This window comes from Equus quagga, chromosome 18 (assembly GCF_021613505.1).
Source record: "Equus quagga isolate Etosha38 chromosome 18, UCLA_HA_Equagga_1.0, whole genome shotgun sequence".
In the NCBI taxonomy this organism is placed as follows: Eukaryota; Metazoa; Chordata; class Mammalia; order Perissodactyla; family Equidae; genus Equus; species Equus quagga.
This window is the reverse complement of record NC_060284.1, coordinates 41,400,109-41,470,141: the sequence shown is the minus strand read 5'-3', so window position 1 is coordinate 41,470,141 and position 70,033 is coordinate 41,400,109. Positions and strand designations below refer to the sequence as shown.

General features: G+C 51.5%; 3 protein-coding genes across 8 annotated transcripts in view; 1 reads left to right on the top strand and 2 right to left on the bottom strand.

The window, feature by feature from the left end:
* Nucleotides 1–611, bottom strand: part of KCNC4 (potassium voltage-gated channel subfamily C member 4) — a 21,724-nt gene extending 21,113 nt beyond the window's left edge. For all 3 annotated transcript variants that reach the window (XM_046645489.1, XM_046645488.1, XM_046645487.1), the window contains exon 1: nucleotides 1–611. This exon is cut by the window's left edge and continues 84 nt beyond it. In XM_046645489.1, the coding sequence (XP_046501445.1) occupies nucleotides 1–594 (594 nt within the window). In that variant the 5' untranslated portion in view covers nucleotides 595–611.
* Nucleotides 612–1,216: 605 nt separating this feature from the next.
* Nucleotides 1,217–3,668, top strand: LOC124229933 (shadow of prion protein-like). Of its 2 annotated transcripts, none has more exons than XM_046645490.1 (2): nucleotides 1,217–1,711; nucleotides 2,885–3,668. In XM_046645490.1, the coding sequence occupies exons 1-2, from the start codon at nucleotides 1,217–1,219 to the stop codon at nucleotides 2,912–2,914; spliced, it is 525 nt and encodes a 174-aa protein (XP_046501446.1). In that variant the 3' UTR covers nucleotides 2,915–3,668. The 2 variants fall into 2 exon arrangements, 1 of the variants encoding a protein (XP_046501446.1); XR_006886023.1 differs by lacking the exon at nucleotides 1,217–1,711 and adding an exon at nucleotides 2,078–2,448.
* A 6,240-nt stretch (nucleotides 3,669–9,908) lies between these two features.
* Nucleotides 9,909–67,760, bottom strand: SLC6A17 (solute carrier family 6 member 17). Of its 3 annotated transcripts, none has more exons than XR_006885973.1 (13): nucleotides 67,385–67,760; nucleotides 50,860–51,232; nucleotides 45,289–45,446; nucleotides 43,382–43,508; nucleotides 42,449–42,630; nucleotides 40,643–40,753; nucleotides 19,495–19,736; nucleotides 19,042–19,234; nucleotides 16,738–16,930; nucleotides 16,050–16,209; nucleotides 14,147–14,309; nucleotides 10,727–13,648; nucleotides 9,909–10,536 (listed from the first exon to the last, which is right to left on the bottom strand). XR_006885973.1 is itself a non-coding variant. In XM_046645114.1 (12 exons), the coding sequence occupies exons 2-12, from the start codon at nucleotides 51,143–51,145 to the stop codon at nucleotides 13,280–13,282; spliced, it is 2,184 nt and encodes a 727-aa protein (XP_046501070.1). In that variant the 5' UTR covers nucleotides 51,146–51,232; nucleotides 67,385–67,760; the 3' UTR covers nucleotides 9,909–13,279. The 3 variants fall into 3 exon arrangements, 1 of the variants encoding a protein (XP_046501070.1); XR_006885974.1 differs by having other exon boundaries at nucleotides 9,909–10,511; XM_046645114.1 differs by having other exon boundaries at nucleotides 9,909–13,648.
* Nucleotides 67,761–70,033: the final 2,273 nt, after the last annotated feature.

The window sequence follows — 70,033 nt, the reverse complement described above, 5'->3', positions numbered from 1 at the left end:
GGGGCCCGCGCCTCCTTCGTGCGGCCCCAGGCGCTGCAGGGCCAGCTCCCGCTCATCGTCGCCGGCCTCGTCGCGGGGCCCCGCGCCTCCGCCGCCTCCGTCCGGACTCTCGAAGATGTCCAGCGCCTCCTCGGCGTCGCGGTGCTGCCGGTAGGTCATCCAGCAGCAGGGCTCCACGTCGGTCTCGTCGATGCCCCAGAAGGTGAGCTCCTCCTCGAAGAGCGGCCCGCACACGTCGGCGGGGCAGTGCAGCTTGCCGGTGCGGTAGTAGTTGAGCACGTAAGCGAAGACGCCGGGGTGCCGGTCGAAGAAGAACTCGCAGCCCCCGCCGCCGCTGCTGCCGCTGCTGCCCGCACCACCGCCATCGCACTCGGGCCGGCCCCCGCCGTCGGGATCGGCCAGCCAAGCGAGGCGGGTGCCCGGTAGGGTGCGCAGGGTGCTGCGGTAGGTCTCATGTCGCGTGCCGCCCACGTTGATGATGATCTTCTCCGACGCCTCGCCCTTGGCCATCTCCTCCTTCAGACATGTTTTGGACGGAGGCTTGTTCCCCGACTTGCGCCCGCGGTAGGAGGAGACACACACCGAGCTGATCATAAGAAGCGCTGCGGGGCTTCGGCTTGGGGCGGCCGCTGCCCTCCAAACACCCTTCCCGAGGAGGCAGCGTCAGGCGGGGGAGGGGGAGGAGACGAGGAGGAGGCAGGAGGCGGCGGCGGCCCCCTCTGCGGCGTGGCCCTGCCCCTGCCTCCCCACCCCCCGGCGCGGAGCGGGAGGAGTTGGGTTTCTCGGGTGCACAGGTGGTTGGGGTTTGGGCAGGCGCCGCCGGGGAGGGAGGCAGGATGGGGAAAGGGTAGCCGAGGACCCAAGCGAGGAGCCCAGGGAGTCAGGGGCAAACACACACACGTTCCCCCGCTAGAGCTGGACACTCAGACGCTCCTGGTCCGGGACACACCCCCTTTTCACCCCCCAAAAAGACGAGAAAGCGCACAGTCCAGGCGCACTGCGAGGGTCCGGAGCGCGCGCGCGCGCTCACACTCACTCCGGCCACCCTCCGGCTCCCAGACCGCGCCGAGCCGCGGGAGCGGCCGGCTTCCCGCGGCGGCGGCAGCGCAGCAACAAGTCTTCCGAGCGGCTGCCTGGGCCGAGCCGACGCTCTCACGGCAGCCGGAGCTCCGCGGGCCCGGGCTGCGTGCGGTCAACTCGAGGCGGCGGCGGCGGCATGTGGCCTCTTCCCCCCATTCATAAATCCAGCGCAGGGCACGGATGGCGGGCGGGGCTGAGAGGAGCGCGGCGTTCGGGCGGGCGGGGACTGCGCAGGGCGAGGCGGCAGCAGGAAAACAAGCGCGCCGCAGGAGCGAGCCTCCGGTCCTGCGTCCGCGGCTCGGCGGCGGCTGGGAGCGGCGCTGGGCTGGGCGCTGCGGGGGCCGTGCTGGGGCGGGGGGGCCTCAGACGGGGCGTCCTGCGCGGCACCGAGCCTGGGAGGCGGGGCCGCTTTGGGGAGCCGGGCTCCGGGGAGCGGGGCTCTGGGCACTGGCGAAGGAGTCTCCCGGGCAGCGGCCGAGCGGCCAAGGACACCTGCAGGCTTCCCGAGCTGCGCCGAGCGGGAGCCTCAGCGCAGCGCCCCGGCGCCAGGCTCCTGCGATCTGGCGGCGCTGGGAGCCACGCCATCCACGCGTCTGCCCATCTCCGGGCGGGGCGCCGGCCTTGGCTCTCGGTAAAGAGCGGGTGAGAGGTGGCCTAGGGGAGGGGCCGCCTCAGCGCCGGTGGGCTGGAGCTCAGGGGGCTCGCCGTCTTCCTCCGGCGATGGCAGCGGACGCCACTCTCTGGTGGCGCCTTTTCCTCCCGGCCCCGCCTCGCTCGGGCGCGCCCTCCGCGGGGCAGGATGGGCGGGGCGCGGCGCGGGGCCGACCCGGCTAGCTGCAGGGCTCCGGCGGCCGAGCTCAGCCTTCCTCCGCGGACCCGAGGCGAGCCGAAGCGCGTAACCCCCTTGCCGCCAGCGCCCAGCCTAGCGCGCCGCCCCTGCGCGCCGCCGCCGCCGCCATCCCCTCCCACCCCCCTCGGCCCCCTGCCCCCCTCCCTCGAGCCCGCAGCTCCTCCCACTGCAGCCTGGAGACTCCGAAGCGTTCTCGACCCCTGACCTCTAACCTCCGCCTGCCCTCTTCTGGGGGCTCCGGTTGCCCCCTCCTCGCCAAGCTGGTCGCGTTGTTGCGGTTTCATGGCTGACTGGAGGCCCGGGGAGGAAAGAGAGTGGAGAGAGGGTGTCGCAAGGAGAAGGCTGCCCCCTCCTGCCCCAGACACCGTGTTGGGGCCTCCTGACCACCCCACCCCCATCCTGCGCTTTCGAGGCCCAACCAGGACCAAGACGCCCGAGATCTTGATGCTTACAGCCTCTGTCACAGTCACCGAAGCCCCCGCGGTGGAATGGGGAACCTGGCAGCCTTGGGCAGAGAAGTAGGTCCTGGTCTGGGTGGAAGGAAATCGTAGTCCTGGCGCTGCTATGGGTGTGGGGTGAAAGGTCATTAAAGCCAGGGCTCATCGTTGCCCTGGGGGCACATAGGTGGTGTCCCGGTCCTGCCTCCTGGTTTTATTGTTGTTTCACTCATTGCAATTTGACTTTGCCCTTTGTATGTCTCATCTCCCTCTCTGACCCTGAGCTCCTCCAGACCACCTTTTCATCTTGATCTCTCCCACAGTGCCTGCTTCTGAGAACCTGTTTGCTAAGTGATTGAGAAGCTGCTGTGCCCAAAGCATTAGACACCAGGCCGACTTTATTGGCCTCATCCCAAGAGCAATTTCCAGATTCGTTTATTTTTCTTTGTTTTTAAGTCCAGAACCTCTTCTACATCTTTACATTAATTCTCTCTCTTTTTTTTTTTTACTGCTTTAGGCAGCCTCCTTGTCCATCTGGATGGTGTAAGGAGGACTTCAAGGCGGAAGTGCAAGGTGACTGACACCTGCCCTGGACACCTGTGCACAATCTGATGTCCAGATCAGGCAGTACCTGGCTCTACTGGGAAAAACAAGACAAGGAGCTGGATGTGCTCTGAGGAAAGGTTACACGCCTGGTGCAAGTGCAAGGAATTCTAACAATGAAAAGTCTTATCATTAATGAGGTCAGAAAACCAAATGCTGGTGATCTTTGATGATCTGCACTAATCTGCAGAGGAGGTAGGCACCATCCTGGACTGTGGTCAGAAACACACATTTGCTGCCCCTCCCCCATTTGTGTCTAGTCCACCCACCCCTTGGACCTGATGTCTACATTTCAGAGTTTAGGTAGCTTTGAGTTTGCTGCTGCAAAAAAGAAATATCCCAAATATGACTGGGAAGAGAAGACCCAGGGCAGGCCAGAAGGCTGAGTGAGGAAGGAAGAACCACACAAGAATACTAAAGAACTGGCTGTAATGAATAGCTTTCAAGTCCTAGCTGGCAAACTCCGTTGGGGTGTCTCCCTGACTTTCCATTCTTCAGGCTGGCTGAACTCAGGTGTTCGAAGAAAGTGGAGAGGTTGATGGCAGGGGGGTGAGAGAGGGGGAGAAACTATCCCAGCATCCACACTTGAGACATTTGTTCACCCAGTAAATATTTCTTGAGTGCCTACTGTGTGCCAGAAGCTGTTGCAGGCCTGGAAATCAATGAATAAAACAGAGCCCGCCACCTCGCCTGGTAAAGCTCTGCCTCTAGGTGCTTCCATTCTGTGGCATTTGTGGACGGAGATAAGCATGTGGGGAGATAGGTAGAGGGAGAAAGCTGCCAGGGAAAAAGGAGGCCTGGAGGGGAGGCCGGAAAGCTGGGGTGTGGGGTGGGGGAACCCAGGAAGAGCCAAGGAACCCAGAGGGCCCATCTGGGAGAGGCAGCCAGTAAAGGTGCGCTGGGGAGAGGCCCCCTGAGTCAGCCCACTGACCAGCTCCTGGGGAGGGGAGCCCAGCCACAGGCCAGAGGCCTCACCACTTGTTAAAGATTTTATCCTAGAGCTCTGGGCTGACGTGTTACCTGGGTCTTTCTGGAATATTCTGAGGGATTCTGTATGCTGCAGTTGGCATCATAGGGTTTGTCCCCGTCAGTCTGTGTGTGTGAAGTCATGCTGTTTCCCCAAAACACAGATGCCAGGAAAGAGGGGAGCCCCCTGCCCAGCCTGCAAGTGTGACAGCCTTCACTTGATGGGTGGGTGCTGCCCCCTGGTGGTGCTGGGAGACCCTGCTCCAGACCTCACCCTCATCTCTGGGCTGTCGTGATGCGGAGAAAAGGGGCTGATAGCCCGGGTGACAGCTGATTCTGGGCTTCCTGTCAATTCCAGGACCTCAGGTGCCTCTCCCAGACTAACTCTCCTATCTGGGACTCTGCCTGCTCTCTCCCTTTTCCATTCCTCCAAGACCTTGGTAACGGACAGGCTTAAGCAAGATCACGAAGCAGACACAGTTGTAAATTCCTAATCCCACAAGGTTCTTTCTCTCCATTATCACCTTTTCTCCACCTTCCTCCCCTGGGTGCCCCCGTTTCTTCTGGTTATCAGAAAAGAGTGTCTGTCTGGGAGCCAGTTCATGCTAAAGTGTCAGCCACAGTGGTTTCTCTCACCAGGAATAAAGGTATGGCAGAAAGATAGGAAAAGAGGACCATGATCCCAGAGGACACTGATGGGGGCTGTCAAGTACCTGTAGACCTTCTAGAACCCTCAAATAAGGCCCTTTCTCTCTCAGAGCTGAAGCTGATCTCGCCAGTGGGAAGCTGGAGAGCTTGACATCAAAGTCATTTACCCATCTCCTTACCCTACTGGGGGCTTGGCAGGGGGCTCAGCCACTTTGGGGTGACAGGAGCCATCAATCTCTCCATCTTCCTTCTTTGGACTCTGCTTGTTTGGAGGGGCTAAAGGCCTAGAAGCTGCCAAGACAAGGTCCTATCCATTGCTACTCATGCCTCCCCCTTTTTGGCATTCCAGCTCCTGCCAGGGACTGACGCCTCCCTCAGGTTCAGGTCAAGGAGCCAGCATCCTTTCCCAGCCTGCCCTGCTCCCCAGTCTGGTTAACTGAGTTACTCTATCAGCATCATCATTGGGGCAGAGGGTGACAGTGCCTTTCCCCCCATGGAGGGAGAGAAGGGCGAACGAGAGTTTGCTTATCAGTTCATTTTATCCTGCCTCCCCCTCCCCACCCCCCGGCAGCCTGCAGGATTTGCAGGCTCCAAATAAACTGCTGAGAGCCTTTCCAGGAGGGATCTGGGGAGAACCCAGCCATAGAGGACAGTCGACGGGGCCTGGTGGAGGTCAGAGAGAATGGCTCTGCACAAGGGCTGAAGGCAGCGTTGGGTTGCTGTGAAGGTATTTTTGGGGCCCCAAGGAACTCCAGAGATGGCTTTTGATGGCCCAACTCTTAAAGGGAAGGGACCAAAAGGGTGCAGGCCATAAACTCAGGCCTGGCTGTGACTCAGAGCCCCATAAACTGTGGACTTGGAGTCATAGGGTTGGAAGGGACCTGGTGCCAGCTCACAGACACATTCTCCTTGAGAGATTTCAGGACTAGGAGCTGTGGTGAGTTCTGAGAGACAGCTGGGGCTGGGGTTGGGCCAAGGGCAGAGAATGATATGGGGGCCCCCATGGCCTCCACATGGAGACCAATGAGAATCAGGATCAGGGCCAGCTCAGTGGACCCCCCCAGAGCCCTCCTTGCTCAAGGCTGCTGGGATGGAGACCCAGCCTGGGTCCAGAGAGCCTGAGTACGCGCATGCACGTTAGCTCAGGGCCCAGCTGCCAAGACTCCTTGGCGCTCAGCATTTCTCCATCTAGAAAAGTACAGATTCCTCCCACCTGGGCTAAATTCCAGCCAAACTGGTTCATTCCATTAGAGCAGTTAATTAGTCCTGATGGGCCTGGTTCCCCCAAGCAGTGTCCTGGGGACAGGAGAAGTAGTTGTTTGAAGAGGCAGACCAAACTGTAGCTCCTCTTGGATGCTCATGAAGCCCAGGGATCCTTCCCTGCCCTGGGAAGAACGGGGAGACCCAGCACCCACCCGGCTCTGACCCAGAGAGCCACAGGATGATCTGCACTGAGTCTTGCTGCTCTGCAGGTGGCACTGTGGCTGGCATGGAGTGATCTTAATAATGGTTTATTTGTTGTTGAGTGACAGCATAGTCTTCTCCCCATTTCCCAGGTTTCTTCCTATTTAAGATAATATAAGTAAAGAAAGTAGTGTGCCTGGCACAGTGAGTATGCCTGTGGGCAGGACATTCCAAGTCAAATTATGATGGCCTCTGCAAGGCAGGGATCCCTGCCAAATTCTTCTTTGTAGATTCCCAGGGCTTAGGACAATCCTGGGCACTCAGACCCCTCGATTCATGCTTGATGCATGGAATTACGGAGGCAGTGGGATGAGGGTGGGAGACCGTGGGAGCCCTGCCTGTCAGCACCTTGCTGTATGGAGGGTGCACTGGATTGAGAGTCAAGAAACCCAGGCTTTGGCCCCAGTTTTTCCCCTGCTTAGTTGTGAGAATTCTTGGTAGATCTCTTCCCCTCTCTGGGCCTCAGTTTCCCCAACTGTTCTAGTTGGGCCAGATAATCACTAAGGCTCATGTTCTGGTTACTATCACTGTGAAGCAAATTACCCCCACAACTTAGTGGTATAAATCCAACAAGCGTTTTATTTTGCTCATGATTTTATGGGTTAGGAAGCTAGGAAGGGCTCAGCTGAACCATTGTTGCTCGGGGTCCCTCACGCGGCTGTAGTCAGGTGTCAGCTGGGCTGACCCTTCACTATGGCGCATCCGTGTGGCTGGCAGTTGATGCTGGCTGTTGGCTCGGAGCTCAGCTAAAGCTGTCAACGGAAGCACCTGCAGACACACGGCCTCTCTAGCACGGGCTGGCTTCAGGCTAGTTGGACGTCTTACATGGCGGCTAGGTTTCCCCAGAACCATAATCCTTAGACCGTCAGGTGGAAGTGGCATGACCTTTTCTATTCTAGCCTCAGAAGTCACGAAGCATCACTTCCGCCATATTCTATTGATCAAAGGACACATTTGCTCATCCAGATTCAAGGGGGGAAGCATAGACTCCACTTCCTTGAAGTGTTAAAGAATTTGGGGCCTTAAAAAAATAAAAAACCACCACATCCCTGGGTCTACAGAATTCTTCAATGCTGGGCCAAGCGCCTGTGGCTGGAGCTGGCTGAGCCTGCGTGGCTGGTTGGGGCTGTTTGTGGGGGAAGCAGGACCGTGTGTAGGACCAGTGACACTCCCCTTCCTGGAGACAGTGCCTTCTCTCCTCTCCTTCCTTGGCTTCTTTAGGTTTAGGCCGCAACTATTCTTTCTGAATAGCTCTGGGAGAATGGCTCATTGCATGAGTGATGGGACCCCCAGAAGGAAGCAGGCCCCATGGATTTATTCTAGTTGTAAGAAGAAAGGAAGCTAATAGTTAATGAGAACCTATTCTATTTTAGTTTGGAAAGAATTCTATACTGTATTCCAGAAGGAGTTCATTTTTCCCATATAACATCTCTGCAAGAAAGGGATTTTATTGTCATCCTCCTATTAGAGATTAGAAAGTGGAGGTTCAGGGGTTTAACTGACTTGCCCAAGGTCGTGCAGTTGGCGACAGAGCCATAACTCAAACCAATCTCCTGCCGCACGCCCCCGGGGCAACCATGAGACAGCAACCATGAGGCATCAACAGTGGCCTCTTGTGTCCTCCCACATGCCCTTCTCCTCCTCCCTGTCTGCTCCCTCCGCCCAGGGCGCAAACTCAGCCACTCACCTCCCCCATCCTAACTTACCTGTTCTGTGCCCAGCTCTGTCTCTCTAAGCTGACTTCCCCTCAGGAGAAAGCTTCCACTCGGTACCAATGACTGAAGATGCCCAACGCCCTGGAACAGACCCATTACATGGGCAGACACAAAGTCTTTGGCCCCCTTCCAGCCAACAAGTGGGATCTGTAGGCCTTCCCCTTAATTCTTGGCAGATGCCGTGACCCATAGGATATGCGGAAGTGACACTGTGCCATTTTCCAGGCCTAGGCCTTAAGAAATTGGCAGCTTCCACCTCCTGTCTCTTGAAATGGTCTTTCTGGGCACCCCGAGGCATCGCATAAGAAGTCTGGCCTCCCAGACGTGAACTTTGCTGGACAGGCCAGCTGAGATGCTCCTCTGGCCCATGTCCCAGCTGAGCCCAGCCCTCCAGCCCTTCTCAGTGAGGTGCCGGCCATTTGAGTGAATGAGAGTGAGGCTGCCTTGGACACTCCAAACCAGCTCATCTGCCAGCTGAATACTAAAAAGTGACCTCAGTTGCCACCAGAAGAGTTGCTCAGACAAGCCATACCTGAATTGCTCACCCCAAAGACCATGAGATATGATAAAATGCTTGTTTTAAGCCACTAAGTTTGGGGAAACGATACACAGCAACATGCCTTATCTCATTCAATCCATTCATTATACCTATTTTACAGATTAGGAAGTTTAAGCTCAGAGTGATTAAGTAACTTGCCTTGGGTCTCCCAGGAGGCGGGAGGCCTAGCTGGCATTTGAACTTGAACTTGGGAAGTCTGACTCCATAGCCCCCTTGCCCCCGAGCCCTTGTTATATTGCTTCAGAGTCTGAGTGGGTCTGTGTGCCCCTGCTGGCAGGAGGGTTGACATTTCAACCAAAAACATTACCTTCAACCAAAGGATTGGATGAATTTACCAGGAGTGACATTTCCAGCCCTAGGACATTCCCCTGTTTGAGAGATAGGTGGGGAGATTTGGAGTCCAGGGCATGGGGAGTTCCATCGCAAAATTCAGGGCAGTGGACGCTGATTTATTCGTGTATCTGTAGCTGGCACAGAGCCTGTTCCCAGCAGATACTCAATAAATGTTTGTTCAATGAGTAAACTAACCCACAAAGGAATGTGATGAAGTTGGAGAGGTGGACTAAGACCCGGACAGAAGGGGTTTCCTGCCATCTGGTGGCTATTCCTGGAACAACATCTTCTCTATGGCAGAAGGAAACAAAAGGTTCCTTTGGGGACCTTGGCTGCCTGTGTCTGAGATCAGGCAGCACCATTGCAGACTGGAGTGGGGTGGGGTGGGGCAGGACCTCCCCTACGAGCCAGATGTCCTGCCTCTCCAAGTGTCTATGCTCCTTGAGGGTGAGGTTGGGAGCAGCGCTCCCCCTACCACCAGCTCATTCTGTTCTTCACGGAGCCGAGCATTCAGGAGGTGCTTAATACATACATACTTGGGATTGAAATTTGAGAAAACAGGTAATGTCAAACACCATATTTAATCTTTACCTTCTACTGAAGTTTGCAAAAGAGCTACCTTGAAGAGAGGGGCCACTCCCTCAGAACTTAGAACATGCTGGCTCCTGCGAACGCTTGAGTCCCCTGCCATCCCCCTTGTCACTCTCAGGCCTCTGGATGCTGGCAGCTTTCCAGCCCCCAGCCCTTCCCTGAGATGGGCCTCCACATCTCACCCCTGCAGAGCTCAGAGGTATGGCTCTTGCTGGCAGGGTGGTGGTGGGGGGGGGGACTTCCCCCACAAAGCCCTCTGAGTGGACACTGAACACCATCCTCACCTCAGAAGAAGCAGCATTTTCCTCACCTGGGAAAACCCAGACAACAGAGCCCCTCCCTCAGAGAACAGCTGCAGAGATCCCATGGGGTGGGCAGATGGAGTACTTGATACTCAGGGAGGCCCAGGACAAGTGTGTACATTGTTAGACACCCAGGACAATTCCTGGGAAAATAAATGCAGGTCCCTCCCCATCCTCCCCAAACTCCTCAGCCAGCCAGCCTGCACCCACAACTCCCACAGCCGTCCTCTCGACCTGCCCCATCCAAGCTTTCACACAAAGCTGCCCTCGGGACCCTCAGCCTCCCCCAGCCCCTCCCCCTGATCCCAGACAGATCGGAAACGCAAGAGGAGCTTGGTAAGAACAGACACTTTATTGTACACCATGGGGGGCAGTGGGTAGAGAGGAAGGAGGGCTCCGGGGGTGACAAGGCCCCATCCTCTCCCCTGGGCTGAGTGGTCTTGACCCAGGGCTCTTACCAGCCATGGGCCATACAAACTTGTATTGTTCCAACCTTGTGCTGGAACCTAAAGTGATGCCTGCCGTGTGTGCTTGGATCTGTACAAAGCCGAGCTCGGGATGGGAAGATACCCTCGGCCCCCACCCCACCCCAGTCAGCAGGCCCCCAGTTTCAGGGCCTAGTGGATGCTCAGGGAGTCAGGAGCATTCCCACCTGTTCAGTCTCTTCTCTTTTCCACAGTGGGGAGTTACTCCGGTGGGCTATGAGGATGGGCAGAAGGGCAGGCCCCTGCCCATAATACTGCAGGCTTGCTCAGGGTCTGGGACCACGCAGCTTCTGGCTCCCAGCCTCATGGCCTATGATGGGCTGACTCAGGGGACTTCTCCCGGCACAAGGAACGCAGTGGTCCCTCAGATTTATTGCTGGAGAGCAAAAACCAACCTCGCAGGCATCAACTTGTATGCTCCGCCTGTCCACCCCGATCTGGGCCTCAGGCTTCACACTGCCTCAGTGAAGAGGGCTCCCTGAGCAAGAAGCTGGTGACGGGGCCTGGAAGGCAGGCAGGGCAGGGCCCTCTTTCAGGCACGCCCTGCCCTGCCCTGGAGTCTGCTCTGTTTCCTGTGGGCACTGCATAGACAGCACCAAAGCCAGTGGGGTGGGCACCCTGGGCAGGGACGTGGGGGCCTGCCCCTCCCCAGGCACCTCCTGCTCCTCCAGGCAATCTGGGGCTGAATCTTACCTGTCAGATGCCCCATCTGCTCTTGACCCCACTGGCCTTGCCGCCCACCCCTTACTCCCGGCTCCCCTGAGGAGTGAGCAGAGGTGTGTGCCGGAAGCCCAGGGGAGGCGCAGCTGTTCCTTTCTGAACAGTCAGGACTGCCTCAAGGACAAACTCAGGACAGAGATCTGTGAGATGCCCTCTTGGGGCTCTCGCCATCTTAAGAAATCCAGGACTTTTCTTCCCGATGAAGAGCTTATGACTCCAGTGGGAACAGCAAGAGATTGGCTGGAAAATAAATTTGAGGGCTTCTTCCCTCCAAGGACCTTCCTTCTCTGTTTCTGGCAAACCCAGTGGTGTGAAGGCAATGAGTCACCAGCAAGAAACACGTGACTTTCCCACAGCAGGCGGCTTCCCAGAGGACCTGTCCTGAGGCCTCACCTGACACATAGAGAGGAGGCGGTGGTGGGGCGAGGGCAGCGTGGTCTTCAAGAATGGGGTGAACACTGGGAAGCACAAATCAGCACCTACACACACCCACACCCACATATGTGCACACAGCACACGCACACACACACATGCACACATACACACACGCACACCAAGCTCTGGGCCCTATGTCTAACAGCAGAGACACAGCCAGGACAGGGCCCGACTCACCGCAAAGGCTACAAGCACGAGCGAGCCCACGAGGACCAAGCAGACGGCCCCAGCTCAGCCCCCGTCACAGGCTGGCAGGCTGGGGCCTGGCCCAGCCACACGCTACAAAATTAAAAATATATCAAATATACAATGAAAATAGATCTGTACAGCACTGAGGATGAAAATAGTCCACCAGCCACAGTATAATATTGGGTTTGTCATTTAACAGCATTTACACCCACATGTACAGATTGAATATACAATAGAAATAGAATTTATAGAAGAGTATATATAGAGTGTCTCTCCCGGGGCCTTGCTTTTCCTGTTGCTAATTCTGTTTGGGATTAGGCATGGGGCCAGCTGGGAGGCGTTGTCAGGTGAGGGGCCTGAGGCGGGCTGTTGTGGGTGGGCTTCCCTCTCCCCTCACACACTCAGGAAGGACAGGTGGGGCTGAGAGGGCTGGAAATGGGAGAAGAGGTGGGGGAGGGACCAAAGGACTAAGGGGCGAAGGAGCGAACCCTGGGCCTAGTCTGTCCCTCTCAGGGCTGAGAGCACTGGGAGCCACAAGAGGAGTCAGGACACTGTGAGGGTGCCCCGGCCCAGCACTGTGGCCTGCTCCTGCCCTGCTCCCCACAGCTCTCAAAGATGGAGATTTGCTGTCCCAGCTTCTTTCTATCCATCCATCCAGCCAGCCATCCATCCTCCCATTGGCTCATCCATCTCTCTGCAGACATTTACTCTCCAGCCAGGTTCTAATGCTCCCAGCCTGCACTCCGAGGGCCTCCCTCTTCTTGGGGAGGCCCAAAGGTGAGGGTGGGTGGGGATGCTGTGGGGGCTGGGCCCCAGGACAGAGGCCCGGCCCTTCCCTTTGGCAGCCTCCAGTGTCCACAGCACTGCCTGTGGCCCTCCCCACCACGGGCCAGGTGGCTTGGGAAAGGTTTCTGAGGTGTCTGCACGTGACATACACACCGGGTGGCTGTGCTTATACTAAGAGAGTGAGTGGCGGCCCAAAGGGGCAGTGAAATTATCTGTCTTTCCCCAGGTGCGAGGCCTCCCGGGTGTGAGCCCCTGAACTCCAGGGACTCTATTCCAGGGGAGAAGCTGCCACTAGCAAGAAAGGGGGGCCCCAGGTGAGAGGAGAGGGAATGTGCTTCACAATTGTGCTCCAAACCTCTGAATTGTGCTGTGAACCGTCAGGTGTGCTCTGGAAACCTCTCTGTGCACTCTCCTCTTCTCTCTTGAGGGAAGAGGCAGAGCCACCACTCTGGGCTCCAGGATCGCGGGGGGCAGAGTGGGAGGAGAGGGCAGGGAAACAGCTAAGGCCTGACGGAGCAGGGAGGGCTTCAGGCTCAGGCAGGTGCATGAGCACGCCCCACTCACCCTAGGCAGGGCAAGGACATCGGAGAAGCCACCTGGAGACAGGGGCAGAGGAGCCCCCCTGACTCCCACTGCTCAAGCCAGAGGGCTCCATCCACCTCACAAGGCAGAACCCCATCCCAAGGTGAGCCCTGCATCCTGGCACATGTCCTACCCCAGCCTCGAATAAGGCACCCCCTCACACCCTCGCCCTGGTCCCTCTCACCACCACCTGGCAGCACAGAGGGACCCCAAGACCTCAGAACTGCAGGTGGCAGGTTACAGGGACAGAGAGAGGGTGGAGTGACCCCTAAAGTGGCCACTCGGAGTCTCCCCTGTGCTGAGAATCAGGACTTCTGGATTGTTCCAGTTATTCGGTCACAATTTGGTGAAAGGGTCTCAGAGGGTTACATAGGTTGGGGACCTGGACTGGGGGACAGAGCTTCTCCCGGCCCCCACACAGGTTTTGGGAGCAGAAGTCAGCTGGGCAGAGGGCCTGGCCTAGGGGCAGAGGCCAGGCTGGGACAAGTGGGCTGGTCGGGTGTGGGGCAGAGGCAGGCGGGGTGGGGGCAGCAGTCACAGCTCTGACTCGGGGGTGCCGGCCAGGAGGTAGCCACTTCCATAGCGTCCATTGGGGTTGCCGCTGTTCTCGAGGGGTGACGTGCTGCCGGGCCCCAGGTAGGAGCGGTGAGTGGGCATGGGGGAGGGCGCCTCGCTGGGCACCTTGCTGAGGATGAAGCGGGTCTCGTCATTCTCCTCCAGGTTGGAGATGTCCTTCATCATGCGGCCCTTCTTGTAGGACACGGAGAGGGTGTTGGAGCCGTCAGAGAGCAGGTGAAAGTGCCGCAGGACGAACACCACAGGGATGGGCAGCGTGGCCACGACGATAAGGGTGATCAGGAGCGCCATGGCCCAGTTCGGGAAATACAGGTAGCGCTCGGCAGCCTGGGGGGCGGACGGGGGTGAGGGCTGCTGCCCAGCAGGGTGACAGCCTCACCCTCCCAGGACCTGCAGAACTGCCTCTTCCTGCCCTCCCTCCACCCCCACCCCCCATCCTGGCCAGGCATTGGCAAAGATGGGGTCAGCAGCAGGTGCTACTTGAGTTAGCCCGTCACTTTGGTTAGGTCTGAGCCTCCCTGGGTCTCAGTTTCTACATCTGTAAAAGGATGAGTGAGTCCCTCCACAGGCGTGGAGCGAGAACATGGTTAGAAAGACTGGACAAGGACGTCAACCTTTCGACCCTCAGTTTCCCCATTTGTGCTATGGAGATAATGCCTTCTCTCTCTTTGGGCTGTTGTGAAGGTTACAGATCAGGTGTGCAAAGCCCCTGGCAGGGCCTGGCACACAACAGTCACCCTATAAGGGTTGATCACTATTGCCTGTTACATTAACGGCCTGGGAAGATGCCAACGTCCCTGGGGTTTCAGGGCCCCCACCCCTCACCTCCTCCTTGATCCAGGCGCTGTAGCCCGGGGGTGTGACCCCCAGCTGGATGATGCTGGCCGTGGTGAGCACAGCCATGCACAACGGAGACACGAACTTCCACATGTAGAAATAGAAGCGGTAGGGCCGGAAGCCCAGCATCTCCGTCAGCTCCTGCATGAACCTGCCAGGGGCAGCAGAGGGCCCAGCAGTTGGCACCACCACTGTGCCTGTCCCTTCCTCCATAGCCACCTCCTCCAAGAAGCCTTCACTGACCAGTCCTTCCCTCCTGGACTCTTCGATTCTTCACATTCAATGCTCCTGATCTATTATTCTGTGGCCTGGCTACAGAGCCTCTGGGAAGGCTCTGCTGTCCTCCTCTAACCTGCTCTGACTACGTCACACTCCACCCAGGGATGTGATACAGCCTACCCGACACGCCCTGGGCTGGCACGAAGCAGTATGGGCTTCTGTGTTCTCTGGGGCCCGGCCCCACTCAGGCCGGCCTAGCTCTAGTCGCCCCCTGCTGGAAAAGAGGTAGAAGTGCATGTCCCGAGTGTCCAAAGGCAGAAGTTGGCCCTGACGCAAGGGTTTCTAACCACAGCTCTCTGGGTGCAACTCTGGGAGGCTGGCATGCTCTGTACACAAATGGCATTAAAAAAAAAAGTCATGTTCACCTCAATAGCACTTAACTGAAATCTTAGATTTCTTTCCATTATAAATGCAAGCGACCACAGTAATATTAACAGTACCTGTGACTGTCACCAGTTGATTAAATCACAGATAACGTGATTTTCTTATCACATTACAATTGAAGATACCTACAACATAATTTGCGTTCATCGCTACTTCAAAATTATCATTATTAGAGCCACAGCTAGATGTTGAAACTTAATGCAGCAAAAATAAAGCACATTACTATATCATAGATTTTAAACAGTAATCTGCTAATTTTCAATATAATTAGTTTCCTATATAATCCTATATACACCTGCTGAGGTACTGGGGCCTCACCAGACTGCAGGAGGGTCAGAGCCCCTTCTAGCAGCCTCTTCCAGCCCCGGCTCACAAGCTTGCTCCCTCCTCATCGCCCGGCCCCTCCTGCCCTCCCTGGCAAGGAGATGGCTGGAGCAGGGCCCATGAGAGAGGGTGATTCAAAGACGGGGTCCAGACGTCGGGGGAGGGTCGGGCTGAGTGGGTTGGTAGAGTCCAGGACTCACTGAGGACAAGGAGAGTGAGGCCACAGCCAACACTGAGAGTGGGCGGACCTAGACCTGGGGCTTCCTGGGGATACAGATTTGTTCTCAAACGAGGCCTGAGGCCTGAGGCCAGGGGCTGACGGTGAGTGTGGGTTTGTCCCAGGCTCAGGCCCTGAGACCCAATCCGTTCTTACTGCTGAATTCTCTTACCCACCCGACCAAACTTAAGGCCGAAACCACACTCATCTCACACCCCTGCGTAGATCACCTCAAAACTGCGAATCAGGCTCCGGAGTCTCTATGTTTCAGGCTCCGGAGTCTCTATGTTTCAGGCTCCGGAGTCTCTATGTTTCAGGCTCCGGAGTCTCTATGTTCTTTGAGGGCAAGGGCTTCTCGTACACCCAGTACGTGCTTAACAGGCCTAAGAGATTTCTGAAGAGTTGTGCTATGGTAATTTAAGGCAATTTAGGGTGATTCCAGGACCTGAACCGGGAAAACTTGCGTCTTCAGACTGGCTCTGCCTCTCACTAGCCAAGCGGCCCTGGGCGGTCATGTCTGAGTCTCAGTTTCACTTGTGATCTAGAAGGGCACTTTCAGCTCTGACATCCTGACTCTGTGATCTCCTGTCCCGCTCACAAGCAGCCCTGGCAACACAGCACTCTCCGGGGAGTCAGGACGGGACAGACCCCTCCTCCCGTCCCCACCCCTCCCCACATCTCCCTTACTTCTTGGTTCCATAGATCCAGGCCACGGCGACGTTCTCAAGGATGACGATGACGGTGAGTGGCAGGGTGGCCGAGTAGTCATCAAACATAGTGACAAAGTAGTTTCCGGAGCGCTGGACGAACAAGAGCCCCACGAAGAATGCAAAGACACAGCAGCCCACTACAGAGAGCCGGGAGGCCGGTGTGGGGGCAAAGGTGCAGGGTGGGCAGGCCTGGAGGTCTTGGGGGGTACCCAGGCCCTTCCCAGCCCACCCCTCCCCACAGTGGACCTGCAGCCCACCCTCAGCAGGCCCAGCCCAGCCCTGCCTGGGGGGAGGTGGTCCAGATGCTGAAGGTCTGAGCTCTCACTCTACTAGGTGGGGAACATCCCAGGGCTGGGGGGACAGAGATGGAGCAGGGGACAAGGCCAGCATGGAGGGAGGCTACCCCTGCCCAAGATGATTCAGCAGGCCGTTGGGGGAGGGGCAAAGGAACCAAGAAGGAGGTCTGTCTCCTAGCTCAGGTTTGCCACAGATTCCCAGACAGCCTTCTCCCCCTGGCTCATCAGTGCTCTTCTCTGGGCGGCATGGCCAGGCTCCAGCTGCGTCTCAGTGGTGGGGGCGGGCTTCTGGGTACGGGGTCTTTCTAAAGTCAGAGCCACAAGCTGATCGTTGTCACAAAGTGAGTGGGGTCTGCTGGGAGGAGTTACCTGTGAACATCTCCTTGGGCACCTTGAAGGTGTCGATGATGGGCGTGGTGATGCCCGCCATGGTCCCGATCATACTGCCCAGGCCCAGGTTGATGAGCATCAGGAAGAACATGACGGACCAGAACGGGGAGGCAGGGAAGTGTGTCATGGCCTCGGTGAAGGCGATGAAGGCCAGGCCTGTGCCCTGCACAGACTGTGGGGTGGATAGGGGGCAGAAGGCGAGGGCTCACTGAGGGCCCACACCTACCGCCCCCCCGACCCAGGAGTCCCCTGCTTCCTTATGTCTGCCCTTGGAGCCATGGAAATAACTATTCCCTCTGTCACAGGGCTCCCCGCCCCTAACTAAATCCTCTTGTTTTGGGCCAGTGGGTCTCACACTTGAGTGGGCATCAGAATCGCCCCCAGGGAGTAGGACACCAATTCAGGAGTTTGCCTGTGGGACCTGGAACCTGCAAGCTGTACAAAGACTCCAGGCGATTCAGATGAAGATGCTCACATTTAGAAACACACCAAGCTCAAGGCCCTCCTCCTCTAAGAAGTCTTCCCTGATTGCTTCAGCCACAGTTTTGGCTGCTCCCAGCTCTGAACTCCAGACCTTAACGTAGTGGTCTTAACCTCAGCTGCCCAGTAGAATCACATCAGAGCCTTTAAAACCAGCAACGCCCGGGTCTCACTCTGGGGACAATGATTGATAGGTCTAGGGGTAAAGCTGGCTATCAGGGTTGTGTAAAGCCCCAAGGTGACTCTGATGGCAGCCAAGGTAGAGGACCACTGCTTTAATGCTTGGGTCCCTGCTCACGGGGCAACTGACCACACACTGCCCACTGACACACTTCTGTGTTGTCCTGCAATGTCCTGCAATTGTGAGGGAACACCTGCCCCCACTGTGTATGTAATCCTTGTCATGTGGATGTTATTGAGGTTGTATTGTATAAAAAAACTGCTACAAGAGGCTGGCCCAGTAGCCTAGTGGTTAGGTTTGCGTGCTCCTCTTCAGCAGCCCAGGGTCCATGAGTTCGGATCCCAGGCACAGACTTAGCACCACTTGTCAGGTCACACTGTGGCAGCATCCCACATAAAATGGAAGGGGATTGGCACAGATGTCAGCTCAGCAACAATCTTCCTCAAGCAAAAAGAAGAAGGTCGGCAACAGATGTTAGCTCAGGGCCAATCTTCCTCACAAAACAAAACAAAACAAAAACGGCTACAGCCTGAGTTTTATTCAGAGGACCAGGCCACACCGTGAGAATGGGGCAGGTCTTGTGGAAGGGGGAGGTCCTTCCTGCCGCCAGTCACCTGGGAAGAAACCAGGGCAGGGGTCCCCAGACTGGGCCCTTCTGCTGTTGATCACATGGGAAGAGTCAGGGGAGCGGATGCAGCTCCCTCATCTGGGACGGTGCCAGTGGAACGGAGCTGACGTTGAACATGGAGCTCAGACCTCAGTACTGGGAAAGCATCACCCTCCCTGGCCCCAGAAAGAGGGGCAGGGTTGGCCCCAGCTGACAGGAGCTGGCTCTGCCCCACATCAGCCTTGGCACCAGCTGGCTCCCAGGACCCTCTGGGCATGTCTCTCCCTTGGCACCTCTTCTAATGGAACAGTCACTTTGAAAGTTTCCAGCTGTGCCTATGGGAATAAAGGCAAGGTGTCCAGACTTGGGCCTGGGCATGAAAGAGGGGGCAGCCTGCCCCTGTCCTACGCCACCCCAGGGACTAAGGGTCACGGTGGCAGTAGGAGTTAGAGTGGGGACAGCCAGGGGAGGGGGCAGAAGCATCAAGGGGGAACTCAGAGCATGGGAATCTGAGCCCTGGCTCCCTGCTTGCTCACTGTGAGACCCTGAGCAAGCTCCCCACTTACAGGCCACTCACCTATAAAATAGCGGACAATATTAACACTCGACTCATAACACTGTCATCAGGGCAAAAAGGGACAGACACAAAGGGCAGATGCTAATGCTAACACAAACACCTACTTTCTGCGTGCTGTGTACAAGGCACTATTCCAAACGCCTTTCCTATGACCCATTCAAAGAATGTGAAAGTCACCCTCAGCACTTCCCATGGTTTCTGTTGTCTGTGTCTGCCTGTCTCCTGTCAGGAGCCAACCTACCTCAGGGCAGCAGTTTTGGCTGTTACCTTTCCTCTCTCCCTCTCTGGGCACATAGTAGGTGCTCAAGTAAATGAATGAGTCCCTGGTGGCTTTTGGAAGCCTGCACCCAAGCTCTAGCTCCCCACAGCCTGTCTCTGGGTTCCGCACTTCCACGTCTGCCTCCCTGCCTGTCCTGGGAAGGGCAGTCTGTCCCTCACCTTGTCCAGCTCGTCCTCCAGAAGGCAGGGATCGAGGCCGAGGGCTGAGAAATGGTCCTCTTTCACGGTCTTGATGACCTTGTACATCTCCGAGTAGTCCTTGGTGGTCAGGTGGGAGAAGTTGACGTGAGGAGGGATGAGGGCCCGGCTCAGCACGTTGGAGTTGAGGTACCCCAGGATTTTCTCGGCATTCCTGCAGCACAAAGGGGAGAGGGCCAGGTCAAAAGGAAGGAGTGGGCACGACCCTGGGGGCACCACCCAGCAGGACCCCTGGACCATCAACAGAGACATCGCTGGAACTGTCCCTGGGGTCCAGGGCTGGGGACAGAGAGAGCACCTCTCATCTCCATCCCTCAGCCCAGGGGGATGGGGACTCTGCATCCACAGCCCGCCTGTCCCTCCTGGGTAAGCTGGACAGGGAGGAATAAGGACATGAGGAGAGGGGCCACCTACTCGACCACACACTTCTCATTCATGATGTTGGCCTTGAAGCCCAGCACAGCGAACACCACGAGGGTGGCCAGCACCGAGGTGAAGAAGTTGATGAAGGACACCAGGGCGGCATCGAAGTGGCAGTTGTTGTCCTGCTTGTTGTAGCTGGAGAAGGCGATGACACCCCCGAAGCCCAGCCCCAGGGCAAAGAAGACCTGTGTGGCTGCCTCCCGCCACACCTGGGGGTCCAGCATCTTGTCCAGCTATGGGGGGGCCATGGAAGGGGGAAGAAAAGAGACACACAGATGATGGTTTTATTCATGCACTGAAGTTCCCGCCACATCTGCTTCCTTCAACCTCAATGGAGTTCAGAGGCAGCGTGGGAGAGTGGGAAAGAGCTGGGGCCGTGTGACCTTGGGCAATTCCCCTAACTCCTCTGAGCCTCAGTTTCCCCATGTGTAAAACACACATAACAGTATCAACTTCAGAGGATTGTTGTGAGGCTTAGGTAAGATAAAATAAATGCTATGTCCTTACATGGTAACTTCTCAGTTAATTTTAACTGCTATCACTGCTTACCATGAGCTATCATACTAAGGAACATCTCCAGGGCCATCGGGTATGAGGTATAGTGCACCTCTCTAGGGAGTGCCATTCACTTAGACTGTAGTGTGAATGGTGCCTCCTAGAGCCATGCAGTGTACAACCTGCACAACAGCACAAGAGAACTAAGAACACCAATGTCTCCCTGATACCCCCTCCACCTCAAACCATGAAAAAAGACACCACCTTCTCCTTCCTGCCCACCCGATCTCCCTTATCCCAGAAAAAAGGCCCAATGTTCATTCATCCACATCTACATGCTTCAGGTCACAGAAGAACTCCCACCCCCCCATCTACCCAACTTGAAGAGCAGAACCAGACACTTCCCAGGAAGGGGGAGCCTCTGCCTGACCCTCCATCTGCCCTCAGACCTGACAGAGCCTGAACCCCAGTGGCATCTGGATGGCATGGGGCCATCTCCAAAGCACTGTCATGTCCATTTTCCTTTTATTTGTTCCTCAAGCCAGGGGCCACAGCCTGGACCCAGCACGGGCCTCTACAGTCAGACAGGCCCAAGTCTCAATGTAACTCCCAGCTTTAATGAGCTGAGAACGCTCAGGCAAGTGACAGTGCCTGCTTGATGAACCTTGGTTTTCTCATCTGAGAAGTGGGAAGAAAAACATAGCCCCCCTCCCAGAGTGACCGTGAGGACCAAATGTACAGCAGCAGGCAATGCCTGGCACATGGCAGCATCTGAGCCTGACAAAATGCCTCTGACCTAGTCAGGACAGGGTTTTTCGGTGGGAGCAGGGATTATTATTCATATTTTGAAAGAGTAAACTGAGGCCCAAAGCTGAAATGACTTGCCTGAAGTAGTGGAGCCAGCTAGTTTGGGCAGGAGTTACTACAATACAGATCACCTGGCGCTAGGCCAATGGCGCCCTCCCAGCGCCGTCTCCTGACTCAGGTGGGCTGCCAGCTATGCTCCTCAGAGGCTTTCCCTTTGACTTTTGCTGCTGAGGTGGCCCCAAGTGACCTCACTCCAGACAGATGAGGGAGGCCAAGGGTGAGTTAGAAAGTTAGCTACTCCTGCGGACACAAGCCTGCGTGGTCCTGGCCCGGCCACCCCTTACTGCCCACCGTGGGTAAGTCTATTCCTCACGTGACAAGGAGGTGGACTGGCGGGTCCATCCAGCTCTACTATTACAACCCTAACAGCCCGGACAGAGGGCCACCTGCCTGCCATTGCAGCAGCTTCCTGGGCATATCTGAGTATCTGAGTGACCTGGAGTCACTCCGCCAGCTGAGAAGGCATTGGCAAGCTTGGAGGCTGGCAGAGCGGTGGGGCTGGGGAGGCACCCCCATGCTGAGGAGGAGGAGGTGGGGGAGACGGTGGTAGAGCTGTCGGACTTCAGGGCCATACGCAAATGGAGACCCAGGAGGACCGCTTGGCTGGAAGGTGTGTGTACTCCAGGGGAGATCAAGGCCCCCTACCCCACACATAACAGGTAAAGCCATCTTTGGTCCACTGAGAAAGCCCAGAACCCAGACCTTAAGGATCTAAGAGCCCCTTGGCACCCATGAGAAGGTGACACCCTCCCGTCTCCTCCCCCTCTCTGTGCACTCAACAGTTGTATCGTGACGTGGCCTTCCTGTGGATATGACATGCAGCCACTCATCCATCAGACCCCGAGCACCTTCTTTGGGACAGGCCCAGGGCTAGGTGATGGGAGCCATGGGGAGCAACAGCAGGCAAGGTCCCAGCTCCCACAGAGCTGACACTCAGAGAGATGGACAAAGTCAAACGACCCCACAAATAAATGTGACAAGGGCTGTGAAGGCTGAGCACCCAATGCTTGGAGAACCTGTAACAGGGGTTTGAGTGAGTCAGGAGGCCAAGGAAGGCTTCCACGAGGAAGAGATCCTTCACCCGCTGGCTGGAGTAGGGAGGACAAGGCTGGAGTGGTACAGGTGAGGCTGGGAGAGTCAGAGGAGTCAGATCAAAGGTCTGTAAGGATCCTTGTCTTGATCCTGAGAAAGCACTTGATCCAGGAAACCCCTACGGGGCGTGAAGGAAGGGGAAACAATCCGATGTGCATTTCTAGAAGAAACCAGCAGATGCAGCAGACCTGCTGGGATGCACCTTCTGGGGTCCAGTGGGGAGGTAATGGCAGCTTTGCCTAGGGTCAGGGTGGTGCAGATGGAGAGACTGTAGCAGGAAAAACCAACATGACCTCAGTGATGGGCTGGAGATGAGGGTGGTGGAGAGGTGATGGTCACACTTCTGGCCTCAATAGCTGAGCGGGTAGAGACGGAAACAGAGGAAGAAGGGCAGGTCTTGGCAGGGTCAGAGCAGAGAAGATCAACACGTTGGTTCTAGAAACATTGCATTTACTGTGTCTTTGAGATAGCTAAGAGGAGATGTCAAGTAAGGAGTCAGACAATTGGATTGAGAGTTAGAGGAGAGAGCTGAACTCGAGATACAATTCATGAGCAGCGGTATACCTGCAGGAACGAAGTTCTGGCTGTGGACAGAGAAGAGGCAGGGGCCTGGGGCCAGTCAGGACCTCCGAGTTCAATGCAGGGAAGAGGACCTTACAAGGGAGGGAGATGGGATGCAGTCGAGGCAGGAGGAAAAGCAAGACGGGGCTGGATGATGAGGCCATGAGAAGAAAGCCCGTCAGGAAGGAGGAGGGCCCCAGGCTCCCAGTGAAAGATGCTACTGGGAGGAAAGAGCCAAGAGGTCAGGGGTAGGCTTAGCAGAGCTGCTCAGGGAGCCACGGGGCCAGAAGTGAAGTAGGAGTGAGAGGAGTTGAGAAGCAGAAAGGAAGAGATGGAGGTGAAGGGCAGCAAAATGTGCCACCCAAAACAGGCCTCTTTGGCACAGGGGTTACTGTGAGCTGATTATTTTCAGAAACTACAGACACAGGAGAAGATCAGACAACAGAGGATAAGTAAGCCTTGTGTAAGGGGAGGGCCTGTGCCAGGAAGAGAGCCAGTAGGAGATAACTACGTGCTTACCAAACACTTTCACCTTCCCATGAATCACCTTTAAATGGATTATAATGTTCAGAGTGGAGCCTGGGAGAGTGAGACGACCAGAGAAGTGGAGCAGGGTCGTCTCACACTGCTGAGGGCCCACTATGCTTAACATGTCCTCTTCCTCACCAAAGTAAGACAGGCCCATATTTCCTTATGTAAAAACCCTGGGGCCAGACTGGTTTTGAAATTCAGATTTTTGTTTCTAATTATATTTTAGAAGGCTAATATGGTGCTTATGCTACACAACTACATAACACTCCCGATGGGGTCTGGGGCAGCACCCTGTAATCAAACATGTTAGTATTTCTGCAGCAGAATATGAATATTCACACCAAGTGAATCAATAAAGACTATAAATAGCCTCACATCTGTTCAGGTCATTTTGCCGCCAAATGAGTTCTGGGGGAAAGAAAAAAACAACTCTGTTTTTCAGGGCTATTTGGATGTTGGCATTGTGAATAAAGAAATAGGGGCCTATACATGCTCCTAAGAGAAATTTGAAGATTATTAAAAAAGGAGAACCAAATAATCATTGTCCCTCTGGGAAAGGACTTCTGTATGTCCCCTCTCTTGGGTGGGTTTTTTTTAATGATCCTCCCAGAAGGCTCCAGAAATGGGCAGAGGTCATAAATGACTTAAGCCTGGAAGGCATCCTGGCATTCGCCTGTGTTCACGGATGTCAGTCAGGACAGTTCTGCCAATCAGCTGGAACCTGGCACTTCCCTCAGGCTAAAACCTGGACTAGTGGGAGGGCTCTGGGTAGTTTGGTGAGTTCCAACTACGAAGAAACACAAGATTTTGTGAGAGAGGGCAGACTGAGATGGACACCACTCTGGTCATGTTGTTGGTGTGTTGAAAACTCTTCGATGGTTCCCCACTGTCTAATGGAAAATCTTTTTCCACTCTATGTTCTGAACACTCTACATGTAGTGGACTTACTACTCTTCAAAAACACCATAGTCTCATACCTCTGGCCTTTGCCCAGGCTGTTTCCTCTGCCTGGAACTCCCTTCCTCCCACTCACTTTCTGGTGAACTCCTATTTATTTCTCAAAACCCAGCACAGATGTCACCCCCTCTTTGAAGCTTTTCCTGACTGCCTCTGGCAGAGCTAGTCGTGGTCCTTGGGCTCTCACAGCTCTTGTCAATACCTGCATTAGATTTATGTATCTGTCTTCCTTTCAACACTGTGCTTCTTAGGGCTGGGCCCATCTGCCGTTCATCTTTGTATGAGCAGTGGCCAGCACACAGAAGAGCAGGAACAGTGAAGGCAAGAGAGAGACAGACAGACAAAGGCGGACCTGTTTCCCAGAGGTGAGCTGAGCGGGAAGGACCCCACAGGGGCCATGAAGTTGTACCAGCCTTTATGAGCTACCATGTGGTCTTCTAGGACAAGAAGATCCTTAGCACTTGTAACTTCTACTTTCTAAAGCATGGCTATTTTGACCCTGGCTTGCCTTCCTTTTCTCTTTCCTCTTCTTTTGAAATAATTATTTCCTTTTTGATCTGTTCAGTCATTACTGAAGTTTTTACAAAAAGGTCTGGACCATCTGTGAGACCCAAACATATGCCATCATTAAGATTTTCACCCCTCCCTAAACCTAAAACTAAGATGTGGATAAATTCCCTGGGCCCAGTCACTGTTCGGGGCCAGGTTTCAAAAAGGAGGCAGCTACCCCATGAAGGAGACCGTAGTCCCAAACTGCACCCTCCGAGCTGGCCCTGGAGCGGGGCGGGAGGTATTTCTCAGAGGACACAGTAGGATGGCTTTGCATGCAATGATTTTGGATGCAAACAAAAATTGTTTTTTGTTTGTCTGTATGTTAAGATTGTATCTATTTGCTATTCTTCTTCTGTTTTAAAAAATTCTAGAACTTTTATTGTGAAATGTACAAAAGTGGAGAGGATAGTGTAGTGAGGTCCCAAGCATCCATCGCCCAGCGTTAACAATTATCAACACACGGCCGATCTTGCTTCCTCTGTATCCCCACGTTTTCCTCTCAATGCCTAGATTATTTTGAAGCGAACTGACGAATCCAAATCTGACATTAACAAGGGGCCCAGGAAAGCATCTGCGAGTGCCAAAGCTTCACCTTGGAGGAGAAAAGTGCCCTGGGGGAGTGGTCCCTGGGTATCTCCCTTCCAGCCTGCAGGCCCTTGGAGGGGCATCCTTGAGATGCAGATGACCAGATGCCAAATGTTCATCTGGGGGTAAACTGAGTCAGGCTCCTTCCATATTGAATGCCTGTTGTTGCTTGAGCTTAAAGGAGTTCTTTCAGGATTTCTGGGATGATGGTGCATGATTTCAGCAAGGTCTTGATCATAACGTCAACAGAGGATGAAGCCATGGCCAGACCTCAGGAAGCTCAATGTCCTTTCCAGACATCAGCAGTGACTGCAGGAGGAGAGGTGGGAAACGGGCTTTCCTCACCAAAGACAAGGCTCGCACCCTCCTTGGGGTGTTGTTGAAACAGCAACAGCTTCCTGCCATTTCCTTGACACAATGGCTGAGTCACTTCCTAACACAGGGAACAAAGCGTTTCACGGCATTTGACTCAGCAGCATGAAGATGCTTTTTGAAACCACAAGCAGCTGCTGAGCGCCTAGTCTGAGCAGCTGCGTGACAGGAGCACATGCTCTTGCTTCTCAGCATTCCCAGGCACCTGCCGGTGCGAGAGCCAGACGGGGCCACGACACCAGATGGCACTGGAGCATCGGGTTCCTGCTGCCCAAGAACAGTGTCACCTTCACAAGGGACGAGAATAATAACAGCTAACGCTGGCCACGCGCTCTCTGTGCACCACGAGCAGTCCTGCACACTCTCCTGACAGTGCTGCGAAGGAGCTACCATGGTTCACCCCATCTTGCAGCTGAGGAAACTGAGGCTCTGAGAGGCTAAGGAACTTGCCCTCTGACTGCTGAGAGATGAGGATCTGGGATCTGAATCAGACCATCTGCTCTGGAGCCCACCCTCTGGTCACTGGCAGGCCTGCCCTCATCATCCTCCTGAGAAGCCTTAGTCTGACCGTGGGAGTCAGAGTTCCACACTAACCTCTACCCCCTGGCCTTCACAACTTACAGGGACCCCACTTCTCTTCTTAATGCACACCCTTGACCCTGTGGCCAGTCTGGCTCGCTGGTCAGGACCGCTCGCTCGTCTAGACCCCAAGGCAGCAAAGCAAGAGGGAGATGCCCGAAGCACCCATGCAGCTCGGGCTGTGCTGGGCCCCACCCCAGAAGACTGGCATGACTTTCATCCTGACTTCAGGTGAAGGCTGTTTTCTGACACACCCTTGGTACCACTGGGCCTGGAGGTGGACGGGGTGCTGCCCATTCCTCCAGGTCACTCGCCGTCATTCCACTGTGCACCATCTCTCTTTCCAACACTACTGCTGTCATAATTCTGGGCGATTTCAACACCTACATCAGTGTCCCTTCCAACAGTCTGCCTCTCTGTCCCTTTGCCTCCTCCCTTCTGCTATCTTGTCCTCCCCCCACTCCTAGGGTCATGTGTGGCCTTTGTCATAACTAATAGTTGTGCTCCAACTGTAATCTCAATGTTAAGAGTCCTGCAGTCCAAAGTACCCCATCCTTCTGGCTCGCTCCTTCTAGTATCTTGACTCCAAATATAACTCAACCCCACTGGGACCTGCCTCTGTTTCACTGCCCTCACCCCGTGTGTATCATAACCTCCCTTCCTAATGGGCTTAGTCAGTGGTCCTGTACACTCTCAGCTCCCCTGCCATCTCACTCCATCGTCACTGCTTGATAAACTCCCAACCCTGGTGACTCCACCCCTCCATCTACTCTGGGCCTTCCCCCAAGCAGCTAAACACAGCTGGAGAAGTCACACAACACACACTTTGGGACCCTGGACAAGTGGGACGTTGGACAAGTCATTTAACCTCTCGTTGCTTCAGTCTCCCCATGTGCAAAACGGCCATGATAGTAACACCACCTCCAGGGTCCTTATGAGAGTCAATGAGTTCATAGGGGTAGGTATGTATATGGGTGCCTGGCACATGGTCAGCACATCCATTGTAAAACACACAATTGTTTTAAGTACCTCACTGACTGTGGGAAACAGCCTGCTCTCAGAGATGTTGAAACGTGAAGAAGTGACCACCTTGGAACTGGCAAAGCGTTAGCTGTGACCATGCAGGCCAAGGTCACCCCTGACCCCCAGTGTGACTTCGTGCTGCTCCCATCCACACATCCCCACCTCTTCACAATTCCTTCAGGCTCACTCCTCATGAGGCCCCAAACCCTCCTCCACCATCCTTACCCTCAGCTGATGACCTTGCTGCCTACTTCAGAGAGAAAAACGACACCCTCGGGAGAGAACTCCCGCAACGAGAAGCTCCTCGCCACAGCTCCTAAGCTGCCAGCATCTGTACCCACAGGCTGGCCCATCCTCTGTTCCTGTGGGGACAGCGTGTGCTCCTAAGATCAACTCCTCTGCATGGGCACTGGGTCCCAGCCTCCTGCTTATTCAAGGACTTTGGTTCCCTCCTCTCCAATAGCATCGATTTCCCCCTTTATTGGATTTTTTTAAGTGTACAATTCAGCATTTTTTAGCATAGCACAGAGTTGTGCAGCCATTACCACAATCAATTTTAGAACAACTTCATCACCCCAAAAAGAAAGTCATTTAATACTCATTAATAGTCAATCCCCATTTCTGCCCCAACCTCCCCACAAGCCCAGCCCTAAGCAGCCACTAAATTACTTTCTGTCTCTACAGATTCACCTGTTATGGACATTCCATGTAAATGGAATCAGACAATATGTGGTCTTTTGTGACTGGTTTCTTTCACTTAGCTTAATGTTTTCAAGGTTCATCCATGTTGTAGCATGTGTCAGTACTTCATTCATTTGTATGGCCAGATAATATTCCATTGTAGAAATATACTACCTTTTATTTTTCCATTAATCAGTTGATGGACATTTGAGTTGCGTCTACTTTTTGGCTGTTCTGAATAATGCTGCTATGAACACTCGTGTAAAGGTTTTGTGTGACATACGTTTTCTCTTCTCTTGGATATGTGCCTAGGAGTGGAATTGCTGGGTCATATGCTAACTCTGACTAACGTTTTGAGGACTTGCCAGACTGGTTTCCAAAGCCGCTGCACCATTTTACATTCCCACTAGCAGTGTATGATGGATTATTTTTATCATCATACAAAATTCTGAAATAACACCCTCGATCCGCTGGCCGTCTCCAGTTACCACCGCATCTCTTATTTCTCTCCTCCCCTTTACAGCAAAACTCCTGAATATAAGTGGTCTCTACTACTTATCTCAAATCCTTACCTCCCATTTTCCCTTGAACTCGTTCCTATTAGACTTTGCCCCCAGCACTCCACCAAAACACCTCTTGTCCAGGTCACCAGTGACCCCTCTGTTGCCTCATCACTTGACCTCTCAGCAGCCTTGGACATGGCTGACCATTCCCTCCTTCTTAAAGCATTTTCTCCATTTTGCCTCCTGGGATGGACACCTCTCTCTCTCTCTCTCTCTCTCTCTCTCTCTCTTTCTTCTCCTCCCTCGTTGGCTCTCTCTCTCTTCCAACCTCTAAACGCTGGGCCCCAATGCTCAGTCCTCTTCACTGACTATGCTCACTCTCCAGGTGACTGTAACCAGTCCATGGCTTGAAATACTCTGATTCCCAAATTTATATGTCCACCCGACCTCTATCTATCCAACCACCTACTCAACATCTCCACTCAGATATCTATTAGACATTTTAGACCTGCCATGTTCAAAACAGAACTCTTGGTGTTCCTCACCAAACCTGCTCCTCCCTGTCTTCCTCCATCTCCCTAAACGTCAACTCCATCCTTCTAGTTGCTCAGGCAAAAGGCCTTGGCATCATCCTTGACCCCTTTCTCTCACACCTCACATCCAATCCAACAGAAAATCCCATTGACTCTACTTCTTAAACATATCCTCAATCTGACCACTTCTCATCACTGCCATTGCTGTTACCTGGGCTCCAAGCACAGTCACCTCTCACCTGGATGAATTCACCTGGATGAGGCCTTCTAGCAGGTCTCCCAGTTCTGCCCTTGCCCCCTCAGATTCTCTGTGGCAGCCAGAATGGTCCTTCAAAGATAGAAGTCAGATCATGTCATTCTTCTGCTTGAAACTCTACAATGGCTCCCATTTCACCTAGTGTAAACATGCAAGTCCTTACCGGGTCCACAAGACCACCATGATCTGGCTCCCCACTGCCCCTTGACCACCTACTTCTCTCCCGTCCCCTTCCAGCCACACTAGCCTCCTTGAATATGCCAGACCTATCCAATCTCAAGGGATTTTCATTTATTTTTCCCTCTGTTTGGGATGGAATGTGTTACCTCCAAATGTCCATGTGGCCTTCTCCCTCACCTCCTCAGGTCTTCACTCACATGTCACCTTTTCAGGGATGCCCTTTTTGATCACACTAGCTAAAGTCACTCCTTTCCCCAACACCCCTAATCCTTCTTTCAACACCATCTAACAACTCTTTTATTTTATGCTATCTGTCTCCCTCCCCTAAAACACAAGCTCCATGAGGGCCGGGAAGTTTGTCTGCTTTGTTCACTGCTGGATCCCAGGACCCAAGACAGTGCCCAGAATATCACGGGCATTCAGTGAACCTTTGCTGAATGAAGGAATAAATGAAAGATGGTCATTTGGGTTGTTTCAACCTTTTCTTACTAAAACATGCTGTAATGACCAATATTGTGCACAAATCATTTTGCTTGTGTGTGAGTACATTTGTGGGACAAATACCCAGAATGGAATTGCTGGGCTGAAGGACATGAACAGTTGTAATTTTAATAAACATCCCTGGAAGTTTTGGTGGTTAGAAATGTACCACTTTGTGTTGAGTAAATCACATGATTAATTGCACAGTACCCCATACTTACTTGAGTTTTTTAACTGGATGTAATGAAAGTAACCAAGAGAGGTAGTATCCAAGAAATTCAAGAAATTCATTAGCTATTCACATGAGTTACTGTCCCATCAAAGATGCTAGTGGGCCATCACAGTATCTTGGTCACAATGCATTTGCCACACTCAGTAACTGAAAGTCCAAGTCCTACATTTTGGATTATTTCTGATGTTGGAAGACTTTATAGAAGTGAATACCTTCCAGGTCATTTAGCATATCCATGGAGAGCCCATGCTTCTTTGAGGTGGATTCTGAGATGCCCTGGCCAAAAGTCTTCTTGGACTCTGCCACAGCTGCCAAATGGCATGACCCCTGAGGATGTCATTCACATTGTGGCCAGTATAAATGGAGCAGTGCACAGCCTAGGCAGCTGTATGCAATGACCCTGGCACTCTATAGCACCATTCTAAGGCTAGAACTTGAAATGGTTCCAGGGTTCCTCATATCTCACCAATCCTGTGCTGGAACAGTCACAGCTCTGCAACAGTAGTCTGCCATGTGTGGACTGTCAGATGATTGTTTCGGGGAGTGGGTCCACCCTTGTTGCAGATGACTTGGAGAGATTTGTAAACAGCCACCTCACCTCGACCATCTCTATTAGCCTTACATGCCTCAAAGAGACAGTGGCACAGGCTGTGAAGGGGATCCTTGATGGAGGAGTTTGGCCTCCCCTTCCCTGCTCAACACATCCCTCCGGGGTCAAGGGCAGGAGCTGCCCCATAGAATTGCTCAGTGGATAAGGTCTCAAGATGAGCCTCACAGGCTCTATCCAGATGGCAAGTCACAAGAGCTGGATGGGTCAGGGGCCACATCTGCTGGGTTTTGGTGACCTGGCTCCTCTGGGGCCTTCTGGATTGATTTCTTTAATGTTCACCTCATGAAGGGTCTGACCACTGAAAATTCTAAAATGTAATCACACTGTTTCCTGAACATCAAGGAAACGGTTTTAGAAAGGAGCACCCCCCCTCCATTGTTCAAAGTACACATCACCCATATTGCATCCATCTGACTGGCAAATGTTGCAGTCTAACAAATGTGAACAACAGAGACTCTCATATACAACTGGTGGGAGTGTTAATAGATGCAACCAGCTTGGAGAGCAATTACACCAAAATCTAGTAAAACTGAAGATACGCATACCCTTTCAGACAGTAATTCCACTCCTACACATATATACACTAGAGAAACTTGTGCCCATGAAAACCTGTGTAATAATGTTTACTTTTGTACTATTAGCAACGGTGAAAACTGGAAACAATTTAAATGATCATCAACTAGAAAATTAATAAATATTAGTTTAGTACTACTACGGAATAGTACACAGCAGTGAAAACGGATGTGCTAGAGCTACATATATCATTATAGATAAACCTCAAAAAACAGTGTTGAGCAAAATTAAAAGCAAGGTGCAGAAGGTTGCATATAACATGACGACATTTATGTAAAGTTTAAAAGTATGCACAAATGCTAGATGTTGTTGACAGATACACATATATATACAAGTTTTTAAAAATGTATTAGCAGGATAAATCCAAAATTCAGGATAGTGGTTATCCTTGGGGAGGAAGGGATCAGGGCAGGCTATACAGGCACTTTTATGGCGTCTGTAATATTTTGTTTCTCAAGAATGTTTACTATAGTTCAGTCAAGAAGGTGGTGTAGGCAGACTCTAAACTCACCTCCTCCCAAGGACACAACCAATTTACAACTACACTTGGAACAATTGCTCCTGAGAGAGAACTTAAAACTGGGTAGAAAGAACTCCAACAACAAGGGACAGTGCTGACTGAGGTGGAAGAGGCAGAAATTCCTTTCTGGAGAGAAAAAAAGCCACCTTCACAAGCCGTGGTGCTTCATGGCTGGCCAGGAGCAATCCTAAGGTACGCAGCCTTCCCTGGAGGAGCAGGGAACCTGAGTGAGGGAGGGTTACCACTATACGCATCTTTTGGACTCAGCACACCTGAGACGAGTGGCATAATATCCGGCTTTGTTGGCTACTAACAACAATGGGGAATACCCCCAGAAAAGCTATTGGACATAAGAGGATAAAAGCCAGCTTTTAAAGGGCACATACACAAATTCATCCATTTCAGAAAGCAACCTAAAATCACCAGAAAGAAAAGTGCATGGTCCTTTAGTGGAAAGAGACTCAACTGATAGACTGTGGGTGCACCTTGGTGAGAGGTGAGACCTCCCCAGGCTGAGACCACCTCCCCAGGGATTGAAACAATGATGGCAGCCATTATTGTGACCTAGTACAGACATGCTGACACAGCTGCTGGCAGATGCCACTGGAGTTCTTCCACTGGCCTGTTAGCCCAGGGTCTGCCACACCCACTAAAGCACTGACTTAATTCAGCTCAGCCGGAGTAGGCAGCCCACCCTAGGGACTGGCCCTATCCAACAGCAAGCCCTCATGCAACTTGTGGGCCTACATAGGCTGGGTGCCTGATCCTCTGCAGGCAGGCAAGTGGGTCTGCCTCTGAGGAGCATGGCATATGTGAGGAGTGGGTAGAGTGTGTGTGGCATTGGGAGACTGTGTGGGGCCTCTGCAATGGGGCAACTGGGTCTGCTTCAGGGAGTTGGAGCTTGCACACAGGGCAGGACTGTGTTGACAGTGTGTGTGGCCCTGTGGCCAGTAGGGCTTGTCAGCTGAAGAAGACTTGTCCTCCTCAAACAGCCCCATAGGGGATTGGCCCCACTTTCCAAAGCCTGAAACAATTGGGTGCTCCCATGCCTCAAGTCAGCCCCACTCAACTGCAATCCTGAGAGAGCTGAAAAGAGCCTTGCAGGCTTGAAGGCCCACAGCAATTGTAAGCCCTTGAGCCTAGCAGCCAGCCACGCTGGGGGGCTACTCACAGAAAAACTGCAACAGGGATGTGCTATTAGATCTTGCAGCAAACTGTACTGGAAATCCCCATGCCTGATAAAGTGACTGAAGGGTCCATAGCAGCCACATGCAGCTGAGCATTACAACCAGCTGGCCAGAGGGACAGCCTCGCCTCCCTGGGCACCTGCAGCAAGAGCAACACTGCCACAAGAGAAGGACACACATAGCCCACACAGAGGACACTCCTGGAACATTTGGAACTAGTGACAAGAGGGAAGCATACTGCTGGGCCTCATAAAGCATCTCTTACATAAGTCCAACTTTCCAAGATCAGGAGATGTAGCTGATCTACCTAATACATAGATATAAACACAGAGAAAGAGACAAAATGAGGAGGCAAAGGAATACATTCCAAGTAAGGGAAAAAGACAAAACTCCAGAAAAAGAACTAAATGAAAGAGAAATAAACAATCTACCTGACAAAGAGTTCAAACAAAAAGTCATAAGGATGCTCACGGATCTTGGGAGAAGAATAGATGAACTCAGTGAGATCTTCAACAAAGAACTGGAAAATATAGACAAGAACCAATCAGAAATGAAGAATACAGTACTGGAAATGAAAAATTCACTGGAGAGACTCAAATGCAGAGTAGATGACACAGAAGAACAGATCAGTGAGCTGGATGAAAGACTAGAGGAAATCACCCAAGCTCAACAGATAAAAGAAAAAAGAATTAAAAAGGACAAGAACAGTCTAAGGGACCTCTGGGACACCATCAAGCACACTCACATTCATATTATAGGTGTCCCAGAAGGAGAAGAGAGAGACAAAGGGCCAGGAAACCTATTTGAAGAAATAATAGCTGAAAACTTTCCTAACCTAAGGAAGGAAACAGACATCTAGGTACAGGAAGCATAGAGAGCACCAAACAAGATAAACCAAAAGAGGCCCACACCAAGATACATTATAATTAAAATATCAAGAATTAAAGATAAAGAGAGAATTCTAAAAGCTGCAATAGAAAGGCAACAAGTTACATGCAAAGGAAACCCCATAAGGCTATCAGCTGACTTCTCAGCAGAAACCTTACAGGCTAGAAGGGAGTGACACAATATATTTAGACTGCTGAAAGGAAAAAACCTACAGCCAAGAATACTCTACCTGGCAAGGTTATCATTCAGAATGGAAGGCGAGATAAAGAGATTCCCAGACAAACAAAAATTAAAGGAGTTTATCACCAAGAAACCAGTCTTACAAGAAATACTAAAGGGAGTTATTTAAGTGGGAAAGAGAAGACCATAAGCAGGAATAAGAAAATTATGACCAAAAAAAAGTAATAAAATCACTGGTAAAGGCAAAAATACAATAAAGGTAGCAGATCAACCACCTATGAAGATAATATGAAGGTCAAAAGGCAAAAGTACTAAAATTACCTATTTCCATGATAAGAGGGTAACAGACACACACACACACACAAAAGGTTAGATATGATATCAAAAACATAAAATGTGGGAGGAGGAGAGTAAAAGACTAGAGCTTTTAGAAAGAGGTCAAACTAAAGAGACCATCAACTTAATATAGATTGCTATATATGTAGGTTATTATATATGAACTTCATGGTAATCGCAAACCAGAAACCTATAATAAATACACAAAAAATTAAGAGAGAGGAAGCCAAACATAACACTAAAGAAAGCCATCAAACCACAAGAGAAGAGAGGAAGAGAAGAAGAAAGGAACAGAGAACTACTAAAACACCCGGAAAAAAAGTAACAAAATGACAATAAGTACATACTTATTAATAGCTACTTTGAATGTCAGTGGACTAAATGCTCCAATCAAAAGACATAGGGTGGCTAATTGGATTAAAAAAAACGAGACCCATATATATGCTGCATACAAGAGACACACTTCAGACTCAAAGACACTCACAAACTGAAAGTAAAGTGATAGAAAAAGATACTCCATGAAAATGGCAATGAAAAGAAAGCTGGGGTAGCAATACTTATATCAGACAAAATAGACTTTAAAACAAAAACTGTAACAAGAGAAAAGCAGGGCACTACATAATGATAAAGGGAACAATCCAACAGAGGATTTAACTTGTATATATCTAGGCACCCAATATAGGAGCACCTAAATATATAAAGTAATTATTAACAGGCATAAAAGGAGAAATAGACAGTAACACAATAGTAATAGGGGACTTTAACACTCCACTTACACCAATGGATAGATCATCCAAACAGAAGATCAATAAGGAAACATTGACCTTAAATGACACATTAGACCAGATGGACTTAGTAGATATATACAGAATATTCCATCCAAAAACCACAGAATACACATTCTTTTCAAATGCCCATGGAACATTCTCCAGGACTGATCACATATTAGGCCACAAAACTAGTTTCAATACATTTAAGAAGATTGAAATAATACCAAGCATCTTTTCTGACCATAGCAGTAAGAGACTAGAAATCAACTACAGGAAGAAAATCAGAAAAGCTACAAATAGGTGGAGATTAAACAAAATGCTATTGAACAATGATTGAACAAATCAAAGGAGAAATCAAAAAATACCTGGAGACAAATGAAAAAGAAAATACAACATGCCAAAATTTATGGGATACAGTAAAAGCAGTTCTAAAAGTTGTTCTATAAACTTCTCATAGCAATACAGGCCTACTTCAGCAAACAAGAAAAATCACAAATAAACACTCTGATGGTGCACCTAAAGGAACTGGAAAAAGAAGAACAAACAAAGCCCAAAATCAGTAGAAGGAAGAAGATAATAAAAATCAGAGCAGAAATAAATGAAACAGACACTGAAAAAAACCAATAAAACCAAGAGCTGGCTCTTTGAAAAGATAAACAAAATTGACAAACCTTTAGCAAGACTCACCAAGAAAAAAAGAGAGAGGGCTTCAATAAATAAAATCAGAAATGAAAGAGGAGAAATTACAATGGACATGTCAGAAATACAAAACATTATAATAAAATGCTATGAAAAGCTATATGCCAACAAATTGGATAATCTAGAAGAAATGGATAAATTCTTAGAATGATACAACCTTCCAAAACTGAATCAAGAAGAAATAGAGAATTTGAATAGACCAATCACCAGTAAGGAGATTGAAACAATAATCAAAAACCTCCCAAAAAATAAAAGTCCACGGGCTTGCCCAGTGGTGCAGCAGTTAAGTGTGTACATTCCACTTCTTGGCGGACTGGGATTTGCCGGTTTGGATCCTGGGTGCAGACATGGCACTGCTTAGCAAAAGCCATGCTGTTGTAGGCATCCCACGTATAAAGTAGAGGAAGATGGGCATGGATGTTAGCTCGGGGCCAGTCTTCCTCAGCAAAAAAAAGAGGAGGATTGGCAGTAGTTAGCTCAGGGCTAATCTTCCTCAAAAAAAATAAATAAATAAAATAAAAGTCCAGGACCAGATGGCTTCCCTGGTGAATTCTACCAAACATTCAAAGGAGACTTAATACTATCCTTCTCAAACTGTTCCAAAAAACTGAAGAGGAGGGGAGGCTTCCTTACTCATTCTACAAAGCCAAAGGTCTCCTGATACCAAAACTAGACAAGTACAGCACAAAAAAAGAAAATTACAGCCCAATACCACTGATGAACATTGATGCAATAATCCTCAACCAAATACTCGCAAATCGAATACAATAATACATTAAAAAAAATCATACACCATGGTCAAGTGGGATTTATCCCAGGGATGCAGGGATGTTCAACATGAGCAAATCAATCAATGTGACATATCACATTAACAAAATGAAGAATAAAAATCACATAATCATCTCAACAGACCAGAGAAAGCATTTACCAACATAAGGCATCCGTTTATGATAAAAACTCTGAATAAAACAGGTATAGAAGGAAAATACCTCACCATAATAAAGGCCATATATGACAAACCCACAGCTAATATCATTCTCAATGGAGAAAAACTGAAAGCTATCCCTTTAAGAACAGGAACCAGACTAAGATGCCCACTTCCACCACTCTTGTTTAACATAGCATTGGAAGTCCTAGCCAGAGTAATCAGTCAAGAAAAAGAAATAAAAGGGATCCGGGAAGAAGTGAAACTGTCACTATTTGCAGATAACATGATTTTCTATGTAGAAAACTCTAAAGAATCCACCAAAAAACTTTTAGAAATAATAAATGAATACAGTAAAGTTGCAGGATACAAAATCAACATACAAAAGTAAGTTGCATTTCTATACAATAACAAGGAAGTAGCAGAAAGAGAAATTAAGAGTACAATTCCATTTACTAATGCAACAAAAAAGAAAAAAATACCTAAGAATAAACTTAACCAAAGAGGTGAAAGATCTATACACTGAAAACTATAAAACAGTTTCTGTAGAAAGAATCTGAAGAAGACACAAAAAAATGGAAAGATATTCCATGCTCTTGGATCAGAAGAATTAACATCATTAAAATGTCCATACTACCTAAAGCAATCTATAGATTCAATGCAATCCATATCAAAATTCCAATGACATTTTCCACAGAAATAAAACAAAGAATTGTAAAATTTATATGGAACAAAAAAAAGACCCCAAATACCCAAAGGAATTCTGAGACAAAAGAACCAAGCTGGACATATCACACTCCCTGATTTCAAAATATACTACAAAGCTATAGTAATCAAAACAGCATGGTACTGGTACAAAAACAGACACACAGAGCAAGGGAACAGAATTGAGAGCCCAGAAATAAACCCACACATCTATGGACAGCTAATTTTTGACAAGGTAGCCAAGAACACACAATGGAGAAAGTAAAGTCTCTTCAATAAATGGTGTTGGGAAAACTGGACAGCCACATGCAAAAGAGTGAAAGTAGATCACTATCCTACACCATACACAAAAATTAACTCAAAATGGATTAAAGACTTGAATGGAAGCCCTGAAACCGTGAAACTTCTAGAAGAAAACATAGGCAGTACACTCTTCGACATTGTTCTTAGCAGCATATTTTCAAGTACCATGTCTGATCGGGCAAGGGAAACAATAGAGAAAAATAAACAAAATGGGACTACATCTAACTAAAAACCTTCCGCACAGTAAAGGAAGCCATCAACACATGAAAAAAAACTAACAAATTGGAGAAGATATTTGCAAACCATATATCTGATAAGGGGGTTAATATCCAAAATACATAAAGAACTCATACATCTCAACAACAAAAAAACTAACAACTCAATTAAAAAATGGGAAAAAGATCTGAACAGACATTTCTCCAAAGAAGATATGTAGATGGCCAACGGGTACATGAAAAGATGTTCAATATCATTAGCTATCAAAGAAATGCAAATCAAAACTACAATGAGATATCATCTCACTCCCATCAGAATGGCTGCAATTAACAAGACAGGAAATAATAAGTGTTGGAAAGGATGTGGAGAGAAGGGAACCTTCATACGCTGCTGGTGGGAGTGCAAACTGGTGCAGCCACTACGGAAAACAGTATGGACATTCCTAAAAAAATTAAGAACGGAACTACCATACAATCCAGCTATTGCACTGCTGGGCATTTATCCAAAGAACATGAAAACACAAATGCATAAAGATACATGCACCCCTATGTTCAATGCAGCATTATTCACAATTGCCAAGACTTGGAAGCAACCTAGGTACCCATCAAGGGACGGATGGATAAAGAAGATGTGGTATATATACACAATGGAATACTACTCAGCCAAAAGAAGCGATGCAATCCATAAGAAATGATGAAATCCAGCCATTTGTGACAACATAGATGGACCTTGAGGGTATTATGCTAAGCGAAATCAGTCAGAGGGAGAAAGTCAAATACCATATGATCTCACTCATAAGTAGAAGATAAAAACAACAAACAATCACATAGAGACAGAGATTAGATTGGTGGTTACCCGAGGGGAAGGAGGGAGAGAGGAGAGCGAAAGCGGTGATTAGGCACATGTGTGTGGTGGTGGATTGTAATTAGACTTTGGGTGGTGAACATGATGTAATCTACACAGAAATCGAAATATAATGACGTACATCTGAAATTTATATAATGTTATAAACCAATGTTACCACAACAAAAAAAAAAGGAATGTTTACTGTATTATTATATATGCGTGTTTCTATGCCTGAGATATTTCATAGTTGAAAAGACGTTTTAAAGAGTGTCTGAATCAAATGCAGAGCAGTGTTGTGCCTGCTGGGACTGGGAGCCAATCTCGTGGATCAGTTCCACTTGCTTCCGGAGTTACAATCCAGGCTCTCTTACCACCACCAAGGGGCCCATCTGGAGACCTGCGTGAATCTCCACTTTTATGCGCATCTCCAGAGTATATAATTTCCTCATAAAGTTCAGTAAAGTCTAACTGAAAGACTCAGTGACTGCATCAGACTGATCATGATTCTAGAAATACAGCTGAAGTAATTCATAAAAACAGATGGCTTTCTTCTCACAGCCGTTTTCCCCCAAAGAAACCAGGTTTGCATTTCTTTCTTCTTTGTCAGACATCTCATGTTCACAACCACCCCACGCCAGGCACATGGCTCGGGAGTCACACTCGTGCCTCAGGAGATTCACTAAGCGTTTCATGAAGTGGACCTCCGCGATTGCTCACGTAGAAACCTCAGACCTTTTATCCAAGAAAACCCAGGGCTGATTTATGCCTCATCTGGGGGAGGTGGAGTGGTGTGTGTCTTGCCCATTGCTACCCCGGAACACCAGGAGCTGCTCACAGCTGCAGAGCAGAGGAGTCAGGAGGAAATGGGGATTTCAAGCCCTACTAGCTCTGGACTCTCCTCCCTGTGTCATCTGTATGAACTTCCTCTGTAGGTGTGAGTGTGTGCGTACACGCACAAGATGGCACTACTCAGGGCCGAGGTCGCAGGCCTCAGCGGGCGGAGTTCTGACCCATGCCCACAGACTGGAATCTCACCAGGCCCCTGCTGGTGGCTCAGTGATCAGCTGGCACGTGGAGGTGGGCTTCAGCCTGCCCAGCTGGGGTTACTAACGTACACTGCTTGGGGCACCTTGAAGGGAATCCCAACCTGCATTAGAAATTTTCTTCTTTCTCAGTGGACTGGCTCATGCCAGCTGTGCCCAGTGGTCTGAGCGGAAACAGAGAGGCAGGGCCACAAGGTGGGCGAAGACCCCTGGTAGGAACCTGGGTGTATCCTTCAGGAGCCTGTGCCCCGCTGCCCCTTGTCAAACTGCACAGTGGTCCTGCCCGGCCCCCACTGGCCACAGGGAGGACTGCATGAGAGGAGATATGGGTGGATTCGGGAAGGTAAAGTCACTACCCATGGGGTCTACTATCTTTAATACAGTAGTGACCTCGTTCCCCTAATTTGGGTACAAGCTGGGTCCCGGGGAGCTTTCTCCCTTTAGGCCTCTTCTTGGTTCCTGCTGTCACAAATCCATTCAACGAAACCCCCTCCTCTCTGCCCCCATGCCACCCCCAAACCCGACTTGCCCCATTGCCTCCAGCTCACCCTGTGCTTTTCCATTCCCTTGGGTTCCCTTTGATGGCAATGTCCTCCTGCCACCCACTGAACTTCTACCTGCTCCCTAAACTCGTTTCAGAGGTTATCTCCTGAGGATTCTTTTGATTTCACCCAAATTGATGTGACTTCCCTCTCCTTGGAACCTTGAGGGCAGGGCTCCCTTCCCTGGGGCCTCCCTCCAGGGCCTGACACCAGGCCTGACACACAGCAGTTCCTCAGTGAGTGTTAAATTGCACGAAGCAGACCAGGCTCAGTGGAGCTGTTGGTGTCCCCCAGCTGCAGGAGCCCCAGACCCTTACCTTGGGAGTGAACATGTGTAGGATGCCATCGATGGCTCCTCGCAGCAGCAGCCCCCGGACCAGGAAGCAGGCCAGCACCACGTAGGGGAAGAGGGAGCTGAAATACATCACCTGCAGAGAGAACAGGGACCCACCGTGGGGCAGAGCCCCTCCTGCAGCTGGTTCCCCCTCCCTGCGCACAGCTGGGGCACAGGAGCCTCCTCTGATGGCAGCAGAAAGCAGAGCCCCGGAACCCATGGGCATAGGGCCAAACCCACCACACGTCTGGCAATGAGCCAAGACAGAAACAGGAGCGCAGACAAGCTGGAGTCAGCATGGCTGTGCCTGGGGCTTGTTTCCTCCTTTCAAGGGTTGGCGGGGCTGGGTCTGTGGCCTCCCCACCCCAAGAACTGCCAAGGGGGCGGGAACCCTTTGCTCTCCCCTCCTCATTTTTCCATGTCTCATGCCTGCTTTTCTGTCCCCGACTCCCGTGGACCCCCTCAGAACTCCCCTGTCCTTAGAGCTCCTTTGACAGAAGGCATCCAGGAAGTCACAGACACGGCTCTCAAGCAAAAACATCAGAAGAAGGCCCTGCCTCTTGTGCTTATAAATCCTGTGCTACTTTCTAGCACATGTGTTTCTCGCACATTCTATATATCCCCACGAGCCTGGCACAGAGCCTCACACAAAGGAGGTGCTCACAAAATGTGTGCTGCCCTGAAACAAATCGAGAAGGCTGTGTGGGCAGAATGGCGTGAAGGTTAAGAGCATGCATGTCTGGAGCTAGACCACCTGAGATCCGATCCTGGCTCTACCATTTACCAGCCATGTGACCTCGGGCTGTTTACCTAACCTCAGCATGCCTCCATTGCCTCATCTATAAAACGGGTACAACAGTTCCTCACTGAAGGTTGTTGTGGACCAAATGCATTCACACACGGGCAGCACCTGATAAGTGCCACGGAGTGCCAGCTACCATTCTGGCCTTGGAGAGGGAAGAGGCGGCGGCTGAGACCACTCTCCATTTCCAGCTTTTAGCTTCCTTGCTCACAAAGTCCAGTAAAGAAACTGGGGTCTCAGCAGACAGCAGGGTTCCAGTTCCAGCCCTGGGACTGACTGACTGCATGATCTCAGGCAAGGGGCTTTCCCCTCTCTGGGCCTCAGTTTTCCCATCTGTGAAATGAGCAGATTGAACTACGGGACCTCTAACGTCCTTTCCAGCCCTGGCAGTCCAGGAATACTGACAGGTGACAAAGAAGAAAGGGCCCTTACCTGAAGGGGACTTGAAGTGCTGGGAGAAGGTGTGTGGGGCCTGGCTGGTCTGCACGCTCAGAGATGGGTGTGGAGCCGCCCACAGAGGCCTCCAAGGCCCCTTCACTCACAGCACCCAGCTGCTCAAAGAGCCCTTTAGCTGTAGACACGGTGAGCTGCTGGTTTTCACCAAAAATTGCTCAGAGCAGGCTCTTCTAGGGCTATTGCTTGGGAACCCAAGGGGCTAGGATGTAGACAAACGTCCCTGGGTCAGCGCTCCTGGTTTTCCTTCTCTAAAGTTTGCAGAGCCTGCCTGAGTCATCTGAGCACAGAGGTGACTGGGGTCAAAGCAAGGCTTTCCTGCAAGCCCACTCCTGATAGACTGTCCACAGAGACCAGCTCTGCAGCACTGACTCTCCCATCACCTCCTTGAGGGCCTGTGTCGTCACCTTGCACCATCCAGAGGCCAAGCCCACTCAAAGGACCCTGCACGGGGTGGCCCAGAGTTCTCAGCCCCTGCCCTTCAGGCTTTTCTGCTGCCCCCCGTGTGGCTCTGAGTGCCCCCTCATGACTCACCTTCCCTGAGGACTGGATGCCCTTGACGACAGCCATGCCCACGATGCTCCAGGCCACAAGGAGGCAGAGGGTCATCTTCCAGTTGAGGCCCCCACTCTCCGAGATGGAGTTGGAGATGTCCAAGGCCTCTCGGTACCAGAAGTAGGTAGTGGCTGAGCTCTTTTCACACTCTGCCTCCACCACTGAAATAGCAGCAAAGGCCACAGGACCTCAGTAGCGGGGCTATGGGGCCACCTCCTCTGCTGGACCCCCACACAGAGCAGCAATGGGCGAGGGGATAGCTGAGTGTGGGTAGCAGCCAGGGGCTGTGTTTGTTCTGAGTTAGCCAGGATCTGGCAGACCTGAGGACTCCTGAGTCTGAATCTGATGGGCTGAATCTGATCTGGCTGAATTCCCACTGATGCCACCCTCTGCCCACGTCCATTCATGGAAGGCAGGAGGGGTTAGGCAGAGCTGGCCTCAAGTTCCGGGGGGAAAGGTCCTGAGCTGGGAGCTGGAGACCTGGATTCTCTTCCCAGACCCTCGGTTAAATCAGTGATGTGACCATGGGAAAGTTGCTTCTGGGCCTCAGTTTACCCATCTGTGAGTTGGGATAAATCACCCAGCTCTTTATAGGACTGGCATGCAAATTAAGGTTGTTTCCAGATAGAATGGTGTTAGAGTAACACAGGGTAGTTAATAACAACTAAACAAAAGTCACAACTTCCAGAGTTTTACCTACACTCACTATTTAATTCAATCCCTATAAGAACTCTGTGGGACAGGCTGGCAAGAGATCATCAGAAGGGGAAATGAGGATCAGAGAGGGTAGGTGTCTTATCCAAGGTGACAGAGCAAGTCAATGAAATCTCACGTCTGTGCCTAAGCCTCTGAGGCTCCTTCGACTCCTCCCTGAGTGAGGGCTAGCTGGGGTCCCCAGGTGGTCACACTTGCCTGCCATGGTCCCGTTCCTGATGACAGGACATTCACTCCAGGGCAGTGGGTACTGGAAGGACTTGAAGAAGTAGAAGATGCTCCACCCGATGATCACATTATAATACAGCCCAACGAAGAGGCAGACCTGAGGACGAGCATCCAAGGTGGGGGAGGGGCTCACGAGGCCACAGCAACCGCCACCACCCCCCACCCTGGCCCCATACCCCACCCAAGGCCCAGCGCTCAGCTGACTGCACACAACACAGCACACAGCCTGAAGGAGGAGGAGGAGGGGCAGGAGGCGGGCAGCTGAGGGCCTGCTCCTAATCCTCCCTTCATCTGCTATTCGGAGAATCCGCAAAGGAATGTTTCAGATATTAAAGTTCTCTCCTTTAAGCAATAAACTCTTACAATGTTAATCCTTTCCAGTTTGAAACTCTTCTAAGATGCTTGAAGCACTTCCCCATCATTTCCTGATGACTCAGGATTACAGTTCCCGAGCTGCCCTTGGGGACTACGGAGGCCTGCTCAGCTTTTCCTCTAGAGTAAATGGCCCCAGACTGCTGCGTCTTTTGAGGTTTTATGGATGCTTCTTAGTGGTTTCCTATGTCCTCCCTTCTCTCAGGACACTACTGTCTCTTGGGTACTGTCAGCAGCCTGCCTCTAGAAAGATAGCTGTTCTCATTTCTTGTCTCTAGAAAGATGTCACTCCTCATTTCTTGGAAACATAACCAACCTTGGTAGAATTGTATCTAAAATAGGAATGCCTGGATTCTGACCAAGGGTCCACGGGGTTTCTTTGAAAGTAATGCTTATACATGCAGGGATTTGCGGCGTCCACTCTGGATGCTGAGCAGTCCCTTTGAGCTCCAGGGCCCTGGCGATATTATGCCTCAGTGACACTGCTGGTCAGTGAGAGCTGAGGGCCCCCTGCTTCACCCACTTCACCTGAGCCCTGATGTCCTACAGCACACCTTACAGGGATACAGGGGGGAAGAGACACCCAATTCCTTCACCTGGGTGCTTTGAGTCCAAGGGGGACCCCCCTCACATGCATGCGTATACACATGGCGGCACCAGCAGTGTGTGCTGTATTTGGCCATGTCACCCGTGTAGAGGTGACCCCTGGCATGAGAGCTGGAGCTGCACAGACCCTCTCCCAGTCTCTGCCTGAGGCAGGTTTGGGCTGGCCCTGCCGCTAGGCTGGACAGAATCCTCAGTCCCTTCCAGAAGCAGATTCCACTTTTTACGCGAGGTGTGAGCATGGGCACCTGTGGGCTTTGCCTTAAGGGAGGCTCAGTTTTCTCACCTAGACACTAATCGAGGTCTCATCTGTGGCCCCACGGATGAGCCTGGAGCCCTCATGGGGTTCCCCATCCAGGCCAGTGGGGTCTCCCTTTCTTCCACTATTCTGAAGCCTCACCCTTCCTGGGTCGGCCACAGGCTCCTGTCTGAGTCCTTCTCCGAGTCTGCTCACGTGCACAGTAAAATGGCCAGGAGACCCCGTGCCAGGGCTGCCTCTTCCTATACCACCCACTTGCCCAACTAAAATACTTTTTGACCAGGGAAAGAGGAAGGGCCTCCCTCACGGGGAGTTGACAGGCTGGTAGCAGAGAGGGGTATCCGGGATGGCCCACATGTCCCCAGAGAACTCGGGCCGAGATGTCCCAGGCACCCCCTCATGAATGTGTCCCAGCCTTTCCTCCTTAGCGACAGTTCCAAATACTATAATCCTGCTTCAGGCAGTGAAGCCAACTTTCAGTTTAGGAAGTATGTGGTCCTGAGACATCAGCTAGAAGCAATTCTCACATTGAAGGTCTCCCTCCCTGCCCTTGACCAGGCCCAGGCCTCTGGTCTGTAAACTCTGTCCCCAACAGCGGCCCCTTTGCTTCTTGATTAGTGCCCACCTCCAGCCCCCAACTCACTATGCAGCTGGAGAAGCCGATGCCCCCCAGGCGGGGGCACACGTAGTGCCACACGCCGATGCTGCCGCGGCGGATCCTCTGGCCCACAGCCAGCTCCAGGAAGAAGAGGGGGATCCCGATGATGATCAACAGCACCAGGTAGGGCACCAGGTAGGCACCTGGGAAGGAGGGAGGGACGTCAGAGGGTGTCCAGAGCACGGCGCCAGGGTAAGGGAGGGGTGGCAGCCTGTCCTACAGTCTCGGCCACATCTCTGATCATCCTGAACTGTCATCAGTCCTTGTGCTCCTCCAGGAACGGTCTGGGTCACACACGTGACCTCCTTCTTCCCCTGGACTCCCCTGACCCAAAATGCTAAGGGAGGATCCAAATGTATGTCAATGCCTCCTGCTCACAAGGCAGACTCAGAGACGGACAGACAGACACCATACTGCCTCTCAGGAATCCATATATCAAGCCATAGGCAGACAGACACACTCACCTCATGATGCACTCTGTGGACTCTGTTTGCACCCCCTTCTGCCCACAGAGAAGCAGCCCCAGATGGAGTGAGCCCCTGCTCACTCGCCCCTTCCCCCCAGAGGCACAGACCCCGGGCACAGCCTTCCCTGTGTCTGAACCAGATGCTGATGCAGCAGACTGGGCTGCTCCAGGGAAGCGGAGCTTGGATGCTCTCCAGGGAGAGAAGGTCTGACTAGTATCGCCATTAATCTACAGCTAATTGGGAGGAACGGGAGAAAAATTAGCAGTTCAGGAAAGCGTAGCTGTGAGGATCACAAAGGATAGAATGGATCCGACTAAAGATTCCAGATGATAAATTAAACTTGCTTCCCTGGACCTTACTGCAGACACAATCTCGATTCCAAGTAACAGGGCATTTAGCAGGAGAATTAAAACTATGCCTGGACACAGACGAGTGATTCCTGCTGAGAGCTGTGCCAACAACCCAGTCTTGTTACCAAAGCTGTCAGCACAGCCCTGCCTGTCTGTCAAATGGTGTCAGACCAGCCCCGGTCACCAGTGCCCTGATGGTCACCCAGCACCCCCAGACCACGCTTAGCAAGAGACCCCCGGCCACACTGCTCTGCCCCCATAACATGACGTCCCACATGCTCCCCAACATGTGCCCAATCTGCCAACAAACCCAGGGGATCTTCTGGGCACAGGACCCAGCACTTGGCAACAGTCGGTTGTTATCCTCTCTGTACCGGGCATGTGCAGTGGGGGGGGTGGAGGGGGGGTGGTATCAGGACACCAGAAGGCACAGACACTATCCCAGGAGAGCTGGCAGGACCCTCAGATTCACAAGAGCAATGTCAGAGCATGTGTGTACACACACACACACACACGTCACACAAGGCCGAGCACATACACGCTGAGGGAGGGGCTGGGGTCCAATGGAGCCAAATAGGAAAGTCTTCTGGGGGAAGCTTTATACAACAGCATCCAGTTCATCAAACACGCACATGCACACAGTCACACACACACATAAATTCAACACGTCGCTATCAGGAGCCTCATCATGGTGCTAAAAGGAAGGAGGGCCTGAGGACTCCTGGCTCTGTCTTTCATCCTAGTTCTGTCTCTTGGTCTTGGGCTCAGGGAAACGGAAGAGGAGAGAAGTGATCTGCAGGAAAGCAAAGGGACATAGCCCCACTGGTTTTGTATTTTCCTGCAAGTCCTTGACGGGGGCAAGAGTTGCGGGGAGATGGGTTCCAGGGTATCAAGAAACAGGTTGGAATCTTCTGTGGATGCGTCTCTCCTCTCTCCAAAGAACCCGGGAAAACCCTCAGGGAAGTCTGTCCAAAGAGCCATCCTGCAGCAAAGACTGGCCAGCAGCCACCCGCCACTCAGGCCCGCCCACCTCAGCTGGGCCCCAGGGCACTGACTTGACCGCAGGTCTCTCCACCACATGGAGACCTAGCGAACCACAGCGCTCGGGGGCTGCGGTCTGGGTGAGCAGGATTTTTGGTTAATCAGAGGTACTTTTTCATATCAACCCCTGTTGCAATCATTTGGAAACACACCCTCTTCCACCTTAGAAAATACAACTTGGGGACACGCCCAGATTTCCCTTTCCGTTTCCGCAGCTTTCAGGAGCCTCAGGTCATCAGTACGACTGGTTGGGAGCTCTGTTCAGGGTGTCAGGAAATTTAACAGAACATGGTTATAGGGAGAAGGATTCCAGAATCTCTAATGTCACCCAGATCTCTAATAGTCTATGTCTCAGTCTGCACTATGGGTCTCGTTTCTGGCAAACCCCAAGGTTATTCTGGGGATTTGAAAGCCCCCTGGTCTCAGCCTGCTGAGATGCATACTGAGTAAGGGTTACGATCCAGACCCTGGAGCCAGACCTCCTGGGCTTGAATCCTGGCTATGCCATTTACCAGCTGTGGACTTTGGGCAAGTTACTTGATCTCTCTGCCACTGTTTTATCATCTGCATAAAGAGGATGAAAATATTAGGTAGAACCATATGAAATTACTGATATTTGACCATTTTTTACTTTCAAAAATGGCCATTTCATAGAGGATCTGAATAGATGTTCTTCCCAAGAAGACATACAGATGGCCAACAGGCACATGAAAAGATGTTCAGCATCACTAATTGTTAAGGAAACGAAAATCAAAACCACAAGGAGATACCACCTCATACCTGTTAAAATGGCTATTACAAAAAGACAAGAAATAACAAGTGTTGGTGAGGATGTGCAGAAAAGGGAAGCCTTGTGCACTGTTGGTGGGGATGTAAATTGGTGCAGCCACTATGGAAAACAATACGGAGATTTCTCAAAAAATTAACAATAGAACTACCACATGATCCAGAAATTACACTGGTGGGTATTTATCCAAAGAAAACAAAAACACTAATTCAAAAAGATAAATGCACCCCCATGTTCATTGCTGCATTATTTACAGTAGCTAAGACATGGAAATAACGTAAGTTTCCATCGATGGATGAATGGATAAAGAAGATGTGGTATATATATATACAACAGAATACTACTCAGCGGTAAAAAAAGAAGAAATCTTGCCACTTGTGACAACACGGATGGACCTTGAGGGTATTATGCTAAACAGAATAAGCCAGATATAGAAAGACAAATATTGTATGATTTCACTCATGTGTGGAAGATAAAAACAAATGAATGAAAGAAAGAAGATAAAAAGAAACTTGTAGAAGCAGACAACAGATTGGTGGTTACCAGAGGGGAAGGAGGTGGGAGGAGGGTGAAATGGATAAAGAGGGTCAATCGTATGGTGACGGATGGAAACTAGACTTTTGGTGGTGAGCACACTGTAGTCTATACAAATGCTATAATTTAATTATAATGTCATACACCTGAAACCCACACAATGTTATAAACCAATGTTACCTCAATTAAAAAAACCCGGCCATTTCATATGCTTCAATTCTGTACCTATTGTGTAGGGCTGTTGTGAGAATTAAATGAGTTACTTACTCATAGTAAGCATTTGCTGAACATTTGCCTCTTTCTCACAAAAATAAACAGGAAAAAAACCCAACAAGCTAGGAGGATGCAGAATAAAGAAACTGTCAGCATCTGGTGCAGCTAAGCAGAGTTCCAGAGTTTTCATCCAGAATTAAGCAAAGTTTTGACTGGAACACCCACGGCTCAAAAACACAGAGCTTCGACTCTCATAGCTCTCAGACCAAATAGCTGTCTTCTTCCTGTGATAATTTGCCTCCTTCCAAAAGACGTTTACGATGACTTACTATAAAACTCGTAACGTATAGGAGAGTTAAAGGTAGAGATAAAAAGGGATTCCAGGAGTCAGAGAGGATGGAAAAATGAAGCCAGGAACATCGAATGGAGAGCTGAGGATCCTGAGAGAGGACAACACTTTTCTTCTGGGGGTTGTTTGTGATGCCTGGTGACATGGCGATTGTCTGGTGACACTGTGAACTGGCAGATTTTGGAAGAACACTACTCTTGGGGTGGGTGTAAGGTGGGGAGAGGGACCCTGTGATTGGCATTGAAGCCACAAAGGACAAGGCTGGAGGTTTCCAGCTAGAGTCCCCAAATGTGACGTGTCCTCCAAAGTCATTTTGGTGCTCTGAGCTCTTCTCAACATCTCACAGCACGTAAGGAAACCACACACATTCGTATCTTTGCTTTGGGCTGGTCTTACATAACTCAGCGACCTGGCCATGCCATACAGACTGAAAGCTCTGATAGGCAGCTATTTATCTGGGGGAGAAAATCTTTCAAAGCAAGGAGAGCATGTAGGGAATAGACTGTGCTGTGGAGGAAAGAGGAAAGCTCTGGCCTGACTCAGCACACAGGCTCAGTCGGGCTTTCTCACTTCCTGCCTCCAGCAGAAATTCCAGCCAGACTCAGCCTTCTGGACCGGGGAGTGTGTCCTGGAGAGGAGGGGGCATCCCTGAATGGGCTGCATCTCTGGGAAAGGCTACGTGGAGAGAGTCCCCAGAGCAGGGAGGGAAGGAGCCAGGTTAAAATGCCTGCAGAGCTGTGGCCGCCCATCAGGCTGGAGCGTGGCAACCCCAGGCACGGAGACTCAGGGGCACAAAGACTCTCCGCTGAGTTAAGACACCTTCCCAGGACCAGAGCTCCGAGCTTGCAGACGTCCTTGTTTTCAGCCCCTTGAGTTTTTCTTCATTTTCAGTCAGTTTTCCCCCCAGCCCCTGCCCCCCGCCCGTTTCAAAGCAAGTTGCCTTCAGAACATTCCAGCCTGCTTTGGAGGGGCTTGAGGGGGTAAGGCCTGGGGGCATTTCCCCATCCTGGGGGCTGGAAATGATGAGGAGATAGGGGTCTGATAGCAGGGCAAGAGCCCCCAGGGAGACTCAAACTCAGGGGATAGCGTGAGGGAGGCAGCAGGTGTGGCGAGGAAGTGCTCAGGCCCTGGATCCAGGCTGCCCATGTTTGAATCCTGACTTAATCATCAGCTGGGTGACTTTGAGCAAGTTATCTAACCTCTCTGTGCCTCAGTTTTGCAGTCTCTAAAATGAGATGATAATAACTCCTTCCTCACATAGGGTTACTGCAGGGACTCAGTGGTTGAACCGTATGAAATTGGTGCTTTGGCTGTTTCAAGATGCTCAGATATCAGCGCCTTCACGTATTTCAGCCTAATATCCAGTAAGTGCTGACAACAGTGCCTGGCACCCAGTAGGCATTTAATAATAATGGCCAACAGTTGCTCTATACTCTGGGTCAGAGACAGTGTTAAGCGTTCTACATGTAAAGCTCTTTTAATCCTCTCACTGTCCTGGAAGGCAAGAACTACTATCATTCCCATTTGACAGATGAGGAACAGAGAGGCACAGAGAAACTAAGCAGCTTGGACAGGTTGCTGACTGCAAAGCTGGGACTAGAACCCAGGCCGTTCAGGCCCAGAGCCCATGTTCTTATAACCACGGCCAAAATCTCTGAGAGCTGCTAGCACTTAGCTGTTCTAAAGAGGCTCACTCTGGAGTCCTGAGCTCCAGCCTACAGAGGTTCCAGTTCTGCTGCGCAGAGGGGTATCCTTTTTGCCCCTCAGCCCAGCCCACGTGCAGGGCGCCCCGGGGCGAGCAGGGCTGTCTCTTACCTCCTCCATTTTTCTGGCACAGGTAGGGGAACCTCCAGATGTTGCCGAGGCCCACAGAGAAGCCGATCTGGGCCAGGATGTACTGCAGCTTGCTGTTCCAGGCTGGCCGGTCCTCCGTATCCAGCTCCTCCTCCACCGCCTTCTGCTTGCCGCCTGCCTCGCCGGCCACATTCAGGACGCTCTGCTTGTAGTCCACGGGCTCCTCGAGGGCCAGCAGGTCGGCCACCGACTCCGTGACATGCTCACTGCTGTGCTCACGCTGGGTCACCTTGCTGTTCTTCGGCATTGGTGCCACCTGGGCCGCACAGCCTGGCTCCCCAGCACACAGACAAGGTGGGACTGGGCTATTGTCAGCTCCTTCTCAGCCAGGGACCTGTGAAACCAGGTGAGCAGGAGAGGATTATCTCGCCACACCAGAGAGGTGAGAAGCCCAAGTGGACACAACCCAAACCAACTCCCCGTCACACACTCAGAGGCTGGTCGGCGGCTGGAATATTGAGCTTGCCTCCCTCCCCGTCAGGGGGTGCCCGCTGGGGAGCTCAAGGTCTGCAGACTCAGTTTTCCCACAGGCCTTACCTGAGCCTCATCAGGAAGGTAAACCCGATGGGGCAGAAAAGGCAACACCAGACACCAAACCTAGACAGGGGTTGTCCATGATGACACTGCTCCCTTCCATAATTGCAGGTCCTAGAGTGTTCAAGACGGTCTGGAGGTCCCACAGCCTTTCCCTCCCAGGGTAGCGCAGGTTGCGGCCGAGTCCTAGCCTTCTCACGTTCTTTTTAGCCAAAACCACCTGGTGAGACCCAGGGAAGCCAGTGTCTGCCTTCTCTAGGGTCTTTCCACTCAAAATGCGGTTCATGGGCTGGTGGCATCACTGGAGCTTGTGAGAAATACAGAATCTCAGGCCCACTCCAGACTTGCTGAATCTTTCTCTGTATTTTTACAGGATACCCGAGTGATTCAAGGGGACATTACCGTTTGCAAAAAAAAAAAAAAAAAAAAAAGGGCTAGAGCTCTCACCGTGAAGCCCATGGACACCACCCCTGCGGGCTCTTCATTCCCCAGGCAGGAGCACTGGCCAGGCTGGCACCAGAGCCCTGGAGGTGTTCGCTGGCTGCCAACAAATCCTGGGTCATTGCTCAGCACTGACATTATCTGAGGCCACGGCAGCCAAGAGCCGTTCTCCATCCTTCAGTGACAGTTTTACAGCAGATAATGTCTGCACAGCACGGGCGGGGGAGGCAACCCCCCGCCCCAACACCGCTTCTGCCGTTCCTCATCTGTCTTTCACGCTTTCCCTTAAAGCAAGAAAAGCACCAAGGAAATGCGGCCTCTGAAGGATCCCAAACATTCTGCTGTTTCAAAGCACCTCCTCATTAAGGGGAGGTTGGAGGATTTAAAATTAAACATACGTCCACCCCGCCCGCAGTTGCCCTGCATCTTTCTAGGGATATAAATTACCCGGCTCTGTAATTACTTTTCTAATGGAAAGAGCTGCCTCTGGAAGCCACGCTCCTGTCTGTTCTCCTGGTGTGTGTCGCCTGAACTGCACAGGCAAGGTCACTGCGCTGCAGAAGCGCACATGGCTCCCCCTCCTGCTGGGCTTGACCCAGACTTCCTGGCTGACTCCAGCAAACACCTGACCTTCAAAGGGACCTGGCCAGCCAGATCCTGTTACACACGTAACAAAGCTGGGAAGCCTGGCAGATGGGGACAACTGTCCATGCTGGTCTGTGGGGTTAGCCAGCCTTCCCCAGGCCTTAGACCACAACAGTGGGTGACACTTCCCTGACCTCCTCATCCAAGGGGAATAGTAAGTCTTTAGTGACTGTCTCCTTCCACTCCAGGAATAGTCAGGGTCTTGGGCTTTGGTATGCCTGGGAGAGAGCCAGCCTGCCCAAAAGACCTCAGAATTCCCCATAAGGAGCACAGTTTTCTGTTAAGACTCCACTTCACAGTGGGTCAGCTGAACAGCCCCTTGCATCCTGGAGTGTGCCCCAAGGTGAGATTATGTGTCTGTGGACCCTTCAGCCCTCAGCCTCCCCAGGGCTGCTAGTCTGCCCAAGCTACACAAGCAAGTGGTGCGTAGGAGGTGTGGAATGGGGAGGCCTGTGTTCTTATCTGGGCTGCCAGGATGAGCCCCCTCCCCACCACCCCACCCAACCCCACTCAGCAGGTCCCTGACCCCAGGGCACTCAAATGGAGAAAACCTAAGCTAGATGCAGTGGCTGCTTGTGTAGCTACCCCACATCCCCTACAGCTTCCATCAAGAGCTTTTATTAAAAACTAGAGCTGGGGAGAAGACTTGGGGTCCCTCGGCAGATGGCAATCACCAGGACGCCCCAGCTCAGAGACTCTGCCCAGGTACTCTTCCTGCAGCGGGATCTGATCAGAACAATCTGCAATGTATTAGGGATGATTTACTGCTCATCACGCCACCACCGGAGAAAAGCAGAGGGGAGTCTGCAAGAATGCAGAATTTCTCTTGACGCTGACCAATTGGAGAATATGCTTCCCCAGAAATAGCCTCGTGATAGCAGCTAGGGTCACCAACATGAGAAAGGGCTGGGGGGGGGGGAAAGAGGCGGGGAGGGGACAGCATCATTTTAAACTAGAAGGACTCAAGGACAATGAGCACATTCTGGTAAAGCCAGAGGATACCCACAGCAGCATCACGGAAACCACAAGCATCAGCTCAATCTGAGCGGCTTCCTTCCTAAGACATCACTGATGTGCGTGAGCACCCTTCACTCGCAGATGGGGGCCTAGGGGCCTCCTGGACCATCAGGTTTGCAGGATGCAAAGTGCTGGTGCAAACTTGCAAGCTTGAGGCACTGGGTTGGGTTGCAATCATGACTGGGACCCTCTGTGCCCAATGAATAGGCTCAGGTAACAAGAGAGTCTGACAGCATATTAAAGCTTGAGGGACTCTAGCAACATTCTCATTTTATATGGGAGGAAACTGAGGCCCAGAGAGAGGAAGTGGATTGCCCAAAACCACTAGGTTGGACTCAGCAGGGGGGTGGGACACAGGAAGAAGACAGTTGGCTGTGGTGGTGGAGGGCAGGGGCTTCGAGGTCAGACAGACCTGGGTTTGAGAGCTCCCTTCATTCATTCATTCATTCACTCATTCATTCACTCACTCATTTGACGTACATTTACCGAGTCCCTTCTCTGTACCAGGCTCTGTGCTAGGTGCGAGGGATACAGCAGCAAACAAAATCAGCAGAGTTTTTCCTCTTGTGGAGTTTATCTTTCTTGTGGAAGAGCCAGATGCTAAAGAAACATATACAATGGCCAGGGTGATGCAGGCCACAAAGAGAAATAACACGGGGGGCAGGGGGCGGGTTGCAAGCTGCAGGGCTGCTATTTCATGGTCTAGAAAGGCATGCCTGAGGAGGCGACGTCTGAGCAGAGGCACTCAGGAAAGGCACAGAAGCACCGTTCCCCTAAACATAGGTAAGTCCCTCTATTTATATTTGGCCATATAAGTGCCTTGTTTCTCTCAGGAAAAGCCATAGTGAGTTTGTGGCAGGAGTGGGGTGGGGGTAGAGGGAAGCATTTTGCAACAAGCCCATCTCAGAAAAGTCCATTTTTGCTAGCAAGAATTGGCACCCCCTGAGGCCGCTGGGGCAGCACCCCACGAAGGCCAGCCCTGCTCACCTCCCCCTGGTGTCAATGCAAGGCAGGTAAAGGCTGTGGATGCAGTGCCAGGTCTGAGCCCAAAGATCAGCAACATTATTACTAACAAAAACACAGCCTCATCTTAAAGTGTAGCGCTATTATTAATCAAACTATAGCCTGTAATTGTAATAGTTTGAAACCATTTAGAAACATCTTTTACACAGTCTAAGATACAATATGGGGGGTGATTCTGCTCAGAAGCAGGGGTGCCTGGGATCAAACCCTCAGCTGTCGTAAGGGAATGGCAGCAGTGCCCACCTCGCAATGTTGTGGGGAGGACAGGTTGCACAGGTCTCACACGAGTACCAGCTTCCAGCAAGTGCTCACAAGTGTCACCATTCGTGTGGTCTCATTTGATTCACGCCCAGCCTGGGAATTGAGCTGCAGCCCCGGACCAGACAGTGCATGGCTCACGTCACAGGCTGTCAGCCTTCAGGTCTCCTCACTCCTGTGCTCCCTTCACTTTTTAAAAGGGGAGATGGCAGCAGCATCTTGGAACAGCCCTCCCTCCCCACAGCCCCCAGCTCCCTGAAGCCTGGAGTCACCGGGCTGGTGAAAGGTCAGCTTTCAGACCCGGGCATGAGAATCCAACATGTACTCAGCCAACGACCCCAAAGCACTGCCCGGGTCAAGCACCAGGATCAGAGAAGGACCCATGAGGGGCTGAGTCCTCTCTGCCCTGCCAATGCAGCTGTGGAGCCAGCCACGATCCAGGCACCTGGAGGCTGGCCAAATGCTAGTCCTGACCAGCCACCAACCACCCACGCAAACTGGCACACTGCCCTGACGTCTCTGGGGCTCAGTTTCCCTGTGTGTAAAATGGGTTGGTCTGGAGAATTTGTGAGGCCTCCTTCAGCTCTGCATACATCCAGGGAGTGCCCCTCCTGCACGTGAGTGTGAGCAAGGCACGATGTGCCGCAGGCACTAGACGCCACAGGTTCTGCAGCCTGGCTGTCATGCCACCCTCCGTCAGTTGAGAGCTCGCTGGGGTGCCGTGGGGATGCTTTGACAGCCAGCCCAGCTGTACCCGAATTATCCCCCTGTAGTAGCTGCGGTGGGTTGTAAAGCTGTTTTCACGAGCAGCGCCTCAGATGATCCAGCTCCACAGTACCTCCGAAAGGAATGCCTTAATTACTTAAGGCACAGTGCAAGGGGCTTGAGCGCCGAGAAAGCCCTCAGTGCCAGATCTGTCACTTAGCAACGGGTGCAGCTTCAGTTCAGAATAGCACATGTGAGAGGTGAGGACTGAACGAGTGAACTGTGAATCTTCTTAAAAAGAGAAAAAAATAGTGCAATGAGGAGACAGACAGGTAAAAATATCTCCTGCCAGAGGCCTGATGCCCCACAACTTCCCCAGCACAGCACTCAGCAGTTACCTCGAGGGGGTGGCGGATGGCTGCTCACCTGCCACCAGGGCCACCCCAGAATCCCTCCACCCCACAGCAACCAGAGAGCGGGGGAGCCTTCTGGAACACTGAAGTCAGCCCTCTGAGCACCCACCTCCTGGGGTCGGGCATCTCTTGCTCAGGAAGGTTATACCAGGTAATTCAAGGGACGAACTCAAAGGAATCACTCCTTTCCCTAGCGAGACCCCCAGAGGAGCTAAGTGGAGAAGCTGCCTTCTTCTGGAAGCAGGTAGCCAAGGCGACTACAGACCCCACAGTGCCCCACTTCCCGGAGCCCCTCCGGGTGCGCCTAGCTTTGCTACCCTTGGGTCTCGTGGCTCTGGAAAGAGTGCTGCACATTCCTTTTTCTTTTTAATTTTTATTCAATTTATTTAAACTAAAAAACAAAACAGTTCACCCACTTCTCCCATCCTCCACCTCCCCACCTCTTACAACCACTAATCTGTTCTCTGTATCAATGAGCTTGTTTTTTTTTTTTCAGATTCCACATACAAGAGAGATCATATGGTATCTGTCTTTCTCTGCCTGACTTGCTTCACTTAGCATAATGCTCTTGAGGTCCATCCATGTTGTTGCAAATGGCAAGATTTCATCTTTTTATGGCTGGGTAGTATTCCATTGTATATACCACATCTTCTTTATCCATTCATCCATCAGTGGACACAGGTTGTTTTCATATCTTGGCTACTGTAAATAATGCTGCAATGATCACGGTGGGGAGGAGTGCATGTATCTTTTCAAATTAGTGTTTTAATTTTCTTTGGATACATACACAATTTCTGGATCATATGGTCTATTTCTAATTTTTTGAGGAAGCTCCATACTGTTTTCCATAGTGGCTGCACCAATTTGCGTTCCCACCAACAGTGCACTGGGGTTCCACTTTCTCCACATCCTTGCCAACACTTGTTATTGCTTGTCTTTCTGATAACAGCCATTCTAACAGGTGTGAAGTGACATCTCATTGTGGTTTTGATTTTCATTTCCTTAATAATTAGTGATATTGAACATCTTTTCATGTGCCTGTTGGCCATCTGTACATCTTCTTGGGAAAAATGTCTATTTAGATCTTGTGCCCATTTTTTAATCAGATTGGTTTTTTTGCTATTGAGTTGCATGAGTTTTTTATATATTTTTGATATTGGCCTCTTATCAGATATATGATTGGCGATTAATTTCTCCCATTCAGTAGGTTGCCTTTTCATTTTGTTGATGGTTTCCTTTGTTGTGCAGAAGCTTTGTAATGTGATGTCGTCCCACTTGTTTATCTTTATTTTTGCATGCTGCACATTCTTAAATGCAAAGCTCTATAACCGGGAAGCCAGGAAGCACCCTGGAGAAGAGGAGAGCAGCGGGAGAACGCCCAGCTCCCCAAGCCAAAAAGCTGAGGTCCAGTCCAAGACTAAGGGGTGGTGAGAAGGAAGCGAGTTTGCAAGTGACAAGTGGCTGTGGCCCAAACGGTTCTCCTAATTACCTCAGAGCCTCTGGGCTTCCACCAAGCCCAAAACAGGTCAGTCACTGTTATCAGAGATACAAATTGTCCTCCAAATGATGTTTAATTGTTTTATTGAAACCTCTGACAGTCACCTGGGGCAATCTGCTCCTAACAGGCCCTGCCCTTCACTTGGCGGCTGCTCTCCTCGGGCTTTCTCACCCAGGACACTCTCCCTCCTTCACTCTCCATCCCAATGTCACAAAGTCCTGTCAGTGTGTCAGCTCTGTCCTCTTTCCCAGTTCAGGCCTTCTCTCTGTTAGATGCCTGCAGCCGGTTCCCAACCCCCTTCTCCTCTAGGCTCAGGGGCCCCTTCTTGAAATACCATATGGCCCCACTCCCACTGCCTGCTGCAGAGAGCCCACTGCCCTTGCTGTGGCATTTGCAGCCCCTCCACTGGGCCCTCCCCCTCCATCTCCCCACCTCAGCTTCCATTTCTTCCCTCAGTCCATCCCCCACTCTCTCAGCAGAAATCCCTCCCCACCCTCTGCCTACTGAAGCTTCCAGTCTTTGAAGGTCCAGCTGGAGGCCTGCCCTCTCACCTCCATGACACCTTCTGCAATTCCTCAAGTGAGAATTAATATCCTTTTCTCTCTCCTCAGAACACTCAGGTAATACTATTTTACACCGTTACCATTTGACTTGCTAGTTGTTTATATGCCTGATTCCTTTTCTAAACACAAAGCTCCCTGAGGGCAGGAGCTAAGGTGCATTCAGCTTTGTGTCCACTCTCCATTGCCCCCGGCACAGCCAGTGCCTGGCACACATAGGACAGAACACAGTACTTACAGAGTTTCCAGGGTCCCTGCCTTCCCACCCTCCAAGAACAACCTGCTGCCTATGTTGAAATCTGAACCACTGCCTTCGCCTTTGAAACAAAGAGGCAGGGGTGAAAAGCTAACAGATCTGACCAGAGAGACACTGAAACCTAGCAGAAGTCTGCACACCCCATCCGGGGATGGTGGGGGGACGGCTCTAATCGAGTGCAGCCCTGCAGCACATGTGGGGAGGACCCCACGACTTGGAGGCAGCTTTCTGTTCCGTATTCATCTGTAAAATAAGGATCAGTGCTCATCTACCATTGCATCTGGTTACCACATGGATAGAACGAGAAAGAGAAAGAAAAGCTTACTGAGAAAAAATAAACAGAACAGTAATTTCTGACTCCATTTCACAGATTTGCTGGATTTTATTTTGGTCTCCCATCCATCTCTCCAGTGACACCATCTTTGCTTCTGCAAGGCCAAAGCCTGGAATCTTACTATTACAAGTGCTCAATAAATATGATATAAATGAAGTGAATCAATGAATTGATGCATTTTGAACTCCCCAAATTTTCTAGAGTTTGATGTAATTTCCAACTTCAAATTTTTCCCATTCTCTGATCCCAAGAACATCTGATGCCCAGGACGCCCCAAGTGGCAGTTTAAAGCTAAGGTAAATGAGAAGCCCAGCCATTGTTCACTGACCTTCTGCCTCTTATAAAGGAGCCACGATTTGTGCCTCACCTTCTCCACTTTGTAGACAGGATCCATCCTCAACTCAGAGAAATAAATACTGGATGGGCACAGTCTTGGCACAGAGCATTCCACGGGCTGGTAGACCGTTCCAAACAACACGCAAAGGAGCCAGTGGGATCTTCTGCAGCCCATCTCAGCTCCCTGTTGCATTTGCCAAGCATGTTCTCTGCAGTCAGTATTTTGTTTTCTTAGTCAAGGAAGAAGGGAACTGGGAAAAGGGGCAGATGGTCCCGAGGGGGAGGAACTGGCACTGGGAAATGTGACCAGGGCTGGTGCAAACCAGCTCTTTTGGTTCAGCCTCACCATTTTAGGTGAGGGGGACACACACGCCCAGTGGGTGTGTGAGCAAGAGCAGCACCATCACTGCCCGACAGGTGCATTCTCTCTTGTACTAGAATGGAGGCGCTGAGGGGACTTCTGAAGGCAGGGTGGAGTGCAGTAATAATACCAAGGACAAGCACAGTGTACAGGCGCTACTTCTTGAGGGCTGACTCCATAACAGCCACTGCGCTAAGCAGCCATTATCTCCTTTAACCCTGCCAATAATCCTATGAGGTTGGTACCACTGTTGTTCCCAATGAAGAGGTAGAGGCTAAGAGCAATAAATTACCTATGTTCATTGAACTTAAGACCCTTGGATGCTGGCACTTTCTTGAAGTTACCAGAAAGGGTCAATGGAAAGATTTTACTCAACTAGGTCACCACTGCCACCTGACCAACAGCTGCTTTGAGTCACTGTTGACTGCATGTCATGTCCTGATTTTAAGATGTGACAGTGCGCAAAAATAAGCATCTTGGAATTGATGAAATAATGCACACAGTCAAAAAGTGGAGGCCCTGGTCCACACCAATGCACTCTGATGCCAGAAGCTGCCTCACAACCACAACATATCACAGAAAGATCCCGGGTTTCAGAGCCAGGGAAACCTGGATCTGAGTCCTGCTGCCACTTACTAGCTGTGAGTCTTTGGGAAAGTACACAACCTTGCTTGGTTTCAGCTTCTGGACCTGAAAAGATGGAGATGAAGGCTCTGACCTCACGAAGTTGTCATGAGGATGAAATGAGATAACAGGCTGGGGGCATGCCATAATCCAGCCCCTTCATGCGAGAACATGGGGGAAACGGCCTCAAACCATAGCACAGTCACCCACTGTCCCACGATGCCCTGGAACAGGTGTGTAACAAGCACGCTGGTGCCCAAGGACATGGGAGGCTGGCAGGACACAGGGGCTCAGTGCTCCAACTGACTTCCCACTTCCCTCCTGGGCTGGGAGGAGAATGGAGCCCAGAGACTCCTGCAAAGTCAAGCTACTGCTGAAATTTGGGATTTTAAAAATTCCTCTCTCTATTTCTCCCTCCCCTCCTCCCCCCTTCCTTTCCTTTACTTCCTTCAGCAATATTTACTGTACACTAACGATGCACAGGCCCTATTCTAGTCCAGCAGGGAACAGAGCAAACAATGTCCCTGCCTGGGGGATTCATATTCTAGTGCAGAGGGACGACTAAAAATCAGGCAAATATACAATCAATAGTGTGTATATAGGCATATACTATATCTATAGTACGTATAAAGATATCAAGTAAATCTATAACATAGAGTATGAGGCAATGGGGTGAGGCAGGGATGCTGCAGGATGCTAACAGGAAGCAGGGGAGGGATGTGACCCACTCTTTTAAAAGGCATCACCGTAGGACAAGTGAGGAGACAGGAGGGTAGGCAAGAGATGATAGTGAGCCAGGCCAGGTGGTGGATGAGGGTGAGGTTTTAAAGAGTGAGGGAAACAGAGGAGCCCAGGGCCCATCAGGTCCCAGACAGGTAGAAGACTCATGAGATGGTCCCAGTTTGGAAAAAGAAATTAAAAAAAAAAATCAGATGTGAAAAGAAAAAATCCAGGAGCAACACCGTGAAAGCCTCACTCCCTTCTTTCCTCATTCACAGGAGGCCCACAGTGGTGATGGATGGGTCCTCATTGCATCTGCCCAAATCCTCTGGTCTGGATTTTCTTAAAGCCACTATTTTGTCTTGTCTCAGAGACAGAGGGACTCAAGGGTGTCCAATTACCTAAGTTACCCACCCAACCAAGTGAAGAGCACTTGAAGGAGCAGTGAGCAGAAACCTTTAATTACAGTCCTGACGTGCTGTCTCTCTCCTGAGAACCAGAGAGTCTGTGCCTCTTCCCTCAATCACCTTCAGTGAGCTTTGGGGAGGGGCGGGCGGGAAAGCATTCCCGTGGGGAACAAGTCACGGGACCACTGAGACCACAGCAAAGGTGGCAAACATGCTGAGGACCTACTGGGCTTACATATGTTATTTATCCCCCTAACCACTCAGGATAAAATATAATCCTCACTTTACAGATGAAGAAGCCTAGGCTAAAAGAAGATCACTATCGTGTACAAGATTACCCAGTCATGAAGGGGAAGAGAGGGACTCCAACTGTGGTCTCCCAAACTCTGTAGTCAACGTTCCTCCTGATAGGCTGGTGCTTACCAATCTTTTGCATGTGGTGACACACAGAGAAGAGAAGATTGATATGGTACACTGGGGGAAAAGGAGGAAGCCCCACCACCCTGGGCCACAGCAGGCTACTCCAAGGGATGAAGGCATCATTATTCCTGGGCCACATGCTACCATCTGTGGCACTGGTTAGGAAAGTTCTCCAAAGTACCATGCTGCATGGCAAACTGACAGACCTGAGTCTCATTCGGCAAGTCAGCAGGGGGCCGAGTTCATCTACCACCATCTCTCGCCGAGGTCAGGAGCTTCGTCACTCAGCCAGATCCTTTCCCAAAGCCAAAGTCATAATGCAATTTGGGGAACAAGTCAAGGAGATTCCTTCCAGCTGTTCTAAAGGTGTTCCCAATTATTAGCAGGCAGGTTGTCTCAGTGGTATGCCAGGACCGTGGACAGCACCCAACAGGCCATTTGGGGGAGCCCGTGCTGGGTTGCCCAGCAGAGGCGCACCCAGTCTCCTTCCTTTAGGTGCCCCAGAGAAAGGGCGGTCTATGTTTTCACTGAATACTCACCTGGCAGCATCTGCTAGAGCCACTTCTCCAAGTGCCTGTTCACATGTCTTGAAAGGGAGCTTTATCACATAGCACTCCCGACTGGAGTAGAATTTAAAACCAAAGGAGCCCAGGAGTCTTATAATTAAAGAGAAGAAGCAACCAGCAGGAACTTGGGGTGTGGACCAATGAATTCTATTTGCAGGTGAAAGAATAGGTGGAAAATTAGTGGTGCACAGAATCCAGCAGAAATTCTAATTAAACCAGTAATTAGAAATGATGGACTACAGGGAGAGCAACTCGTTATCTTCAAATGAACTGCAAGCAGGCTCTGGAAGACAGAGTGGCAGCTCAGTGGGACAACTGCAGCTGATGAGTAGAGCCCAGGGCCTGGGAGCCGGGGCATTATTTCCTCTGGCCCCACACTTGCCCCACCCTCACTCCACAAGAGGCCACAGGGCAAACAGGGCTTTAAGTCTCAGCTCCCAGGTTGGGGCCACAGGCTGCCCAGGACTCGCCTGACCCAGACTTATTTTCTAACAAAATATACCTGATTGTGAACGTGAGAATAATTTAGGACAGTAATCCATCTTGCATCTGCGTTTATGTTCTCACATGTGAATTTTCTATACACAGCAAATACCTAACTTTTTTTAAATAACTGGATTTGTCCAGAGATGAACAATGTTTTAATTTTAAAAATTACTAATGGGGGTGGGGGTGTGTAGAATGATCAAAGGACAAAATGGCTGCCTATGGAGCAAGGGTTTCTGGGAAGACCTCTTTGTCTGCTGCGGGTGGGAGAGCATTAACGCACCCTCACTTACAGGAACTTTCCCACCATGATCAAAGGTGGTTCAGAGGTGCTGGGCAGGCTAGGACACTATGAGCCTGTTCCTCCAGGGATGGCAATTTCTCATAGAGAAAAGGGACAGGGAAGCAGGAGGAATCAGATGCCAAGTTTCCCAGAACAGCCAAGGACATAAGTGGCAGAGCCCCAAGAGTGAGGAGAGAGCAGGCCCTCCACGGACAAGACCAGGAAGCAAGCAGCATCCCTGGGAGCAGCCCATGTCAGCAGCCGCTGTGAATAACCTGGGAGTGCTAGTGGCTTTGCTCCGGGGTCTGGGACCTCATCAGAAACTGCTGCTGGTCCCTGGCACACACTCTCCAGCACAGAAACCTGACACCCCAGAGCTCCCACCAGTGACTGGCTGTCCTTGATTCTGCAGATGCAGAAATCCCCACAGCAATGTCCAATCTGCTCTGCCTCCTCCCTCACTGCTCCCAGCACCAACCTCTGACCTGGACAAACTTTAAGGATATGAGGTCAGGGGTGGTAGAGGTCAGGAAGAGAAAGACAGACAGAACAGTAGAGCACCAAGATGGAGCCTGGGATCTTCTTCTGGATTCCAGCCCACCCAGCACCACATTCCATATTCCCCAAGCCTTGAAAGTTTACATATCTTCATTCTCTACCAATTTCCCATTGGTGGAGGCCCCTTTCCCCCTTTCTCAGGGAACCAGCTGAAAGAACTGGACCCACAGGGTTAGACAGCCTCATTTGTGTAAATGCCTAGGTTGTCAGCAAACATTTATCAAGAAGTTGTTATGGAGCCAAACCCTGATGGCCTAGTGGTTAAAGTTTGGTACACTCCACTTTGGCGGCCCAGGTTTGCTTCCCGGGTGCAGAACCACACCACTTGTCTGTCAGTAGCCATGCTGTAGCAGCAGTTCACACAGAAGAACCAGAAGAACTTACAACTATACACAACTATGTACTGGGGCTTTGGTGAGGGTGAAGGAAGAAAAAAAAAGGAGGAAGATTGGTAACAGATGTTAGCTTAGGGTGAATCTTACCCTGCAAAAAGAAAAAAAAAAAAAAACCCCCTTATTTTTTCAAAAAAAGGTTTTTTCAAAAAAAAAAAAAAAAAGGAAGAAGTTATTATGGATCCACATCACATAGTGATTAAGCACATGAAGTTTGGAATCAGACAGGCCTGAGTTCAAATTCTCAGGTTGCCACTGACTACTTATGTGACCTGAGCAAATTATTTAGCATCTCTGAACCTCAAGTCCCACATCTGTAAGTGCAGATAGCAATCTGTCTCCTGGGATTGTAGTGAAGATTAAATCAGATGGTGTATGAATATAGCATTTAGCACAGTGCAGAAGCCTCAATAAAAACCTGGATATTATCGCTGTCTGCCAAGCATGGCGTGAGCTGCCAGAATCCAGAACTGCACTCATCTCCCTAAGAGCAGGAAAAGTAAGCATTTCCCCACAGGTCACAGTCCCACCCAAGTTCGGGACAGTGCACTGACACAGATCAACCCGTGGTACCATCCTTCTGACCTCTGGAAGCCTGGGACACCAGTCAGGGCAGGTTGATGTGAAAGGACTTTGTAGGGCCTGAGTATCAGAGTTTTCCCATCCTCGTGCTCCAGATGTTTGGCTGTGAGGACTTCTTGCAGTCCAGCCTGGCAGCAAGTGATAATTCAGACGTGGCTCTAGGAAAAAAGCCCAGATCCATCTTCCCGTTAAACTATTCTACTGCTTATCTTAGCAGCTTTCAAAGGATTAATGACGAATTGTCCTGCTGCAGCAAACCGGGCCAGCAAAGGAGCACGAGGGAAGGGAAGAGGCGCAGGCAGAAATAATATACTCCTCAGGAATCCTCTCATCTCTGTCTTTACCAACCTTGGAATTTGCTCCCCGAACCAATGGGGAGGGCATTGATTCCAGGGTGCATGTACCACATGCACACACACACACGCATACACACATGCACAGGCACACATGCATACAGATATGCACACACGAATACACATGTGCATGCACACACATATACATTCGCAGTAGCACACATACATTCCCAGTTCCCTGGGTCAGCACGGCCTCTTTCTTGCTGCACTAGGGATCCCCTCATTTCAGCTCAGCACCAAACTGAGACACATTACAGAAGGAGGGAGCAAGGCACCCATGACCCTTCAGGAAAGGCGGGAGACACACTTCTCTCCTCTCCAGGAAAGGCCAGCCTCGCCTCTCCCAGACAGTTCTCTTGCAGCTCTCAGCTCCATCATGGATAGGACAGGTGGGGAGGAGGATGGCAACCTGGATCAAAGGGCAGGGCCCCCTGAAATCCACCCAGCAGGTGCTGCAACTTGGGCGCAGGCCACGCTCCTGAGCAACCCCAAGAAGTCAAGGTCTGTACTGGAGTCTCGCCCTGGAGCTGTTGCAGGCAGCTGAGGGCACCCAGCAAACCAGCACAGCCCTGCCCACCGCCCCCACCCCATCCTGCATCGCCCTGTTCTTACTCAGGCTTCCTCATTCCCCTATTTCAACCTAAGCGTTGGAAATAGGTCAGTTTGAAGCCGAGTTATGGGTCCTTCTCAACCACATGGGAAGCCCTGCCACTTCGATTTGTTTCCACACTCCCTCTCACATCAAGGAACAAGGACAGAGCCTAAGAGTCACCTCTGGTTAAGGTCCATAAGGAAAGGGGTGGGAACTAACATTTAATGAGCATCTGCGACGGGTCCAGCACTGCACTCAAAATAAGCCACCAGAAAAGGCAGCGCAGGCATCCCTGTTGTACAGCTGAGGAAACCAAGGCTGCAGAGGTGAAGTGACTTGCTCAAGGTCACCCTGCGATGGCACGTGGCAGAGCACTGGGCCCAATTCTGAGCGCCATCACAGAGCCTCCCGAGGAGCCTCTCCTCCACTCCCCCCAACCCAGCCTTGCTCACCTTCCTCATGGGGGCGGAGCTTCCCAGGAGGCGCGGGATCCTGAGCTCCGCTTAGCTCGCTCTGAGGACTTGCCCACCTCCGGTCAGTGGTCCCAAAGCACCGGGAGCCCAGGCCATTCCTGCTCACAAGTCCCGGTAAAGAGCTCCATTCAACTGGCAAGCAGCTGACACACGACTCCGCGTGTGACTCAGGCCAAACAAACTCACCCCAATCTGACTGGTGGGCTCCTGCACTGAGTCACCCTCCAGGCTGAGCTGCGGGGATTTGCTGAAACCACCTACTTAGCTACAGCTGCTCCCTTAGAGAAAAAGCCAGCGGAGGAGCTGGAGCCTCTGAGGTCCCCGCGGATGGGCCACAGTCAAGGACAACCGGGAGTGACCTCAAAGCCCTCGCTGCCCAGGTGATGGGTCCGCTTCCCTGGGCCAGGGGATAATGTAAGCACAGTGGCAGGCACAAGACGCCTCCACTGCTAACCTCAACTCATGCTGACCTTGTTCTCCAGACATCAGTCAGCATTTCCGCACAGCCTAGTAGTTAGGCTCCAAGTTTGGGTTGAATTCTTTTTTGAAACCATTATAGGATTTTCTTACTTCCTGGAAGTTCCTGTAACAAGAGCACTGCCCTCAAAAGAATCTTCCTTTCGCTACCACTCCCCTGTCTCCCCAGCGCAGCTCCACCTGCCTCGTGTTCACAACAGAGTTGCCACAAAGGTAGGTCTGGTTCGAAATTCCCGAATCCATAGAGTCCCCTACTTCTCAAAGAAGGAAAGAGGGATGGGATCAAATTATTATCTTTTTTACATTCCATTGACGGCGACAAGGTCCTGTAAGGAGAGTGGCCTCGGGATTCCTGAACACTTGGAGCCCTGACAGGGCTGCTTGGACTTTAAAAGCAAATAGCACGCTTCCCTCCAGGGCGGCCGCGCCCCTGGGGGAGCAGGCTTCCTAGAGCACTGCGAGCATCGCTTGAAAGCCCGGCGCACACAGGTATAAAAGTGGCCGAGGCCTCTCTTCCGAGGCGGCGCCCCCTCCAGACCTGCACCCCGCGCACGTCCCCCATCTCCGCCATTCCGTTCCCGGATGCGCTTCCCTCAGGGAGGATGGGCTCCCCGCTAGCTCCGAATTCAGCGAGGATCAACCCCAGGACGGGAAATTAAATATTCATCTTGGGCGTGAGCGCTCTGCTTCTCCTGCCAATGTTACTGTCAAGGTCACGGGCCTGAAGCCGAGCGGCTGGGGCTGGGGTCTCCAGCCGCTCAGGAGCCTCCCCCCGGGAACTGCGCCCTGGACGCGCAGCTCCAGAAGGCGAAATCGGCCGGGCCTCCTCTCTGGTCCTCTGCGGGCGATTGTCCCTGCAGCTCTGCCCGATTACCTCCGGAGTTCTCGGGCCCTCCTGAGCCCGGGAAGCTGGAGCCCAGTGCCCAACCCATGCGCGCTGCGCTAAGCACCCCCGATGCGCCGGAGGAGCGCCAGCCTCCGGGCTCCGTCGCCAGGCAACAGCGGCTGGAGCGGCAGGAGGAGCCCTGGGCCCGCGCAGGGCCGGGCGGATACCCGGGCAGCGCCGCCTCGCACCTCCGTCCTTAGGCCTCCCTGGCTGGGGCGGGGCCGCAACAGCTAAAGTTGCGGTGGCTGACCCGGTAAAGGCAGGCTGGGCGCGGCGGGCGACTCACCTGTCCCGCGTGGTTCGTCCCCCGGACTTGTCCGCTGCACTCCGACGGGGCAGCTGCAGTCGCCGACGGGTCGCGGGCGCACAGCCTTTCCCACGAGGAGCCCGAGGGTGGCGGCGACGGGCCCTGGCCGGGGCTGGGAGGGGACCCGGAGCTGCGCACCCGCACACGCGACTCTGCTCACTCCTCACTCCCTCCCTCGCCACCGGTCCTGGCCCGTCTCCCGCCCGCCGCGCGCGCTCAGGCCTAGGGGGAGCGGCCCAGGGACCAGTTTCCGAGGCGAAGGGAGCGCGTGGGGGCTGCTGGTGCCGGGGCCGAGTGTCACCCTCCCTGAGCTCTGGCTGCGCCGGCTCTGCGGAGCGGAACGGAGCTGGGAGGAGCGCAGCGCGCACTGTTCCCTCGCTTTCCGAAAGGCCACCCTGGCGGCGGGGCGCCGTGACGCAGGCTTGACTCACGCGCGGGCCCGCGTCAGTGCGAGGCTCTGGGGCCGCGATCGAGGCTCTAATGGCCGACGCAGGCGGAGGAGGTGGGCAGAGGGAGGGTGAGGGGCTGTCCCCGGAGCAGCCTCTTGAGGCCCTTGGGCAAGGGACCCAGACTCTGGAGTGGCGTCACCAGGGCTTCTGCCCTAGAGAGGAACCGGGCCCCACTGGCCAAGGGCCTCCCAAGCCCTGGTCCTCCCTTCCTTCACCTTTTCAGGCCCATCTCTTTTGGCCCTCCTTCATGAACTCAATCCCACCCAAAGTGGTTATTCCCCCTGCCCTAGCCACTTCCACCTCCACGACTTTGTTCACTCTGTTCGCCTCACTTGGAATGCCCTTTCCACTCCACCGTCCTTCCATCCTACTATCGTGCAAGACCATTCCCTATGCAATGCAGCTCTTCAATACATCTCTCCTATTGAGCTCCTACTGTAGCCAGGGGCTGCAGGGGTGGAGAACATCAAAGAGATAAGGTTATGGAACTTCTGGGAGAGGCAGAGTGGGGTTGACCCAGGTAGCTGTAATACAAGGCAGAAGGACCAAAGAAGCGTACAAGATGAGTAAAGTGGGGGACAGCGAAGGGAGAGGGAAATTCTGACTGGGCTCTGGGCAGGCCTTATGGAGGAAACGAGACAGGATCCTGGCCTCAAAGGGTGAACAGGACTTCAGACAGAAGGAGGGAAGGACGACTCCTGTGGAGGTGACAACATGACAAGGGCAAAATGCAAGACAGTGGAGAAGGTGAGCAGGGGAGATGATTGCCTGAGCTAAAGCAGGGGTGGGGTGAAAGGAGGTGAAGCTAGACAAGGCGGTAGGAGCCATTGTCCAGGGCCCTGAAGGGCTGTTAGGGGAATCAGGAATAAATTTTCTCTGCTCTAGGGGACACTAAGGGGACCTTGGCATTAGAGGCAGGTATTTGGGAGGGATGGGAAGTGGAGGCTGTCCCAGTTGTCCTACTGAAAGGCCATAGGACCATTGTCATGAACTCTGAAGCCTCTGAGATTTTACCCTTGCCATCTAACAAGTTAACCTGCCATGGTTTCATGGATGCTGGCAGAAGACATGAGACTCCTGGGCCAGAGACAAAGGACCTTATTACTCATAGCACAGCAGGCGATATGAGCTTCACATTCAGGCCAGTTTCCCTTAACCTTGAGCCCCATGGGAGGGACATGGGGCTGGCCAGGTGATACTGCACATGCTGAGGAACTGGAAGTTTAGGAAACATGAACCTTTTATGATGAGCTGCAAGGAAACCTGCTCAACGGTTGCCTTGAAGGGAGTCATTATCATTATTATAGTGGACAACAACAAACCTGCTCTGCAAACATCCTCAGAAAGATAGCTGGAACAAAAAGCCATCAGTGCCTCTGTCCACAAGACTTGTGGAAGTGAGAGACAGTGCTGGAGAGTTATCCCCCAATAGACATTTATCTTTTCACTCAGCAACTACTTAGTGTTAGGCTCGTGTTTGCCTGACACTGTTCTAGGTCCTGAAGATTCAGCAGAGAACAAGACAGTGATCCCTGCCCTCATGAGCTCACATTCTGCTAGGCCCAACCAGCGACACGGCTTGGGGTTGAGGGGTGGGGCAGGAAGTAGCAAGTGATACAGGAGGCATGACAGAGGTGAACAAACATGATATGACAACTGACGGGGTGGGAGAGATGAGAGGAAGGAAAGAGTCAGAGATGGGTGGTTTTAGGGCACGGGAACTTGCAGGGGGTGTGGCGATGGGAAACGGGAGGAACTCTGCAGTCTTGCAGACCTAGTTTTCCCCCTGACTGCCATTTACTAGAGACCTTGAGCAAGTGACATAACCTCTCTGAGCCTCAGTTTCCACATCTGTAAAAGGAATAATACATACCCCATAAGGTTGATGATGAGATGACTTTATAAAAATATCTGGTATCACATCTGATATAATATGCTTAATAAATGACTATTAGTGGTATTATTAGATGATCATATTGTTATTAACCAAGAGGGGAGATCCAGAAAGAGGAACAGATTTGGGGAGCATGAAGGAAGAAGGTAATGAGATTATGGATTTGGGACATACTGGGAATTAAGTGTCCATGGGATATCAAGATGATAACCAGAAGACGTCCTTGCCTCTCTGCCTTATATCACATGTACCCAGTAAAGCCCCAACCTTGAATGAACTCAATAC

Coding starts and splice junctions, on each gene's coding strand:
- LOC124229933 (XM_046645490.1), top strand. CDS start 1,217: ATGTGGCCTCTTCCCCCCATTCATAAATCCAGCGCAGGGCACGGATGG. Junction 1,712..2,884: donor GGCGCCGGCCTTGGCTCTCG/GTAAAGAGCGGG, acceptor TTACTGCTTTAG/GCAGCCTCCTTGTCCATCTG.
- SLC6A17 (XM_046645114.1), bottom strand. CDS start 51,145: ATGCCGAAGAACAGCAAGGTGACCCAGCGTGAGCACAGCAGTGAGCAT. Junction 40,754..42,448: donor GCATCCAGTCCTCAGGGAAG/GTGAGTCATGAG, acceptor TTCTCTCTGCAG/GTGATGTATTTCAGCTCCCT. Junction 16,210..16,737: donor GCCCAAGGAGATGTTCACAG/GTAACTCCTCCC, acceptor GGCTCTCTGTAG/TGGGCTGCTGTGTCTTTGCA.